Source organism: Giraffa tippelskirchi, chromosome 8, assembly GCF_054371585.1.
Source record: "Giraffa tippelskirchi isolate mGirTip1 chromosome 8, T2T-mGirTip1v1.2.pri, whole genome shotgun sequence".
NCBI lineage: Eukaryota > Metazoa > Chordata > Mammalia > Artiodactyla > Giraffidae > Giraffa > Giraffa tippelskirchi.
In genome coordinates this window covers 66,900,251-66,966,096 of record NC_137282.1, presented here as the reverse complement: position 1 = coordinate 66,966,096, position 65,846 = coordinate 66,900,251, and the positions used below count along the sequence as shown (strand labels likewise).

The 65,846-nt window shown below is 55.3% G+C and overlaps 9 protein-coding genes across 9 annotated transcripts; all 9 read left to right on the top strand.

The window, feature by feature from the left end:
• The first annotated feature begins 303 nt into the window (after positions 1-303).
• On the top strand, positions 304-2,188 carry LOC145517108 (uncharacterized). The gene is made up of 3 exons (XM_081519367.1): positions 304-574; positions 974-1,286; positions 1,539-2,188. The coding sequence occupies exons 1-3, from the start codon at positions 338-340 to the stop codon at positions 2,165-2,167; spliced, it is 1,179 nt and encodes a 392-aa protein (XP_081375493.1). The 5' UTR covers positions 304-337; the 3' UTR covers positions 2,168-2,188.
• Positions 2,189-8,048: 5,860 nt separating this feature from the next.
• On the top strand, positions 8,049-12,091 carry LOC145517316 (uncharacterized). Its single transcript, XM_081519594.1, has 3 exons — positions 8,049-8,217; positions 8,617-8,929; positions 9,182-12,091. Exons 1-3 carry the CDS (start codon positions 8,083-8,085, stop codon positions 9,808-9,810), a joined length of 1,077 nt encoding a protein of 358 aa, XP_081375720.1. The 5' UTR covers positions 8,049-8,082; the 3' UTR covers positions 9,811-12,091.
• A 3,598-nt stretch (positions 12,092-15,689) lies between these two features.
• On the top strand, positions 15,690-18,776 carry LOC145517318 (uncharacterized). The gene is made up of 3 exons (XM_081519597.1): positions 15,690-15,858; positions 16,258-16,570; positions 16,823-18,776. Exons 1-3 carry the CDS (start codon positions 15,724-15,726, stop codon positions 17,449-17,451), a joined length of 1,077 nt encoding a protein of 358 aa, XP_081375723.1. The 5' UTR covers positions 15,690-15,723; the 3' UTR covers positions 17,452-18,776.
• A 4,531-nt stretch (positions 18,777-23,307) lies between these two features.
• On the top strand, positions 23,308-25,114 carry LOC145517230 (uncharacterized). The gene is made up of 3 exons (XM_081519501.1): positions 23,308-23,500; positions 23,900-24,212; positions 24,465-25,114. Exons 1-3 carry the CDS (start codon positions 23,366-23,368, stop codon positions 25,091-25,093), a joined length of 1,077 nt encoding a protein of 358 aa, XP_081375627.1. The 5' UTR covers positions 23,308-23,365; the 3' UTR covers positions 25,094-25,114.
• Positions 25,115-30,950: 5,836 nt separating this feature from the next.
• Positions 30,951-32,760, top strand: LOC145517256 (uncharacterized). The gene is made up of 3 exons (XM_081519529.1): positions 30,951-31,143; positions 31,543-31,855; positions 32,108-32,760. The coding sequence occupies exons 1-3, from the start codon at positions 31,009-31,011 to the stop codon at positions 32,734-32,736; spliced, it is 1,077 nt and encodes a 358-aa protein (XP_081375655.1). The 5' UTR covers positions 30,951-31,008; the 3' UTR covers positions 32,737-32,760.
• A 5,840-nt stretch (positions 32,761-38,600) lies between these two features.
• On the top strand, positions 38,601-40,403 carry LOC145517239 (uncharacterized). The gene is made up of 3 exons (XM_081519511.1): positions 38,601-38,786; positions 39,186-39,498; positions 39,751-40,403. The coding sequence occupies exons 1-3, from the start codon at positions 38,652-38,654 to the stop codon at positions 40,377-40,379; spliced, it is 1,077 nt and encodes a 358-aa protein (XP_081375637.1). The 5' UTR covers positions 38,601-38,651; the 3' UTR covers positions 40,380-40,403.
• Positions 40,404-45,806: 5,403 nt separating this feature from the next.
• On the top strand, positions 45,807-50,196 carry LOC145517182 (uncharacterized). Its single transcript, XM_081519447.1, has 3 exons — positions 45,807-46,429; positions 46,829-47,141; positions 47,394-50,196. The coding sequence occupies exons 1-3, from the start codon at positions 46,193-46,195 to the stop codon at positions 48,020-48,022; spliced, it is 1,179 nt and encodes a 392-aa protein (XP_081375573.1). The 5' UTR covers positions 45,807-46,192; the 3' UTR covers positions 48,023-50,196.
• A 3,687-nt stretch (positions 50,197-53,883) lies between these two features.
• LOC145517203 (uncharacterized) lies at positions 53,884-55,685 on the top strand. Its single transcript, XM_081519471.1, has 3 exons — positions 53,884-54,071; positions 54,471-54,783; positions 55,036-55,685. The coding sequence occupies exons 1-3, from the start codon at positions 53,937-53,939 to the stop codon at positions 55,662-55,664; spliced, it is 1,077 nt and encodes a 358-aa protein (XP_081375597.1). The 5' UTR covers positions 53,884-53,936; the 3' UTR covers positions 55,665-55,685.
• Positions 55,686-61,531: 5,846 nt separating this feature from the next.
• Positions 61,532-65,503, top strand: LOC145517308 (uncharacterized). Its single transcript, XM_081519586.1, has 3 exons — positions 61,532-61,713; positions 62,113-62,425; positions 62,678-65,503. The coding sequence occupies exons 1-3, from the start codon at positions 61,579-61,581 to the stop codon at positions 63,304-63,306; spliced, it is 1,077 nt and encodes a 358-aa protein (XP_081375712.1). The 5' UTR covers positions 61,532-61,578; the 3' UTR covers positions 63,307-65,503.
• Positions 65,504-65,846: the final 343 nt, after the last annotated feature.

Here is a 65,846-nt window from a genome sequence, read left to right as displayed (position 1 = left end):
CAGGTGGAAAGGCATGGAGCTGCTCGTAGGCCGACAGACCTAGGAAGCAGATGGGAGAATGACCGCCACTCTGCAGATGGAGAGACTGGGGAAACCCTGAGGGGCATATGCTTGTCCAGGGCCACACCACTTATGAGAAGAAGGAGCCTGGTCTGAGAGCAGCGGGGCCCTCGGAGCTCAGGCCCTGGCTGCACCCAGGCCTCCCCAGGGCTGTCGGCTGGGCTGGGTGGGTGTCAGTGTGCCTGCACATGGCTTAAGGGTGGTGGTCGAGCAGTCAGAAACCCAGAGATTCCCTTGGGAAGTTTTGGGGAAGGGACCTCAGCACGAACCCCAGGAAATGATGTCACCTGCCGGCAACAGAACCCAACAGAACCCGCAACCCGGGTATCCAGGCCTCGAGAGCGGAGAGGAGCCCCCAGCCAGATCACTTGCTGCCGAGATGTTCTGCTGTTTGCCCCTGCCCAGAGGCCGGGGCCTCAGGAGAGCTCACAGGCAGTGTGCGTGGGCACCCTGTCGACGTTGGCTCAGGGCACCCCCGAGACGCCTCTGGCCCTTTGCCCGGAGAAACAGAAAGGTAACACGGGGAGCCCCAGGCCGGGCCAGGCCACCTCTCCCATGCCACCCGGAAACACCGGGTCCTTTGCCTGTGTGTGTGGATGCGGGTTTCTCGGGGTGTGTCTCCCTCAAGGAAGCCCAGGTGGATGTGGGGTCAGAAGCCTGCGGACAAGTTGTGTCCACACCCCAGGGGAGAGCATGCTGGGCGGGATGGGGAGAGTGCGGGCAGGGCCGGCCGCCCAGGCTGACCTCACACCCTCAGGTGGGTCTCTTTCCTCCCGGGTGGGGATCTGAGCAGACACACGTCTCTGACCCTTCTGGGCAGAGAAGTTCGAGCAGGCCGAAGCAGCGGCTCCACTGGCCAGGCCCAGCTCGGAAAACTCCCAGCATGGCTGGCTGACGGTCACTGTCGTTGCAGAGCTTCCCACGTGATGAGGCCGAGGACGGGGACACCCCATCCAGCTCCCGGAGGGAGGGGTCGGAGCACCACCCCCCCGCCCGTGAGGCCCAGTGCAGGCTCCAGGTGAGCGTGCCCACGGAGGCATCAGCCCCACCGGGGGCGAAGCGGAGGCGGGGAAGGCCTGCTGCCGAGACACCGCCCAGGATACACCCGGCGGCCCAGTCTGAGGCTGCCACGGAGCTCAGCACACCCGGCTCCGACCCAGAGTCCCGAGAACCCCGGCCTCTGAGGCAGCAGGAGGACCTGGAGCCCAGCACGCCAGAGCACAGAGGTGAGGACGCTGGGGCTGGTGTACGGGAGTGTGTGCGGAGGGGGTGCTGAGCTACACAGGGACGAGTCCCCGAAAGCTGCTGCTGGGCCTGCAGCAAGCGCTGGCCTCACACCCCCCGCCCCCCATCTTGCACACTTCAGTCCCAAAAGACATCCGACCCTGGGTATTCTTTGGGAATCTCTTGGAAGCTTTCTGTCCCGGGATACGCACATGCCAAGGCTGGCCTGCGGGCAAACGATGCTTCTCCCACAGCTCTAGCACTGGCCTCCAACTGGAACCAGGCTCCACTTCCCAGACCTGTCCCTACAGAGGTGGTGGCTCCAGGTGCAGGACCCAGGGATCCACCGAGGGCAGATGGAGAACCGAGACTTGCCCTCGCAGAGACACCAGGCCAGCTGGGTACTGGCCAGCACACCGGGCAGATCGGATCTCCGTGCCTGCAGGACCCCCAGCCCCAGGCACTGATGTCCCACCCCCTCAGCCAGAACCTCCACCTCCACGTGCACCTCTACCTGCTCGGCCTTTGGCAGGAGAACCCGAGGCAGAGGAGGAGTCACCGCCTCGGCAGGGAGAGCCTGCCCTGGCTCCCGCGCAACACCCAGACGCCCACGATGACTCACCCACCCCTGCAGGGAGAACGAGCCCCCGCTCTGGACAGAGACCCAGAGCCCTTGCCGGAAACACCACGTCCAGGGGAGCGGTCGGCTCTGCAGCCTCCATCCCTGTCTGCTCACCGTGGACGCCGTCAACTCGGTCTGCCCCCAGGGGACATGGAGTTCCTTTCCCCCGAACTGCTTTGCATTTGGTTTGTTTCCACCTTTCTGGTGATGTTTTCTTTTTTGCGTGGTTTCCTGTATTTTTGTTGGTTAAGTTGGGATTAGTAAACTTTTTCATCATTGTTGCAATTTGGGAACACTGTTGTGTAACTCTGGTGATACTGTGTTACCATCACCACTTTGTAGTTTCAGACCCGTTCCATCTTTATGCCCCACCCCCCAACAAAGCCTGGATTCAAGGCAAGCACGCCCTGTTCATCCCTCCGCCCGATCCTGAACACAATTTCATCTTTTCCTTCTGCATTCCTTCCTATATTCTTGGTGTCCCCAATCAATGACTCTCAGTGAAATGACTGAAGGAGTTTTTTTCGGACGCTCCACCTACTGTAAGACTCCACTGGAGAGTTCTCATGTTTATGTCCTTTGAACTAGCCTTTGATAGCTGAAAGGACGTTGTACGTCCTTTCAAGATACCATGTGCCAAACGAAGCCCTTTTGGCAAATGCCATCATTATCTCCAGGCAGGCATTGCTGTTTGAAGGGTGCCATCTCAGCCAGAAGGCAGAGGCTGAGCTCCTCTTGTTGCACCAGCTCCCAAAAGAAGCCAAGAAAGGGAGCTGGAACAACAAACCACCCCAACGCCCAGGAAAGCGTTCTTCATGACAGAAGGCTAGAAAATGACCCAACATCCTTGTGGCCCAGAACCCCTCTAGAAATTCACTGTTCCATAAAAAAGAGAAACAGATGGGAAGTTCCAAGGAGAGGCAATGCCCATGGCCAGTGTATTTTAGAGACGGCCTGACCGCTCCGGGGAAGACACGCACTGACAGAACCCCTTGGGAAACAGCCGTGATAGTCCTCACTGTCGTAAGGGATTCCTCTGGGGACAACCTGCCCTGGGCACCACACGAGGGAGCAGACCGGCTTCTCTTCCTCTGCCCCCACACCATTCACTCATGAAGGCAGCTCAGGTGTTCTCATGCCCTGCCTGCCTGCCTGCCTGGCTCATCCGTGAGCTGTGACCACCTCCAGGACAGGACTCCACCTTCTGCTCTCTGTGTACCGTGAATCTGCACACAGTGGGCTTTCAGAACCTTAGGAGACTTGAGCCATTCCCACTCGAGCCAGAACCCTCCCCAGGAAGGAAAACAGCTGTGGAGTCCTTTTGGCCCCAGCACTGGTTCCGAAACCCTGGCGGCTCCTAGAGCCTCTACGGTGTGAAGAGGGAGGTCCCTTTTGACAGAGCTTTCCGGCCGTCAGATCTAAGCTGCTGTTTCACTGTCAGCTGTGTCTCTTCCGTTGCAGTGTTGCAGGTGGGCCACGCTGCTCCAAAGGAGCTCACAAGCTGAGTTTCAAGGGAGGTATTGAGAGGACAGGGATGGCTACAACGTGCTGCAAACTGAGTGAGGGTCCCCACAATCCTCAGCAAAGGTGTGTGGTGTGCAAGTGGGGAGTAGAGGGCCCCCAAGTTCCAAAGGAAGGGAGGTACTCGGGAGCTAAAGCCCTTGGCTGCTGTGGTAGCAGCTGCAGATGGCAGCTCGTCCACAGTGCACTTCGAATGAGGTCATATGAGCGGGACTCTGGAAATGGCTCCGAAATCCAGAGAAAGGGGTCAGGGTATGTGGGAATCCGGCGGGGGTGGGGGGTGGATGAAGGAAGGTGTCCTTCCTCTCTCCAGTGCAATTTGGTTTGGTGAGTCTCAAAGCTACCAGATGGCACTTCCCAAGTCAGGCCCCCGCAGGAATCAGGGTGGGCTGCATGCCTCGGCCCCTGCCACAGGGACAAGCCACACCAGTGGCCTCCCTGAGCTCCAATGGCCGGATCTGGGGGTTCTGTCTGGGTGCACACCTGCTTGTTCTGGCCAAGTTCCCCGCTTCTCTGAGCACCAGCTTCAACCTCTCGAATGAGGACATCGATTGCTACCTTGGCACGTTACTCTCTTCATCCTGTGAAGACTCATTAGGCTTATCCTACAATTACTAGCTGGCCCGAGGAGATATCTCCTGAATCCAGATTAAGCTGGAGTCTCCCAGGCTCATCTGGCATGTCTTCCCTGAAGTCTGCCAAAACCCACACCCTTGCGTTTCCAGGGACTCCCCTTAGCCAGCTGGGCAGAAAACCCAGCATGTTTCAAACAAGCTGACAGACAAGCGGGAGAGGACTCACGGGCAGACGGCTTCCCTCAGGTCTCGGGTGGAGCTCTGGGACCACAGCAGCAACAGGCCATCCCAGTCCCTGGGCTCAGCAGCGCCCTCATTCTCACGCCGGCGGCTCTGCCCTGAGGGGAGCAGGAAGGTCACCAACTGCCGCAGGCGGACCTCACGCCCCTCCCACTTATGGAGCCTGACCTCCCCCGGCCCCACCCCTTCCCCTACCCCAGCAGGACGAGAGCTCCTCTTCCCCTGGCTTCTAACGTGAGGCCCGGCCCTGGGCCCCGATTGGGCACTGCCCCAGTCCGGAGCCAATCACAGTGGCCAAGGAGGTGGAAGGCACCGATTGGCCAGGGCCAGGTCATGTGACCATACTCCCCAGGAAACTCAAATATTACCAAGATTCCCTAAGAAACCAATGAACAAAATTATCCAGTAAAGGCAAACCGTACTTTTTAATGAGGCCAAAGTCACAGGAAAAAAAAAAAAAAAAGCTTCACAATGAAGTGCTCAAGGAAGCTGCAAAATAAACTTTCAGAAAAGTTTAGTAGTTTTTTTAATAGGGTGACGGAGAGCTATACCTATCCCATATATGTGAATTTAGGTTTAAACTAGATTTCCCTTGGCTATTTTATAAGACAAAACAACCCACATCACCCCCTTTCACTCCCCCCCACACCCAAAAAGTGTTTTAATCTATTGAATTTTTGTGTCCTCAGTTGTGTCTGATTCACGGCAACTCACGATCTCTACACAGCCAGGCTCTTCCGTCCATGGAATTCAGGGCAATTTTTTCTGTCACAGTAAATGCCCACCCTGGGTGATCCAAACGGAAGGGCTCAGAGGCTCCTGAGAGACTAACTCCTTTCAGCTGAGCACAGAGCTGGCTCCTCACTGGGATGCCTGTGGCCTGGGGCTCCCAGAGGGGAGAGCAGCACTCGCCCCACCGTGTGGTCACTGCTGGAAGTGCAGGCTGCTCCTCACTCCCCCTTGACAGTGTCCCTGAGGGCAGAACAGTGTGAAGTTAATCAAGGTGGAAACGCAAACTCCAATGCAAGCAAACTTCCCTCAAGGTCTCCAATACCACTCAGGAACAGGGTATTGGAAACTGCAGGGGATGACATGAATGAAGATGGAGACTTGACACCTTACACCGAGTTCACTTCCAGTTATCCCTAGACAAACATTCCATGAAAACTTGTCACAAATCTAGAGGAACAATGAGCCGAAACCGGACACGTGCTTTGAGTCTTCACACACAAAACTAAAAGGCAGTCCACAAAAAAAACCAGGAGAATACAGTGGACTTTGCAAAATCAAAGATATCTACTGTGGGAAAGACCTCAGTACCAAAGCAAAAGACAGGTCACACATCGCGAGACGAATGAGTGGAAACACAAAGCTTATCAAGGATGTGTCTCCAAACAGACAAAGAACACCAACACAACAAGCCTGTGAAAACTAGGGAAAGGTCTGAAGGGACACCAGACTGAGGAAGACACACACAGAGTATCCCGGATGATGTCCAGCACTGAGGGCCTGAAGAATCAACAGTCTAGTTGTACCTCCTCAGGCCTGTGTGACCCTGGGTGAGGCCTCTGTTTCCCGGTGGCCCTGAGAGATGGACAGGGAGGAAGGGGAAGAGAAATCACTTGCATTTCTAATACTCACAGCAAAGTCTTCCAATGAGAAGGGAATTATCACCCCCACTGACAATGCCATTCACTGAAGTGATCCCCACGGGTCCATCTAACCCAGAAGGGAAGGAAGGACCTGTTCTCACAAAACGGCGAGAGATGGAAGAAGGAAGATCAAGCCCACACCAATCCCTGGAAAGAGAAGCTGTGCTCAGGGCTTGAAAGAATTCCTATTTGGAAAATGATATCCCAGCCCCACAAGGCAATCCACAGCTTCGATGCTATTCCTCCCAAAATGCCAATGCATTTTCGCACCCAACCAAGAATTGCAAAAGGGGTACGGAAACAGAAAAGAGCCTAAATTGTCAATACAATCCGACGAAAAAGCCCCGATACGGACATCCAAGGTTGTGTGAAAGGAAATTAGACGACCAAACTAGGATCCTCAGGAGAGTATCGGAGAAGGCAATGGCGACCCACTCCAGTACTCTTGCCTGGAAAATGCCCTGGACGGAGGAGCCTGGTAGGCTGCAGGCCATGGGGTCGCGCAGAGTCAGACACGACTGAAGTGACTTAGCCGCAGCAGCAGCAGCAGGAGCCGGACAGTATGCTATTGGGAATACAACAACACACACAGATCCAGATCGATGGAATAAAGTTGAGGGTCCAGACACAGACCCCAGCATCCATGCTCAACTCATCTCTGACACAGAAGGGGAGAATATCCAAATGGGAACAAGAAAGCCTCTTCAATACATGTCCATGGGAAAACCAGACAGCTACATCTGAAGAACGCTATTGGTTTTGATCTCAGACCACCTCAATATCGGGGAAAACCTCACCCTAAAGGCTGATGTCATGAGATAGCTAGAAAGAAGCATAGGTCAAAGGCTCCTTAACATCAGAGTCTCCTTGCCATTTGCTGGGCGGAGGTAGAAATGGGTCTCTTCAAGTAAGGGAAAGAGGTACACGAAGTACACCAATGGGTTTCCATCCAATGGAACCTCTTCACAACAGAGAAGCTAAGCAAGCATTCACAAATGCAAAAGAGAGGAAACGGAACACGAGAGACTCCTTGCAAGTGGTGTATCTGAGAAGGGGTTCATATGGAAAGAGACGAAGAATGCACAGCACTCAGATTCCAAGAAACACCACCACCACCCTTGACCCTTCCCCCATGACCAACTCCGACCTAAAGCCTTTCTCTCCCTCTAACCTATCCCTAAAACATAACCCTCATCTAATCATATACATGTGCATTCCTAGCATCCATCCGTCCACACACGAGAGAGAAAGAGGAAGACACAGACTGAATTGAGAAAGGAAAAGAGAGGGACACAGCCAGAGAGAGACACGGAACCAAAGAGAGGAAAGGAGTCGATGGTCCAGACTTTTCATCAATCTGTCTCGAAGGTAGAAGCAATGACAGCGCCCATCCACCCCAGAAGGGGGAAAAGGACGGAAGGTTTGGAGAGGAAAAGACAAGAACGCAGGGAGCCATTAGAAGCTCAGCCACCCGCAGAAGCCGAGCTGGGACACTTGAACAGAATCTCAATGGAAACAGAGGACCAGAAAGTTGGCCACTCTTTTCTATAAGAGAGGGAGACCTTCGAGTCTTCCTTTCGGTCCTCCAACTTGGATGCGGGGTCTCAAAACAGTCAGGAGGGGGAGTGCCTTTTCCTGGGTACCACGGCACATCCAGGCCTCGTTCTGCCCCATTCTGTGCTGTGTCAGCCCAGGAAGGAATCTTTCTTTCTGAAGTCTCAGCGCACACGCTCCACGTGATATCGGCCCCAGGTGGAAAGGCATGGAGCTGCTCGTAGGCCGACAGACCTAGGAAGCAGATGGGAGAATGACCGCCACTCTGCAGATGGAGAGACTGGGGAAACCCTGAGGGGCATATGCTTGTCCAGGGCCACACCACTTATGAGAAGAAGGAGCCTGGTCTGAGAGCAGCGGGGCCCTCGGAGCTCAGGCCCTGGCTGCACCCAGGCCTCCCCAGGGCTGTCGGCTGGGCTGGGTGGGTGTCACTGTGCCTGCACATGGCTTAAGGGTGGTGGTCGAGCAGTCAGAAACCCAGAGATTCCCTTGGGAAGTTTTGGGGAAGGGACCTCAGCACGAACCCCAGGAAATGATGTCACCTGCCGGCAACAGAACCCAACAGAACCCGCAACCCGGGTATCCAGGCCTCGAGAGCGGAGAGGAGCCCCCAGCCAGATCACTTGCTGCCGAGATGTTCTGCTGTTTGCCCCTGCCCAGAGGCCGGGGCCTCAGGAGAGCTCACAGGCAGTGTGCGTGGGCACCCTGTCGACGTTGGCTCAGGGCACCCCCGAGACGCCTCTGGCCCTTTGCCCGGAGAAACAGAAAGGTAACACGGGGAGCCCCAGGCCGGGCCAGGCCACCTCTCCCATGCCACCCGGAAACACCGGGTCCTTTGCCTGTGTGTGTGGATGCGGGTTTCTCGGGGTGTGTCTCCCTCAAGGAAGCCCAGGTGGATGTGGGGTCAGAAGCCTGCGGACAAGTTGTGTCCACACCCCAGGGGAGAGCATGCTGGGCGGGATGGGGAGAGTGCGGGCAGGGCCGGCCGCCCAGGCTGACCTCACACCCTCAGGTGGGTCTCTTTCCTCCCCGGTGGGGATCTGAGCAGACACACATCTCTGACCCTTCTGGGCAGAGAAGTTCGAGCAGGCCGAAGCAGCGGCTCCACTGGCCAGGCCCAGCTCGGAAAACTCCCAGCATGGCTGGCTGACGGTCACTGTCGTTGCAGAGCTTCCCACGTGATGAGGCCGAGGACGGGGACACCCCATCCAGCTCCCGGAGGGAGGGGTCGGAGCACCACCCCCCCGCCCGTGAGGCCCAGTGCAGGCTCCAGGTGAGCGTGCCCACGGAGGCATCAGCCCCACCGGGGGCGAAGCGGAGGCGGGGAAGGCCTGCTGCCGAGACACCGCCCAGGATACACCCGGCGGCCCAGTCTGAGGCTGCCACGGAGCTCAGCACACCCGGCTCCGACCCAGAGTCCCGAGAACCCCGGCCTCTGAGGCAGCAGGAGGACCTGGAGCCCAGCACGCCAGAGCACAGAGGTGAGGACGCTGGGGCTGGTGTACGGGAGTGTGTGCGGAGGGGGTGCTGAGCTACACAGGGACGAGTCCCCGAAAGCTGCTGCTGGGCCTGCAGCAAGCGCTGGCCTCACACCCCCCGCCCCCCATCTTGCACACTTCAGTCCCAAAAGACATCCGACCCTGGGTATTCTTTGGGAATCTCTTGGAAGCTTTCTGTCCCGGGATACGCACATGCCAAGGCTGGCCTGCGGGCAAACGATGCTTCTCCCACAGCTCTAGCACTGGCCTCCAACTGGAACCAGGCTCCACTTCCCAGACCTGTCCCTACAGAGGTGGTGGCTCCAGGTGCAGGACCCAGGGATCCACCGAGGGCAGATGGAGAACCGAGACTTGCCCTCGCAGAGACACCAGGCCAGCTGGGTACTGGCCAGCACACCGGGCAGATCGGATCTCCGTGCCTGCAGGACCCCCAGCCCCAGGCACTGATGTCCCACCCCCTCAGCCAGAACCTCCACCTCCACGTGCACCTCTACCTGCTCGGCCTTTGGCAGGAGAACCCGAGGCAGAGGAGGAGTCACCGCCTCGGCAGGGAGAGCCTGCCCTGGCTCCCGCGCAACACCCAGACGCCCACGATGACTCACCCACCCCTGCAGGGAGAACGAGCCCCCGCTCTGGACAGAGACCCAGAGCCCTTGCCGGAAACACCACGTCCAGGGGAGCGGTCGGCTCTGCAGCCTCCATCCCTGTCTGCTCACCGTGGACGCCGTCAACTCGGTCTGCCCCCAGGGGACATGGAGTTCCTTTCCCCCGAACTGCTTTGCATTTGGTTTGTTTCCACCTTTCTGGTGATGTTTTCTTTTTTGCATGGTTTCCTGTATTTTTGTTGGTTAAGTTGGGATTAGTAAACTTTTTCATCATTGTTGCAATTTGGGAACACTGTTGTGTAACTCTGGTGATACTGTGTTACCATCACCACTTTGTAGTTTCAGACCCGTTCCATCTTTATGCCCCACCCCCCAACAAAGCCTGGATTCAAGGCAAGCACGCCCTGTTCATCCCTCCGCCCGATCCTGAACACAATTTCATCTTTTCCTTCTGCATTCCTTCCTATATTCTTGGTGTCCCCAATCAATGACTCTCAGTGAAATGACTGAAGGAGTTTTTTTCGGACGCTCCACCTACTGTAAGACTCCACTGGAGAGTTCTCATGTTTATGTCCTTTGAACTAGCCTTTGATAGCTGAAAGGACGTTGTACGTCCTTTCAAGATACCATGTGCCAAACGAAGCCCTTTTGGCAAATGCCATCATTATCTCCAGGCAGGCATTGCTGTTTGAAGGGTGCCATCTCAGCCAGAAGGCAGAGGCTGAGCTCCTCTTGTTGCACCAGCTCCCAAAAGAAGCCAAGAAAGGGAGCTGGAACAACAAACCACCCCAACGCCCAGGAAAGCGTTCTTCATGACAGAAGGCTAGAAAATGACCCAACATCCTTGTGGCCCAGAACCCCTCTAGAAATTCACTGTTCCATAAAAAAGAGAAACAGATGGGAAGTTCCAAGGAGAGGCAATGCCCATGGCCAGTGTATTTTAGAGACGGCCTGACCGCTCCGGGGAAGACACGCACTGACAGAACCCCTTGGGAAACAGCCGTGATAGTCCTCACTGTCGTAAGGGATTCCTCTGGGGACAACCTGCCCTGGGCACCACACGAGGGAGCAGACCGGCTTCTCTTCCTCTGCCCCCACACCATTCACTCATGAAGGCAGCTCAGGTGTTCTCATGCCCTGCCTGCCTGCCTGCCTGGCTCATCCGTGAGCTGTGACCACCTCCAGGACAGGACTCCACCTTCTGCTCTCTGTGTACCGTGAATCTGCACACAGTGGGCTTTCAGAACCTTAGGAGACTTGAGCCATTCCCACTCGAGCCAGAACCCTCCCCAGGAAGGAAAACAGCTGTGGAGTCCTTTTGGCCCCAGCACTGGTTCCGAAACCCTGGCGGCTCCTAGAGCCTCTACGGTGTGAAGAGGGAGGTCCCTTTTGACAGAGCTTTCCGGCCGTCAGATCTAAGCTGCTGTTTCACTGTCAGCTGTGTCTCTTCCGTTGCAGTGTTGCAGGTGGGCCACGCTGCTCCAAAGGAGCTCACAAGCTGAGTTTCAAGGGAGGTATTGAGAGGACAGGGATGGCTACAACGTGCTGCAAACTGAGTGAGGGTCCCCACAATCCTCAGCAAAGGTGTGTGGTGTGCAAGTGGGGAGTAGAGGGCCCCCAAGTTCCAAAGGAAGGGAGGTACTCGGGAGCTAAAGCCCTTGGCTGCTGTGGTAGCAGCTGCAGATGGCAGCTCGTCCACAGTGCACTTCGAATGAGGTCATATGAGCGGGACTCTGGAAATGGCTCCGAAATCCAGAGAAAGGGGTCAGGGTATGTGGGAATCCGGCGGGGGTGGGGGGTGGATGAAGGAAGGTGTCCTTCCTCTCTCCAGTGCAATTTGGTTTGGTGAGTCTCAAAGCTACCAGATGGCACTTCCCAAGTCAGGCCCCCGCAGGAATCAGGGTGGGCTGCATGCCTCGGCCCCTGCCACAGGGACAAGCCACACCAGTGGCCTCCCTGAGCTCCAATGGCCGGATCTGGGGGTTCTGTCTGGGTGCACACCTGCTTGTTCTGGCCAAGTTCCCCGCTTCTCTGAGCACCAGCTTCAACCTCTCGAATGAGGACATCGATTGCTACCTTGGCACGTTACTCTCTTCATCCTGTGAAGACTCATTAGGCTTATCCTACAATTACTAGCTGGCCCGAGGAGATATCTCCTGAATCCAGACTAAGCTGGAGTCTCCCAGGCTCATCTGGCATGTCTTCCCTGAAGTCTGCCAAAACCCACACCCTTGCGTTTCCAGGGACTCCCCTTAGCCAGCTGGGCAGAAAACCCAGCATGTTTCAAACAAGCTGACAGACAAGCGGGAGAGGACTCACGGGCAGACGGCTTCCCTCAGGTCTCGGGTGGAGCTCTGGGACCACAGCAGCAACAGGCCATCCCAGTCCCTGGGCTCAGCAGCGCCCTCATTCTCACGCCGGCGGCTCTGCCCTGAGGGGAGCAGGAAGGTCACCAACTGCCGCAGGCGGACCTCACGCCCCTCCCACTTATGGAGCCTGACCTCCCCCGGCCCCACCCCTTCCCCTACCCCAGCAGGACGAGAGCTCCTCTTCCCCTGGCTTCTAACGTGAGGCCCGGCCCTGGGCCCCGATTGGGCACTGCCCCAGTCCGGAGCCAATCACAGTGGCCAAGGAGGTGGAAGGCACCGATTGGCCAGGGCCAGGTCATGTGACCATACTCCCCAGGAAACTCAAATATTACCAAGATTCCCTAAGAAACCAATGAACAAAATTATCCAGTAAAGGCAAACCGTACTTTTTAATGAGGCCAAAGTCACAGAAAAAAAAAAAAAAAGCTTCACAATGAAGTGCTCAAGGAAGCTACAAAATAAACTTTCAAAAAAGTTTAGTAGTTTTTTTAATAGGGTGACGGAGAGCTATACCTATCCCATATATGTGAATTTAGGTTTAAACTAGATTTCCCTTGGCTATTTTATAAGACAAAAAAACCCACATCACCCCCTTTTACTCCCCCCCACACCCAAAAAGTGTTTTAATCTATTGAATTTTTGTGTCCTCAGTTGTGTCTGATTCACGGCAACTCACGATCTCTACACAGCCAGGCTCTTCCGTCCATGGAATTCAGGGCAATTTTTTCTGTCACAGTAAATGCCCACCCTGGGTGATCCAAACGGAAGGGCTCAGAGGCTCCTGAGAGACTAACTCCTTTCAGCTGAGCACAGAGCTGGCTCCTCACTGGGATGCCTGTGGCCTGGGGCTCCCAGAGGGGAGAGCAGCACTCGCCCCACCGTGTGGTCACTGCTGGAAGTGCAGGCTGCTCCTCACTCCCCCTTGACAGTGTCCCTGAGGGCAGAACAGTGTGAAGTTAATCAAGGTGGAAACGCAAACTCCAATGCAAGCAAACTTCCCTCAAGGTCTCCAATACCACTCAGGAACAGGGTATTGGAAACTGCAGGGGATGACATGAATGAAGATGGAGACTTGACACCTTACACCGAGTTCACTTCCAGTTATCCCTAGACAAACACTCCATGAAAACTTGTCACAAATCTAGAGGAACAATGAGCCGAAACCGGACACGTGCTTTGAGTCTTCACACACAAAACTAAAAGGCAGTCCACAAAAAAAACCAGGAGAATACAGTGGACTTTGCAAAATCAAAGATATCTACTGTGGGAAAGACCTCAGTACAAAAGCAAAAGACAGGTCACACATCGCGAGACGAATGAGTGGAAACACAAAGCTTATCAAGGATGTGTCTCCAAACAGACAAAGAACACCAACACAACAAGCCTGTGAAAACTAGGGAAAGGTCTGAAGGGACACCAGACTGAGGAAGACACACACAGAGTATCCCGGATGATGTCCAGCACTGAGGGCCTGAAGAATCAACAGTCTAGTTGTACCTCCTCAGGCCTGTGTGACCCTGGGTGAGGCCTCTGTTTCCCGGTGGCTCTGAGAGATGGACAGGGAGGAAGGGGAAGAGAAATCACTTGCATTTCTAATACTCACAGCAAAGTCTTCCAATGAGAAGGGAATTATCACCCCCACTGACAATGCCATTCACTGAAGTGATCCCCACGGGTCCATCTAACCCAGAAGGGAAGGAAGGACCTGTTCTCACAAAACGGCGAGAGATGGAAGAAGGAAGATCAAGCCCACACCAATCCCTGGAAAGAGAAGCTGTGCTCAGGGCTTGAAAGAATTCCTATTTGGAAAATGATATCCCAGCCCCACAAGGCAATCCACAGCTTCGATGCTATTCCTCCCAAAATGCCAATGCATTTTCGCACCCAACCAAGAATTGCAAAAGGGGTACGGAAACAGAAAAGAGCCTAAATTGTCAATACAATCCGACGAAAAAGCCCCGATACGGACATCCAAGGTTGTGTGAAAGGAAATTAGACGACCAAACTAGGATCCTCAGGAGAGTATCGGAGAAGGCAATGGCGACCCACTCCAGTACTCTTGCCTGGAAAATGCCCTGGACGGAGGAGCCTGGTAGGCTGCAGGCCATGGGGTCGCGCAGAGTCAGACACGACTGAAGTGACTTAGCCGCAGCAGCAGCAGCAGGAGCCGGACAGTATGCTATTGGGAATACAACAACACACACAGATCCAGATCGATGGAATAAAGTTGAGGGTCCAGACACAGACCCCAGCATCCATGCTCAACTCATCTCTGACACAGAAGGGGAGAATATCCAAATGGGAACAAGAAAGCCTCTTCAATACATGTCCATGGGAAAACCAGACAGCTACATCTGAAGAACGCTATTGGTTTTGATCTCAGACCACCTCAATATCGGGGAAAACCTCACCCTAAAGGCTGATGTCATGAGATAGCTAGAAAGAAGCGTAGGTCAAAGGCTCCTTAACATCAGAGTCTCCTTGCCATTTGCTGGGCGGAGGTAGAAATGGGTCTCTTCAAGTAAGGGAAAGAGGTACACGAAGTACACCAATGGGTTTCCATCCAATGGAACCTCTTCACAACAGAGAAGCTAAGCAAGCATTCACAAATGCAAAAGAGAGGAAACGGAACACGAGAGACTCCTTGCAAGTGGTGTATCTGAGAAGGGGTTCATATGGAAAGAGACGAAGAATGCACAGCACTCAGATTCCAAGAAACACCACCACCACCCTTGACCCTTCCCCCATGACCAACTCCGACCTAAAGCCTTTCTCTCCCTCTAACCTATCCCTAAAACATAACCCTCATCTAATCATATACATGTGCATTCCTAGCATCCATCCGTCCACACACGAGAGAGAAAGAGGAAGACACAGACTGAATTGAGAAAGGAAAAGAGAGGGACACAGCCAGAGAGAGACACGGAACCAAAGAGAGGAAAGGAGTCGATGGTCCAGACTTTTCATCAATCTGTCTCGAAGGTAGAAGCAATGACAGCGCCCATCCACCCCAGAAGGGGGAAAAGGACGGAAGGTTTGGAGAGGAAAAGACAAGAACGCAGGGAGCCATTAGAAGCTCAGCCACCCGCAGAAGCCGAGCTGGGACACTTGAACAGAATCTCAATGGAAACAGAGGACCAGAAAGTTGGCCACTCTTTTCTATAAGAGAGGGAGACCTTCGAGTCTTCCTTTCGGTCCTCCAACTTGGATGCGGGGTCTCAAAACAGTCAGGAGGGGGAGTGCCTTTTCCTGGGTACCACGGCACATCCAGGCCTCGTTCTGCCCCATTCTGTGCTGTGTCAGCCCAGGAAGGAATCTTTCTTTCTGAAGTCTCAGCGCACACGCTCCACGTGATATCGGCCCCAGGTGGAAAGGCATGGAGCTGCTCGTAGGCCGACAGACCTAGGAAGCAGATGGGAGAATGACCGCCACTCTGCAGATGGAGAGACTGGGGAAACCCTGAGGGGCATATGCTTGTCCAGGGCCACACCACTTATGAGAAGAAGGAGCCTGGTCTGAGAGCAGCGGGGCCCTCGGAGCTCAGGCCCTGGCTGCACCCAGGCCTCCCCAGGGCTGTCGGCTGGGCTGGGTGGGTGTCACTGTGCCTGCACATGGCTTAAGGGTGGTGGTCGAGCAGTCAGAAACCCAGGGATTCGCTTGGGAAGTTTTGGGGAAGGGACCTCAGCACGAACCCCAGGAAATGATGTCACCTGCCGGCAACAGAACCCAACAGAACCCGCAACCCGGGTATCCAGGCCTCGAGAGCGGAGAGGAGCCCCCAGCCAGATCACTTGCTGCCGAGATGTTCTGCTGTTTGCCCCTGCCCAGAGGCCGGGGCCTCAGGAGAGCTCACAGGCAGTGTGCGTGGGCACCCTGTCGACGTTGGCTCAGGGCACCCCCGAGACGCCTCTGGCCCTTTGCCCGGAGAAACAGAAAGGTAACACGGGGAGCCCCAGGCCGGGCCAGGCCACCTCTCCCATGCCACCCGGAAACACCGGGTCCTTTGCCTGTGTGTGTGGATGCGGGTTTCTCGGGGTGTGTCTCCCTCAAGGAAGCCCAGGTGGATGTGGGGTCAGAAGCCTGCGGACAAGTTGTGTCCACACCCCAGGGGAGAGCATGCTGGGCGGGATGGGGAGAGTGCGGGCAGGGCCGGCCGCCCAGGCTGACCTCACACCCTCAGGTGGGTCTCTTTCCTCCCGGGTGGGGATCTGAGCAGACACACGTCTCTGACCCTTCTGGGCAGAGAAGTTCGAGCAGGCCGAAGCAGCGGCTCCACTGGCCAGGCCCAGCTCGGAAAACTCCCAGCATGGCTGGCTGACGGTCACTGTCGTTGCAGAGCTTCCCACGTGATGAGGCCGAGGACGGGGACACCCCATCCAGCTCCCGGAGGGAGGGGTCGGAGCACCACCCCCCCGCCCGTGAGGCCCAGTGCAGGCTCCAGGTGAGCGTGCCCACGGAGGCATCAGCCCCACCGGGGGCGAAGCGGAGGCGGGGAAGGCCTGCTGCCGAGACACCGCCCAGGATACACCCGGCGGCCCAGTCTGAGGCTGCCACGGAGCTCAGCACACCCGGCTCCGACCCAGAGTCCCGAGAACCCCGGCCTCTGAGGCAGCAGGAGGACCTGGAGCCCAGCACGCCAGAGCACAGAGGTGAGGACGCTGGGGCTGGTGTACGGGAGTGTGTGCGGAGGGGGTGCTGAGCTACACAGGGACGAGTCCCCGAAAGCTGCTGCTGGGCCTGCAGCAAGCGCTGGCCTCACACCCCCCGCCCCCCATCTTGCACACTTCAGTCCCAAAAGACATCCGACCCTGGGTATTCTTTGGGAATCTCTTGGAAGCTTTCTGTCCCGGGATACGCACATGCCAAGGCTGGCCTGCGGGCAAACGATGCTTCTCCCACAGCTCTAGCACTGGCCTCCAACTGGAACCAGGCTCCACTTCCCAGACCTGTCCCTACAGAGGTGGTGGCTCCAGGTGCAGGACCCAGGGATCCACCGAGGGCAGATGGAGAACCGAGACTTGCCCTCGCAGAGACACCAGGCCAGCTGGGTACTGGCCAGCACACCGGGCAGATCGGATCTCCGTGCCTGCAGGACCCCCAGCCCCAGGCACTGATGTCCCACCCCCTCAGCCAGAACCTCCACCTCCACGTGCACCTCTACCTGCTCGGCCTTTGGCAGGAGAACCCGAGGCAGAGGAGGAGTCACCGCCTCGGCAGGGAGAGCCTGCCCTGGCTCCCGCGCAACACCCAGACGCCCACGATGACTCACCCACCCCTGCAGGGAGAACGAGCCCCCGCTCTGGACAGAGACCCAGAGCCCTTGCCGGAAACACCACGTCCAGGGGAGCGGTCGGCTCTGCAGCCTCCATCCCTGTCTGCTCACCGTGGACGCCGTCAACTCGGTCTGCCCCCAGGGGACATGGAGTTCCTTTCCCCCGAACTGCTTTGCATTTGGTTTGTTTCCACCTTTCTGGTGATGTTTTCTTTTTTGCATGGTTTCCTGTATTTTTGTTGGTTAAGTTGGGATTAGTAAACTTTTTCATCATTGTTGCAATTTGGGAACACTGTTGTGTAACTCTGGTGATACTGTGTTACCATCACCACTTTGTAGTTTCAGACCCGTTCCATCTTTATGCCCCACCCCCCAACAAAGCCTGGATTCAAGGCAAGCACGCCCTGTTCATCCCTCCGCCCGATCCTGAACACAGTTTCATCTTTTCCTTCTGCATTCCTTCCTATATTCTTGGTGTCCCCAATCAATGACTCTCAGTGAAATGACTGAAGGAGTTTTTTTCGGACGCTCCACCTACTGTAAGACTCCACTGGAGAGTTCTCATGTTTATGTCCTTTGAACTAGCCTTTGATAGCCGAAAGGACGTTGTACGTCCTTTCAAGATACCATGTGCCAAACGAAGCCCTTTTGGCAAATGCCATCATTATCTCCAGGCAGGCATTGCTGTTTGAAGGGTGCCATCTCAGCCAGAAGGCAGAGGCTGAGCTCCTCTTGTTGCACCAGCTCCCAAAAGAAGCCAAGAAAGGGAGCTGGAACAACAAACCACCCCAACGCCCAGGAAAGCGTTCTTCATGACAGAAGGCTAGAAAATGACCCAACATCCTTGTGGCCCAGAACCCCTCTAGAAATTCACTGTTCCATAAAAAAGAGAAACAGATGGGAAGTTCCAAGGAGAGGCAATGCCCATGGCCAGTGTATTTTAGAGACGGCCTGACCGCTCCGGGGAAGACACGCACTGACAGAACCCCTTGGGAAACAGCCGTGATAGTCCTCACTGTCGTAAGGGATTCCTCTGGGGACAACCTGCCCTGGGCACCACACGAGGGAGCAGACCGGCTTCTCTTCCTCTGCCCCCACACCATTCACTCATGAAGGCAGCTCAGGTGTTCTCATGCCCTGCCTGCCTGCCTGCCTGGCTCATCCGTGAGCTGTGACCACCTCCAGGACAGGACTCCACCTTCTGCTCTCTGTGTACCGTGAATCTGCACACAGTGGGCTTTCAGAACCTTAGGAGACTTGAGCCATTCCCACTCGAGCCAGAACCCTCCCCAGGAAGGAAAACAGCTGTGGAGTCCTTTTGGCCCCAGCACTGGTTCCGAAACCCTGGCGGCTCCTAGAGCCTCTACGGTGTGAAGAGGGAGGTCCCTTTTGACAGAGCTTTCCGGCCGTCAGATCTAAGCTGCTGTTTCACTGTCAGCTGTGTCTCTTCCGTTGCAGTGTTGCAGGTGGGCCACGCTGCTCCAAAGGAGCTCACAAGCTGAGTTTCAAGGGAGGTATTGAGAGGACAGGGATGGCTACAACGTGCTGCAAACTGAGTGAGGGTCCCCACAATCCTCAGCAAAGGTGTGTGGTGTGCAAGTGGGGAGTAGAGGGCCCCCAAGTTCCAAAGGAAGGGAGGTACTCGGGAGCTAAAGCCCTTGGCTGCTGTGGTAGCAGCTGCAGATGGCAGCTCGTCCACAGTGCACTTCGAATGAGGTCATATGAGCGGGACTCTGGAAATGGCTCCGAAATCCAGAGAAAGGGGTCAGGGTATGTGGGAATCCGGCGGGGGTGGGGGGTGGATGAAGGAAGGTGTCCTTCCTCTCTCCAGTGCAATTTGGTTTGGTGAGTCTCAAAGCTACCAGATGGCACTTCCCAAGTCAGGCCCCCGCAGGAATCAGGGTGGGCTGCATGCCTCGGCCCCTGCCACAGGGACAAGCCACACCAGTGGCCTCCCTGAGCTCCAATGGCCGGATCTGGGGGTTCTGTCTGGGTGCACACCTGCTTGTTCTGGCCAAGTTCCCCGCTTCTCTGAGCACCAGCTTCAACCTCTCGAATGAGGACATCGATTGCTACCTTGGCACGTTACTCTCTTCATCCTGTGAAGACTCATTAGGCTTATCCTACAATTACTAGCTGGCCCGAGGAGATATCTCCTGAATCCAGACTAAGCTGGAGTCTCCCAGGCTCATCTGGCATGTCTTCCCTGAAGTCTGCCAAAACCCACACCCTTGCGTTTCCAGGGACTCCCCTTAGCCAGCTGGGCAGAAAACCCAGCATGTTTCAAACAAGCTGACAGACAAGCGGGAGAGGACTCACGGGCAGACGGCTTCCCTCAGGTCTCGGGTGGAGCTCTGGGACCACAGCAGCAACAGGCCATCCCAGTCCCTGGGCTCAGCAGCGCCCTCATTCTCACGCCGGCGGCTCTGCCCTGAGGGGAGCAGGAAGGTCACCAACTGCCGCAGGCGGACCTCACGCCCCTCCCACTTATGGAGCCTGACCTCCCCCGGCCCCACCCCTTCCCCTACCCCAGCAGGACGAGAGCTCCTCTTCCCCTGGCTTCTAACGTGAGGCCCGGCCCTGGGCCCCGATTGGGCACTGCCCCAGTCCGGAGCCAATCACAGTGGCCAAGGAGGTGGAAGGCACCGATTGGCCAGGGCCAGGTCATGTGACCATACTCCCCAGGAAACTCAAATATTACCAAGATTCCCTAAGAAACCAATGAACAAAATTATCCAGTAAAGGCAAACCGTACTTTTTAATGAGGCCAAAGTCACAGAAAAAAAAAAAAAAAAGCTTCACAATGAAGTGCTCAAGGAAGCTACAAAATAAACTTTCAAAAAAGTTTAGTAGTTTTTTTAATAGGGTGACGGAGAGCTATACCTATCCCATATATGTGAATTTAGGTTTAAACTAGATTTCCCTTGGCTATTTTATAAGACAAAAAAACCCACATCACCCCCTTTTACTCCCCCCCACACCCAAAAAGTGTTTTAATCTATTGAATTTTTGTGTCCTCAGTTGTGTCTGATTCACGGCAACTCACGATCTCTACACAGCCAGGCTCTTCCGTCCATGGAATTCAGGGCAATTTTTTCTGTCACAGTAAATGCCCACCCTGGGTGATCCAAACGGAAGGGCTCAGAGGCTCCTGAGAGACTAACTCCTTTCAGCTGAGCACAGAGCTGGCTCCTCACTGGGATGCCTGTGGCCTGGGGCTCCCAGAGGGGAGAGCAGCACTCGCCCCACCGTGTGGTCACTGCTGGAAGTGCAGGCTGCTCCTCACTCCCCCTTGACAGTGTCCCTGAGGGCAGAACAGTGTGAAGTTAATCAAGGTGGAAACGCAAACTCCAATGCAAGCAAACTTCCCTCAAGGTCTCCAATACCACTCAGGAACAGGGTATTGGAAACTGCAGGGGATGACATGAATGAAGATGGAGACTTGACACCTTACACCGAGTTCACTTCCAGTTATCCCTAGACAAACATTCCATGAAAACTTGTCACAAATCTAGAGGAACAATGAGCCGAAACCGGACACGTGCTTTGAGTCTTCACACACAAAACTAAAAGGCAGTCCACAAAAAAAACCAGGAGAATACAGTGGACTTTGCAAAATCAAAGATATCTACTGTGGGAAAGACCTCAGTACAAAAGCAAAAGACAGGTCACACATCGCGAGACGAATGAGTGGAAACACAAAGCTTATCAAGGATGTGTCTCCAAACAGACAAAGAACACCAACACAACAAGCCTGTGAAAACTAGGGAAAGGTCTGAAGGGACACCAGACTGAGGAAGACACACACAGAGTATCCCGGATGATGTCCAGCACTGAGGGCCTGAAGAATCAACAGTCTAGTTGTACCTCCTCAGGCCTGTGTGACCCTGGGTGAGGCCTCTGTTTCCCGGTGGCCCTGAGAGATGGACAGGGAGGAAGGGGAAGAGAAATCACTTGCATTTCTAATACTCACAGCAAAGTCTTCCAATGAGAAGGGAATTATCACCCCCACTGACAATGCCATTCACTGAAGTGATCCCCACGGGTCCATCTAACCCAGAAGGGAAGGAAGGACCTGTTCTCACAAAACGGCGAGAGATGGAAGAAGGAAGATCAAGCCCACACCAATCCCTGGAAAGAGAAGCTGTGCTCAGGGCTTGAAAGAATTCCTATTTGGAAAATGATATCCCAGCCCCACAAGGCAATCCACAGCTTCGATGCTATTCCTCCCAAAATGCCAATGCATTTTCGCACCCAACCAAGAATTGCAAAAGGGGTACGGAAACAGAAAAGAGCCTAAATTGTCAATACAATCCGACGAAAAAGCCCCGATACGGACATCCAAGGTTGTGTGAAAGGAAATTAGACGACCAAACTAGGATCCTCAGGAGAGTATCGGAGAAGGCAATGGCGACCCACTCCAGTACTCTTGCCTGGAAAATGCCCTGGACGGAGGAGCCTGGTAGGCTGCAGGCCATGGGGTCGCGCAGAGTCAGACACGACTGAAGTGACTTAGCCGCAGCAGCAGCAGCAGGAGCCGGACAGTATGCTATTGGGAATACAACAACACACACAGATCCAGATCGATGGAATAAAGTTGAGGGTCCAGACACAGACCCCAGCATCCATGCTCAACTCATCTCTGACACAGAAGGGGAGAATATCCAAATGGGAACAAGAAAGCCTCTTCAATACATGTCCATGGGAAAACCAGACAGCTACATCTGAAGAACGCTATTGGTTTTGATCTCAGACCACCTCAATATCGGGGAAAACCTCACCCTAAAGGCTGATGTCATGAGATAGCTAGAAAGAAGCGTAGGTCAAAGGCTCCTTAACATCAGAGTCTCCTTGCCATTTGCTGGGCGGAGGTAGAAATGGGTCTCTTCAAGTAAGGGAAAGAGGTACACGAAGTACACCAATGGGTTTCCATCCAATGGAACCTCTTCACAACAGAGAAGCTAAGCAAGCATTCACAAATGCAAAAGAGAGGAAACGGAACACGAGAGACTCCTTGCAAGTGGTGTATCTGAGAAGGGGTTCATATGGAAAGAGACGAAGAATGCACAGCACTCAGATTCCAAGAAACACCACCACCACCCTTGACCCTTCCCCCATGACCAACTCCGACCTAAAGCCTTTCTCTCCCTCTAACCTATCCCTAAAACATAACCCTCATCTAATCATATACATGTGCATTCCTAGCATCCATCCGTCCACACACGAGAGAGAAAGAGGAAGACACAGACTGAATTGAGAAAGGAAAAGAGAGGGACACAGCCAGAGAGAGACACGGAACCAAAGAGAGGAAAGGAGTCGATGGTCCAGACTTTTCATCAATCTGTCTCGAAGGTAGAAGCAATGACAGCGCCCATCCACCCCAGAAGGGGGAAAAGGACGGAAGGTTTGGAGAGGAAAAGACAAGAACGCAGGGAGCCATTAGAAGCTCAGCCACCCGCAGAAGCCGAGCTGGGACACTTGAACAGAATCTCAATGGAAACAGAGGACCAGAAAGTTGGCCACTCTTTTCTATAAGAGAGGGAGACCTTCGAGTCTTCCTTTCGGTCCTCCAACTTGGATGCGGGGTCTCAAAACAGTCAGGAGGGGGAGTGCCTTTTCCTGGGTACCACGGCACATCCAGGCCTCGTTCTGCCCCATTCTGTGCTGTGTCAGCCCAGGAAGGAATCTTTCTTTCTGAAGTCTCAGCGCACACGCTCCACGTGATATCGGCCCCAGGTGGAAAGGCATGGAGCTGCTCGTAGGCCGACAGACCTAGGAAGCAGATGGGAGAATGACCGCCACTCTGCAGATGGAGAGACTGGGGAAACCCTGAGGGGCATATGCTTGTCCAGGGCCACACCACTTATGAGAAGAAGGAGCCTGGTCTGAGAGCAGCGGGGCCCTCGGAGCTCAGGCCCTGGCTGCACCCAGGCCTCCCCAGGGCTGTCGGCTGGGCTGGGTGGGTGTCACTGTGCCTGCACATGGCTTAAGGGTGGTGGTCGAGCAGTCAGAAACCCAGAGATTCCCTTGGGAAGTTTTGGGGAAGGGACCTCAGCACGAACCCCAGGAAATGATGTCACCTGCCGGCAACAGAACCCAACAGAACCCGCAACCCGGGTATCCAGGCCTCGAGAGCGGAGAGGAGCCCCCAGCCAGATCACTTGCTGCCGAGATGTTCTGCTGTTTGCCCCTGCCCAGAGGCCGGGGCCTCAGGAGAGCTCACAGGCAGTGTGCGTGGGCACCCTGTCGACGTTGGCTCAGGGCACCCCCGAGACGCCTCTGGCCCTTTGCCCGGAGAAACAGAAAGGTAACACGGGGAGCCCCAGGCCGGGCCAGGCCACCTCTCCCATGCCACCCGGAAACACCGGGTCCTTTGCCTGTGTGTGTGGATGCGGGTTTCTCGGGGTGTGTCTCCCTCAAGGAAGCCCAGGTGGATGTGGGGTCAGAAGCCTGCGGACAAGTTGTGTCCACACCCCAGGGGAGAGCATGCTGGGCGGGATGGGGAGAGTGCGGGCAGGGCCGGCCGCCCAGGCTGACCTCACACCCTCAGGTGGGTCTCTTTCCTCCCGGGTGGGGATCTGAGCAGACACACGTCTCTGACCCTTCTGGGCAGAGAAGTTCGAGCAGGCCGAAGCAGCGGCTCCACTGGCCAGGCCCAGCTCGGAAAACTCCCAGCATGGCTGGCTGACGGTCACTGTCGTTGCAGAGCTTCCCACGTGATGAGGCCGAGGACGGGGACACCCCATCCAGCTCCCGGAGGGAGGGGTCGGAGCACCACCCCCCCGCCCGTGAGGCCCAGTGCAGGCTCCAGGTGAGCGTGCCCACGGAGGCATCAGCCCCACCGGGGGCGAAGCGGAGGCGGGGAAGGCCTGCTGCCGAGACACCGCCCAGGATACACCCGGCGGCCCAGTCTGAGGCTGCCACGGAGCTCAGCACACCCGGCTCCGACCCAGAGTCCCGAGAACCCCGGCCTCTGAGGCAGCAGGAGGACCTGGAGCCCAGCACGCCAGAGCACAGAGGTGAGGACGCTGGGGCTGGTGTACGGGAGTGTGTGCGGAGGGGGTGCTGAGCTACACAGGGACGAGTCCCCGAAAGCTGCTGCTGGGCCTGCAGCAAGCGCTGGCCTCACACCCCCCGCCCCCCATCTTGCACACTTCAGTCCCAAAAGACATCCGACCCTGGGTATTCTTTGGGAATCTCTTGGAAGCTTTCTGTCCCGGGATACGCACATGCCAAGGCTGGCCTGCGGGCAAACGATGCTTCTCCCACAGCTCTAGCACTGGCCTCCAACTGGAACCAGGCTCCACTTCCCAGACCTGTCCCTACAGAGGTGGTGGCTCCAGGTGCAGGACCCAGGGATCCACCGAGGGCAGATGGAGAACCGAGACTTGCCCTCGCAGAGACACCAGGCCAGCTGGGTACTGGCCAGCACACCGGGCAGATCGGATCTCCGTGCCTGCAGGACCCCCAGCCCCAGGCACTGATGTCCCACCCCCTCAGCCAGAACCTCCACCTCCACGTGCACCTCTACCTGCTCGGCCTTTGGCAGGAGAACCCGAGGCAGAGGAGGAGTCACCGCCTCGGCAGGGAGAGCCTGCCCTGGCTCCCGCGCAACACCCAGACGCCCACGATGACTCACCCACCCCTGCAGGGAGAACGAGCCCCCGCTCTGGACAGAGACCCAGAGCCCTTGCCGGAAACACCACGTCCAGGGGAGCGGTCGGCTCTGCAGCCTCCATCCCTGTCTGCTCACCGTGGACGCCGTCAACTCGGTCTGCCCCCAGGGGACATGGAGTTCCTTTCCCCCGAACTGCTTTGCATTTGGTTTGTTTCCACCTTTCTGGTGATGTTTTCTTTTTTGCGTGGTTTCCTGTATTTTTGTTGGTTAAGTTGGGATTAGTAAACTTTTTCATCATTGTTGCAATTTGGGAACACTGTTGTGTAACTCTGGTGATACTGTGTTACCATCACCACTTTGTAGTTTCAGACCCGTTCCATCTTTATGCCCCACCCCCCAACAAAGCCTGGATTCAAGGCAAGCACGCCCTGTTCATCCCTCCGCCCGATCCTGAACACAGTTTCATCTTTTCCTTCTGCATTCCTTCCTATATTCTTGGTGTCCCCAATCAATGACTCTCAGTGAAATGACTGAAGGAGTTTTTTTCGGACGCTCCACCTACTGTAAGACTCCACTGGAGAGTTCTCATGTTTATGTCCTTTGAACTAGCCTTTGATAGCTGAAAGGACGTTGTACGTCCTTTCAAGATACCATGTGCCAAACGAAGCCCTTTTGGCAAATGCCATCATTATCTCCAGGCAGGCATTGCTGTTTGAAGGGTGCCATCTCAGCCAGAAGGCAGAGGCTGAGCTCCTCTTGTTGCACCAGCTCCCAAAAGAAGCCAAGAAAGGGAGCTGGAACAACAAACCACCCCAACGCCCAGGAAAGCGTTCTTCATGACAGAAGGCTAGAAAATGACCCAACATCCTTGTGGCCCAGAACCCCTCTAGAAATTCACTGTTCCATAAAAAAGAGAAACAGATGGGAAGTTCCAAGGAGAGGCAATGCCCATGGCCAGTGTATTTTAGAGACGGCCTGACCGCTCCGGGGAAGACACGCACTGACAGAACCCCTTGGGAAACAGCCGTGATAGTCCTCACTGTCGTAAGGGATTCCTCTGGGGACAACCTGCCCTGGGCACCACACGAGGGAGCAGACCGGCTTCTCTTCCTCTGCCCCCACACCATTCACTCATGAAGGCAGCTCAGGTGTTCTCATGCCCTGCCTGCCTGCCTGCCTGGCTCATCCGTGAGCTGTGGCCACCTCCAGGACAGGACTCCACCTTCTGCTCTCTGTGTACCGTGAATCTGCACACAGTGGGCTTTCAGAACCTTAGGAGACTTGAGCCATTCCCACTCGAGCCAGAACCCTCCCCAGGAAGGAAAACAGCTGTGGAGTCCTTTTGGCCCCAGCACTGGTTCCGAAACCCTGGCGGCTCCTAGAGCCTCTACGGTGTGAAGAGGGAGGTCCCTTTTGACAGAGCTTTCCGGCCGTCAGATCTAAGCTGCTGTTTCACTGTCAGCTGTGTCTCTTCCGTTGCAGTGTTGCAGGTGGGCCACGCTGCTCCAAAGGAGCTCACAAGCTGAGTTTCAAGGGAGGTATTGAGAGGACAGGGATGGCTACAACGTGCTGCAAACTGAGTGAGGGTCCCCACAATCCTCAGCAAAGGTGTGTGGTGTGCAAGTGGGGAGTAGAGGGCCCCCAAGTTCCAAAGGAAGGGAGGTACTCGGGAGCTAAAGCCCTTGGCTGCTGTGGTAGCAGCTGCAGATGGCAGCTCGTCCACAGTGCACTTCGAATGAGGTCATATGAGCGGGACTCTGGAAATGGCTCCGAAATCCAGAGAAAGGGGTCAGGGTATGTGGGAATCCGGCGGGGGTGGGGGGTGGATGAAGGAAGGTGTCCTTCCTCTCTCCAGTGCAATTTGGTTTGGTGAGTCTCAAAGCTACCAGATGGCACTTCCCAAGTCAGGCCCCCGCAGGAATCAGGGTGGGCTGCATGCCTCGGCCCCTGCCACAGGGACAAGCCACACCAGTGGCCTCCCTGAGCTCCAATGGCCGGATCTGGGGGTTCTGTCTGGGTGCACACCTGCTTGTTCTGGCCAAGTTCCCCGCTTCTCTGAGCACCAGCTTCAACCTCTCGAATGAGGACATCGATTGCTACCTTGGCACGTTACTCTCTTCATCCTGTGAAGACTCATTAGGCTTATCCTACAATTACTAGCTGGCCCGAGGAGATATCTCCTGAATCCAGATTAAGCTGGAGTCTCCCAGGCTCATCTGGCATGTCTTCCCTGAAGTCTGCCAAAACCCACACCCTTGCGTTTCCAGGGACTCCCCTTAGCCAGCTGGGCAGAAAACCCAGCATGTTTCAAACAAGCTGACAGACAAGCGGGAGAGGACTCACGGGCAGACGGCTTCCCTCAGGTCTCGGGTGGAGCTCTGGGACCACAGCAGCAACAGGCCATCCCAGTCCCTGGGCTCAGCAGCGCCCTCATTCTCACGCCGGCGGCTCTGCCCTGAGGGGAGCAGGAAGGTCACCAACTGCCGCAGGCGGACCTCACGCCCCTCCCACTTATGGAGCCTGACCTCCCCCGGCCCCACCCCTTCCCCTACCCCAGCAGGACGAGAGCTCCTCTTCCCCTGGCTTCTAACGTGAGGCCCGGCCCTGGGCCCCGATTGGGCACTGCCCCAGTCCGGAGCCAATCACAGTGGCCAAGGAGGTGGAAGGCACCGATTGGCCAGGGCCAGGTCATGTGACCATACTCCCCAGGAAACTCAAATATTACCAAGATTCCCTAAGAAACCAATGAACAAAATTATCCAGTAAAGGCAAACCGTACTTTTTAATGAGGCCAAAGTCACAGGAAAAAAAAAAAAAAAAGCTTCACAATGAAGTGCTCAAGGAAGCTGCAAAATAAACTTTCAGAAAAGTTTAGTAGTTTTTTTAATAGGGTGACGGAGAGCTATACCTATCCCATATATGTGAATTTAGGTTTAAACTAGATTTCCCTTGGCTATTTTATAAGACAAAAAAACCCACATCACCCCCTTTCACTCCCCCCCACACCCAAAAAGTGTTTTAATCTATTGAATTTTTGTGTCCTCAGTTGTGTCTGATTCACGGCAACTCACGATCTCTACACAGCCAGGCTCTTCCGTCCATGGAATTCAGGGCAATTTTTTCTGTCACAGTAAATGCCCACCCTGGGTGATCCAAACGGAAGGGCTCAGAGGCTCCTGAGAGACTAACTCCTTTCAGCTGAGCACAGAGCTGGCTCCTCACTGGGATGCCTGTGGCCTGGGGCTCCCAGAGGGGAGAGCAGCACTCGCCCCACCGTGTGGTCACTGCTGGAAGTGCAGGCTGCTCCTCACTCCCCCTTGACAGTGTCCCTGAGGGCAGAACAGTGTGAAGTTAATCAAGGTGGAAACGCAAACTCCAATGCAAGCAAACTTCCCTCAAGGTCTCCAATACCACTCAGGAACAGGGTATTGGAAACTGCAGGGGATGACATGAATGAAGATGGAGACTTGACACCTTACACCGAGTTCACTTCCAGTTATCCCTAGACAAACATTCCATGAAAACTTGTCACAAATCTAGAGGAACAATGAGCCGAAACCGGACACGTGCTTTGAGTCTTCACACACAAAACTAAAAGGCAGTCCACAAAAAAAACCAGGAGAATACAGTGGACTTTGCAAAATCAAAGATATCTACTGTGGGAAAGACCTCAGTACAAAAGCAAAAGACAGGTCACACATCGCGAGACGAATGAGTGGAAACACAAAGCTTATCAAGGATGTGTCTCCAAACAGACAAAGAACACCAACACAACAAGCCTGTGAAAACTAGGGAAAGGTCTGAAGGGACACCAGACTGAGGAAGACACACACAGAGTATCCCGGATGATGTCCAGCACTGAGGGCCTGAAGAATCAACAGTCTAGTTGTACCTCCTCAGGCCTGTGTGACCCTGGGTGAGGCCTCTGTTTCCCGGTGGCTCTGAGAGATGGACAGGGAGGAAGGGGAAGAGAAATCACTTGCATTTCTAATACTCACAGCAAAGTCTTCCAATGAGAAGGGAATTATCACCCCCACTGACAATGCCATTCACTGAAGTGATCCCCACGGGTCCATCTAACCCAGAAGGGAAGGAAGGACCTGTTCTCACAAAACGGCGAGAGATGGAAGAAGGAAGATCAAGCCCACACCAATCCCTGGAAAGAGAAGCTGTGCTCAGGGCTTGAAAGAATTCCTATTTGGAAAATGATATCCCAGCCCCACAAGGCAATCCACAGCTTCGATGCTATTCCTCCCAAAATGCCAATGCATTTTCGCACCCAACCAAGAATTGCAAAAGGGGTACGGAAACAGAAAAGAGCCTAAATTGTCAATACAATCCGACGAAAAAGCCCCGATACGGACATCCAAGGTTGTGTGAAAGGAAATCAGACGACCAAACTAGGATCCTCAGGAGAGTATCGGAGAAGGCAATGGCGACCCACTCCAGTACTCTTGCCTGGAAAATGCCCTGGACGGAGGAGCCTGGTAGGCTGCAGGCCATGGGGTCGCGCAGAGTCAGACACGACTGAAGTGACTTAGCCGCAGCAGCAGCAGCAGGAGCCGGACAGTATGCTATTGGGAATACAACAACACACACAGATCCAGATCGATGGAATAAAGTTGAGGGTCCAGACACAGACCCCAGCATCCATGCTCAACTCATCTCTGACACAGAAGGGGAGAATATCCAAATGGGAACAAGAAAGCCTCTTCAATACATGTCCATGGGAAAACCAGACAGCTACATCTGAAGAACGCTATTGGTTTTGATCTCAGACCACCTCAATATCGGGGAAAACCTCACCCTAAAGGCTGATGTCATGAGATAGCTAGAAAGAAGCGTAGGTCAAAGGCTCCTTAACATCAGAGTCTCCTTGCCATTTGCTGGGCGGAGGTAGAAATGGGTCTCTTCAAGTAAGGGAAAGAGGTACACGAAGTACACCAATGGGTTTCCATCCAATGGAACCTCTTCACAACAGAGAAGCTAAGCAAGCATTCACAAATGCAAAAGAGAGGAAACGGAACACGAGAGACTCCTTGCAAGTGGTGTATCTGAGAAGGGGTTCATATGGAAAGAGACGAAGAATGCACAGCACTCAGATTCCAAGAAACACCACCACCACCCTTGACCCTTCCCCCATGACCAACTCCGACCTAAAGCCTTTCTCTCCCTCTAACCTATCCCTAAAACATAACCCTCATCTAATCATATACATGTGCATTCCTAGCATCCATCCGTCCACACACGAGAGAGAAAGAGGAAGACACAGACTGAATTGAGAAAGGAAAAGAGAGGGACACAGCCAGAGAGAGACACGGAACCAAAGAGAGGAAAGGAGTCGATGGTCCAGACTTTTCATCAATCTGTCTCGAAGGTAGAAGCAATGACAGCGCCCATCCACCCCAGAAGGGGGAAAAGGACGGAAGGTTTGGAGAGGAAAAGACAAGAACGCAGGGAGCCATTAGAAGCTCAGCCACCCGCAGAAGCCGAGCTGGGACACTTGAACAGAATCTCAATGGAAACAGAGGACCAGAAAGTTGGCCACTCTTTTCTATAAGAGAGGGAGACCTTCGAGTCTTCCTTTCGGTCCTCCAACTTGGATGCGGGGTCTCAAAACAGTCAGGAGGGGGAGTGCCTTTTCCTGGGTACCACGGCACATCCAGGCCTCGTTCTGCCCCATTCTGTGCTGTGTCAGCCCAGGAAGGAATCTTTCTTTCTGAAGTCTCAGCGCACACGCTCCACGTGATATCGGCCCCAGGTGGAAAGGCATGGAGCTGCTCGTAGGCCGACAGACCTAGGAAGCAGATGGGAGAATGACCGCCACTCTGCAGATGGAGAGACTGGGGAAACCCTGAGGGGCATATGCTTGTCCAGGGCCACACCACTTATGAGAAGAAGGAGCCTGGTCTGAGAGCAGCGGGGCCCTCGGAGCTCAGGCCCTGGCTGCACCCAGGCCTCCCCAGGGCTGTCGGCTGGGCTGGGTGGGTGTCAGTGTGCCTGCACATGGCTTAAGGGTGGTGGTCGAGCAGTCAGAAACCCAGAGATTCCCTTGGGAAGTTTTGGGGAAGGGACCTCAGCACGAACCCCAGGAAATGATGTCACCTGCCGGCAACAGAACCCAACAGAACCCGCAACCCGGGTATCCAGGCCTCGAGAGCGGAGAGGAGCCCCCAGCCAGATCACTTGCTGCCGAGATGTTCTGCTGTTTGCCCCTGCCCAGAGGCCGGGGCCTCAGGAGAGCTCACAGGCAGTGTGCGTGGGCACCCTGTCGACGTTGGCTCAGGGCACCCCCGAGACGCCTCTGGCCCTTTGCCCGGAGAAACAGAAAGGTAACACGGGGAGCCCCAGGCCGGGCCAGGCCACCTCTCCCATGCCACCCGGAAACACCGGGTCCTTTGCCTGTGTGTGTGGATGCGGGTTTCTCGGGGTGTGTCTCCCTCAAGGAAGCCCAGGTGGATGTGGGGTCAGAAGCCTGCGGACAAGTTGTGTCCACACCCCAGGGGAGAGCATGCTGGGCGGGATGGGGAGAGTGCGGGCAGGGCCGGCCGCCCAGGCTGACCTCACACCCTCAGGTGGGTCTCTTTCCTCCCGGGTGGGGATCTGAGCAGACACACGTCTCTGACCCTTCTGGGCAGAGAAGTTCGAGCAGGCTGAAGCAGCGGCTCCACTGGCCAGGCCCAGCTCGGAAAACTCCCAGCATGGCTGGCTGACGGTCACTGTCGTTGCAGAGCTTCCCACGTGATGAGGCCGAGGACGGGGACACCCCATCCAGCTCCCGGAGGGAGGGGTCGGAGCACCACCCCCCCGCCCGTGAGGCCCAGTGCAGGCTCCAGGTGAGCGTGCCCACGGAGGCATCAGCCCCACCGGGGGCGAAGCGGAGGCGGGGAAGGCCTGCTGCCGAGACACCGCCCAGGATACACCCGGCGGCCCAGTCTGAGGCTGCCACGGAGCTCAGCACACCCGGCTCCGACCCAGAGTCCCGAGAACCCCGGCCTCTGAGGCAGCAGGAGGACCTGGAGCCCAGCACGCCAGAGCACAGAGGTGAGGACGCTGGGGCTGGTGTACGGGAGTGTGTGCGGAGGGGGTGCTGAGCTACACAGGGACGAGTCCCCGAAAGCTGCTGCTGGGCCTGCAGCAAGCGCTGGCCTCACACCCCCCGCCCCCCATCTTGCACACTTCAGTCCCAAAAGACATCCGACCCTGGGTATTCTTTGGGAATCTCTTGGAAGCTTTCTGTCCCGGGATACGCACATGCCAAGGCTGGCCTGCGGGCAAACGATGCTTCTCCCACAGCTCTAGCACTGGCCTCCAACTGGAACCAGGCTCCACTTCCCAGACCTGTCCCTACAGAGGTGGTGGCTCCAGGTGCAGGACCCAGGGATCCACCGAGGGCAGATGGAGAACCGAGACTTGCCCTCGCAGAGACACCAGGCCAGCTGGGTACTGGCCAGCACACCGGGCAGATCGGATCTCCGTGCCTGCAGGACCCCCAGCCCCAGGCACTGATGTCCCACCCCCTCAGCCAGAACCTCCACCTCCACGTGCACCTCTACCTGCTCGGCCTTTGGCAGGAGAACCCGAGGCAGAGGAGGAGTCACCGCCTCGGCAGGGAGAGCCTGCCCTGGCTCCCGCGCAACACCCAGACGCCCACGATGACTCACCCACCCCTGCAGGGAGAACGAGCCCCCGCTCTGGACAGAGACCCAGAGCCCTTGCCGGAAACACCACGTCCAGGGGAGCGGTCGGCTCTGCAGCCTCCATCCCTGTCTGCTCACCGTGGACGCCGTCAACTCGGTCTGCCCCCAGGGGACATGGAGTTCCTTTCCCCCGAACTGCTTTGCATTTGGTTTGTTTCCACCTTTCTGGTGATGTTTTCTTTTTTGCGTGGTTTCCTGTATTTTTGTTGGTTAAGTTGGGATTAGTAAACTTTTTCATCATTGTTGCAATTTGGGAACACTGTTGTGTAACTCTGGTGATACTGTGTTACCATCACCACTTTGTAGTTTCAGACCCGTTCCATCTTTATGCCCCACCCCCCAACAAAGCCTGGATTCAAGGCAAGCACGCCCTGTTCATCCCTCCGCCCGATCCTGAACACAATTTCATCTTTTCCTTCTGCATTCCTTCCTATATTCTTGGTGTCCCCAATCAATGACTCTCAGTGAAATGACTGAAGGAGTTTTTTTCGGACGCTCCACCTACTGTAAGACTCCACTGGAGAGTTCTCATGTTTATGTCCTTTGAACTAGCCTTTGATAGCTGAAAGGACGTTGTACGTCCTTTCAAGATACCATGTGCCAAACGAAGCCCTTTTGGCAAATGCCATCATTATCTCCAGGCAGGCATTGCTGTTTGAAGGGTGCCATCTCAGCCAGAAGGCAGAGGCTGAGCTCCTCTTGTTGCACCAGCTCCCAAAAGAAGCCAAGAAAGGGAGCTGGAACAACAAACCACCCCAACGCCCAGGAAAGCGTTCTTCATGACAGAAGGCTAGAAAATGACCCAACATCCTTGTGGCCCAGAACCCCTCTAGAAATTCACTGTTCCATAAAAAAGAGAAACAGATGGGAAGTTCCAAGGAGAGGCAATGCCCATGGCCAGTGTATTTTAGAGACGGCCTGACCGCTCCGGGGAAGACACGCACTGACAGAACCCCTTGGGAAACAGCCGTGATAGTCCTCACTGTCGTAAGGGATTCCTCTGGGGACAACCTGCCCTGGGCACCACACGAGGGAGCAGACCGGCTTCTCTTCCTCTGCCCCCACACCATTCACTCATGAAGGCAGCTCAGGTGTTCTCATGCCCTGCCTGCCTGCCTGCCTGGCTCATCCGTGAGCTGTGGCCACCTCCAGGACAGGACTCCACCTTCTGCTCTCTGTGTACCGTGAATCTGCACACAGTGGGCTTTCAGAACCTTAGGAGACTTGAGCCATTCCCACTCGAGCCAGAACCCTCCCCAGGAAGGAAAACAGCTGTGGAGTCCTTTTGGCCCCAGCACTGGTTCCGAAACCCTGGCGGCTCCTAGAGCCTCTACGGTGTGAAGAGGGAGGTCCCTTTTGACAGAGCTTTCCGGCCGTCAGATCTAAGCTGCTGTTTCACTGTCAGCTGTGTCTCTTCCGTTGCAGTGTTGCAGGTGGGCCACGCTGCTCCAAAGGAGCTCACAAGCTGAGTTTCAAGGGAGGTATTGAGAGGACAGGGATGGCTACAACGTGCTGCAAACTGAGTGAGGGTCCCCACAATCCTCAGCAAAGGTGTGTGGTGTGCAAGTGGGGAGTAGAGGGCCCCCAAGTTCCAAAGGAAGGGAGGTACTCGGGAGCTAAAGCCCTTGGCTGCTGTGGTAGCAGCTGCAGATGGCAGCTCGTCCACAGTGCACTTCGAATGAGGTCATATGAGCGGGACTCTGGAAATGGCTCCGAAATCCAGAGAAAGGGGTCAGGGTATGTGGGAATCCGGCGGGGGTGGGGGGTGGATGAAGGAAGGTGTCCTTCCTCTCTCCAGTGCAATTTGGTTTGGTGAGTCTCAAAGCTACCAGATGGCACTTCCCAAGTCAGGCCCCCGCAGGAATCAGGGTGGGCTGCATGCCTCGGCCCCTGCCACAGGGACAAGCCACACCAGTGGCCTCCCTGAGCTCCAATGGCCGGATCTGGGGGTTCTGTCTGGGTGCACACCTGCTTGTTCTGGCCAAGTTCCCCGCTTCTCTGAGCACCAGCTTCAACCTCTCGAATGAGGACATCGATTGCTACCTTGGCACGTTACTCTCTTCATCCTGTGAAGACTCATTAGGCTTATCCTACAATTACTAGCTGGCCCGAGGAGATATCTCCTGAATCCAGATTAAGCTGGAGTCTCCCAGGCTCATCTGGCATGTCTTCCCTGAAGTCTGCCAAAACCCACACCCTTGCGTTTCCAGGGACTCCCCTTAGCCAGCTGGGCAGAAAACCCAGCATGTTTCAAACAAGCTGACAGACAAGCGGGAGAGGACTCACGGGCAGACGGCTTCCCTCAGGTCTCGGGTGGAGCTCTGGGACCACAGCAGCAACAGGCCATCCCAGTCCCTGGGCTCAGCAGCGCCCTCATTCTCACGCCGGCGGCTCTGCCCTGAGGGGAGCAGGAAGGTCACCAACTGCCGCAGGCGGACCTCACGCCCCTCCCACTTATGGAGCCTGACCTCCCCCGGCCCCACCCCTTCCCCTACCCCAGCAGGACGAGAGCTCCTCTTCCCCTGGCTTCTAACGTGAGGCCCGGCCCTGGGCCCCGATTGGGCACTGCCCCAGTCCGGAGCCAATCACAGTGGCCAAGGAGGTGGAAGGCACCGATTGGCCAGGGCCAGGTCATGTGACCATACTCCCCAGGAAACTCAAATATTACCAAGATTCCCTAAGAAACCAATGAACAAAATTATCCAGTAAAGGCAAACCGTACTTTTTAATGAGGCCAAAGTCACAGGAAAAAAAAAAAAAAAAGCTTCACAATGAAGTGCTCAAGGAAGCTGCAAAATAAACTTTCAGAAAAGTTTAGTAGTTTTTTTAATAGGGTGACGGAGAGCTATACCTATCCCATATATGTGAATTTAGGTTTAAACTAGATTTCCCTTGGCTATTTTATAAGACAAAAAAACCCACATCACCCCCTTTCACTCCCCCCCACACCCAAAAAGTGTTTTAATCTATTGAATTTTTGTGTCCTCAGTTGTGTCTGATTCACGGCAACTCACGATCTCTACACAGCCAGGCTCTTCCGTCCATGGAATTCAGGGCAATTTTTTCTGTCACAGTAAATGCCCACCCTGGGTGATCCAAACGGAAGGGCTCAGAGGCTCCTGAGAGACTAACTCCTTTCAGCTGAGCACAGAGCTGGCTCCTCACTGGGATGCCTGTGGCCTGGGGCTCCCAGAGGGGAGAGCAGCACTCGCCCCACCGTGTGGTCACTGCTGGAAGTGCAGGCTGCTCCTCACTCCCCCTTGACAGTGTCCCTGAGGGCAGAACAGTGTGAAGTTAATCAAGGTGGAAACGCAAACTCCAATGCAAGCAAACTTCCCTCAAGGTCTCCAATACCACTCAGGAACAGGGTATTGGAAACTGCAGGGGATGACATGAATGAAGATGGAGACTTGACACCTTACACCGAGTTCACTTCCAGTTATCCCTAGACAAACATTCCATGAAAACTTGTCACAAATCTAGAGGAACAATGAGCCGAAACCGGACACGTGCTTTGAGTCTTCACACACAAAACTAAAAGGCAGTCCACAAAAAAAACCAGGAGAATACAGTGGACTTTGCAAAATCAAAGATATCTACTGTGGGAAAGACCTCAGTACAAAAGCAAAAGACAGGTCACACATCGCGAGACGAATGAGTGGAAACACAAAGCTTATCAAGGATGTGTCTCCAAACAGACAAAGAACACCAACACAACAAGCCTGTGAAAACTAGGGAAAGGTCTGAAGGGACACCAGACTGAGGAAGACACACACAGAGTATCCCGGATGATGTCCAGCACTGAGGGCCTGAAGAATCAACAGTCTAGTTGTACCTCCTCAGGCCTGTGTGACCCTGGGTGAGGCCTCTGTTTCCCGGTGGCTCTGAGAGATGGACAGGGAGGAAGGGGAAGAGAAATCACTTGCATTTCTAATACTCACAGCAAAGTCTTCCAATGAGAAGGGAATTATCACCCCCACTGACAATGCCATTCACTGAAGTGATCCCCACGGGTCCATCTAACCCAGAAGGGAAGGAAGGACCTGTTCTCACAAAACGGCGAGAGATGGAAGAAGGAAGATCAAGCCCACACCAATCCCTGGAAAGAGAAGCTGTGCTCAGGGCTTGAAAGAATTCCTATTTGGAAAATGATATCCCAGCCCCACAAGGCAATCCACAGCTTCGATGCTATTCCTCCCAAAATGCCAATGCATTTTCGCACCCAACCAAGAATTGCAAAAGGGGTACGGAAACAGAAAAGAGCCTAAATTGTCAATACAATCCGACGAAAAAGCCCCGATACGGACATCCAAGGTTGTGTGAAAGGAAATTAGACGACCAAACTAGGATCCTCAGGAGAGTATCGGAGAAGGCAATGGCGACCCACTCCAGTACTCTTGCCTGGAAAATGCCCTGGACGGAGGAGCCTGGTAGGCTGCAGGCCATGGGGTCGCGCAGAGTCAGACACGACTGAAGTGACTTAGCCGCAGCAGCAGCAGCAGGAGCCGGACAGTATGCTATTGGGAATACAACAACACACACAGATCCAGATCGATGGAATAAAGTTGAGGGTCCAGACACAGACCCCAGCATCCATGCTCAACTCATCTCTGACACAGAAGGGGAGAATATCCAAATGGGAACAAGAAAGCCTCTTCAATACATGTCCATGGGAAAACCAGACAGCTACATCTGAAGAACGCTATTGGTTTTGATCTCAGACCACCTCAATATCGGGGAAAACCTCACCCTAAAGGCTGATGTCATGAGATAGCTAGAAAGAAGCGTAGGTCAAAGGCTCCTTAACATCAGAGTCTCCTTGCCATTTGCTGGGCGGAGGTAGAAATGGGTCTCTTCAAGTAAGGGAAAGAGGTACACGAAGTACACCAATGGGTTTCCATCCAATGGAACCTCTTCACAACAGAGAAGCTAAGCAAGCATTCACAAATGCAAAAGAGAGGAAACGGAACACGAGAGACTCCTTGCAAGTGGTGTATCTGAGAAGGGGTTCATATGGAAAGAGACGAAGAATGCACAGCACTCAGATTCCAAGAAACACCACCACCACCCTTGACCCTTCCCCCATGACCAACTCCGACCTAAAGCCTTTCTCTCCCTCTAACCTATCCCTAAAACATAACCCTCATCTAATCATATACATGTGCATTCCTAGCATCCATCCGTCCACACACGAGAGAGAAAGAGGAAGACACAGACTGAATTGAGAAAGGAAAAGAGAGGGACACAGCCAGAGAGAGACACGGAACCAAAGAGAGGAAAGGAGTCGATGGTCCAGACTTTTCATCAATCTGTCTCGAAGGTAGAAGCAATGACAGCGCCCATCCACCCCAGAAGGGGGAAAAGGACGGAAGGTTTGGAGAGGAAAAGACAAGAACGCAGGGAGCCATTAGAAGCTCAGCCACCCGCAGAAGCCGAGCTGGGACACTTGAACAGAATCTCAATGGAAACAGAGGACCAGAAAGTTGGCCACTCTTTTCTATAAGAGAGGGAGACCTTCGAGTCTTCCTTTCGGTCCTCCAACTTGGATGCGGGGTCTCAAAACAGTCAGGAGGGGGAGTGCCTTTTCCTGGGTACCACGGCACATCCAGGCCTCGTTCTGCCCCATTCTGTGCTGTGTCAGCCCAGGAAGGAATCTTTCTTTCTGAAGTCTCAGCGCACACGCTCCACGTGATATCGGCCCCAGGTGGAAAGGCATGGAGCTGCTCGTAGGCCGACAGACCTAGGAAGCAGATGGGAGAATGACCGCCACTCTGCAGATGGAGAGACTGGGGAAACCCTGAGGGGCATATGCTTGTCCAGGGCCACACCACTTATGAGAAGAAGGAGCCTGGTCTGAGAGCAGCGGGGCCCTCGGAGCTCAGGCCCTGGCTGCACCCAGGCCTCCCCAGGGCTGTCGGCTGGGCTGGGTGGGTGTCAGTGTGCCTGCACATGGCTTAAGGGTGGTGGTCGAGCAGTCAGAAACCCAGAGATTCCCTTGGGAAGTTTTGGGGAAGGGACCTCAGCACGAACCCCAGGAAATGATGTCACCTGCCGGCAACAGAACCCAACAGAACCCGCAACCCGGGTATCCAGGCCTCGAGAGCGGAGAGGAGCCCCCAGCCAGATCACTTGCTGCCGAGATGTTCTGCTGTTTGCCCCTGCCCAGAGGCCGGGGCCTCAGGAGAGCTCACAGGCAGTGTGCGTGGGCACCCTGTCGACGTTGGCTCAGGGCACCCCCGAGACGCCTCTGGCCCTTTGCCCGGAGAAACAGAAAGGTAACACGGGGAGCCCCAGGCCGGGCCAGGCCACCTCTCCCATGCCACCCGGAAACACCGGGTCCTTTGCCTGTGTGTGTGGATGCGGGTTTCTCGGGGTGTGTCTCCCTCAAGGAAGCCCAGGTGGATGTGGGGTCAGAAGCCTGCGGACAAGTTGTGTCCACACCCCAGGGGAGAGCATGCTGGGCGGGATGGGGAGAGTGCGGGCAGGGCCGGCCGCCCAGGCTGACCTCACACCCTCAGGTGGGTCTCTTTCCTCCCGGGTGGGGATCTGAGCAGACACACGTCTCTGACCCTTCTGGGCAGAGAAGTTCGAGCAGGCCGAAGCAGCGGCTCCACTGGCCAGGCCCAGCTCGGAAAACTCCCAGCATGGCTGGCTGACGGTCACTGTCGTTGCAGAGCTTCCCACGTGATGAGGCCGAGGACGGGGACACCCCATCCAGCTCCCGGAGGGAGGGGTCGGAGCACCACCCCCCCGCCCGTGAGGCCCAGTGCAGGCTCCAGGTGAGCGTGCCCACGGAGGCATCAGCCCCACCGGGGGCGAAGCGGAGGCGGGGAAGGCCTGCTGCCGAGACACCGCCCAGGATACACCCGGCGGCCCAGTCTGAGGCTGCCACGGAGCTCAGCACACCCGGCTCCGACCCAGAGTCCCGAGAACCCCGGCCTCTGAGGCAGCAGGAGGACCTGGAGCCCAGCACGCCAGAGCACAGAGGTGAGGACGCTGGGGCTGGTGTACGGGAGTGTGTGCGGAGGGGGTGCTGAGCTACACAGGGACGAGTCCCCGAAAGCTGCTGCTGGGCCTGCAGCAAGCGCTGGCCTCACACCCCCCGCCCCCCATCTTGCACACTTCAGTCCCAAAAGACATCCGACCCTGGGTATTCTTTGGGAATCTCTTGGAAGCTTTCTGTCCCGGGATACGCACATGCCAAGGCTGGCCTGCGGGCAAACGATGCTTCTCCCACAGCTCTAGCACTGGCCTCCAACTGGAACCAGGCTCCACTTCCCAGACCTGTCCCTACAGAGGTGGTGGCTCCAGGTGCAGGACCCAGGGATCCACCGAGGGCAGATGGAGAACCGAGACTTGCCCTCGCAGAGACACCAGGCCAGCTGGGTACTGGCCAGCACACCGGGCAGATCGGATCTCCGTGCCTGCAGGACCCCCAGCCCCAGGCACTGATGTCCCACCCCCTCAGCCAGAACCTCCACCTCCACGTGCACCTCTACCTGCTCGGCCTTTGGCAGGAGAACCCGAGGCAGAGGAGGAGTCACCGCCTCGGCAGGGAGAGCCTGCCCTGGCTCCCGCGCAACACCCAGACGCCCACGATGACTCACCCACCCCTGCAGGGAGAACGAGCCCCCGCTCTGGACAGAGACCCAGAGCCCTTGCCGGAAACACCACGTCCAGGGGAGCGGTCGGCTCTGCAGCCTCCATCCCTGTCTGCTCACCGTGGACGCCGTCAACTCGGTCTGCCCCCAGGGGACATGGAGTTCCTTTCCCCCGAACTGCTTTGCATTTGGTTTGTTTCCACCTTTCTGGTGATGTTTTCTTTTTTGCGTGGTTTCCTGTATTTTTGTTGGTTAAGTTGGGATTAGTAAACTTTTTCATCATTGTTGCAATTTGGGAACACTGTTGTGTAACTCTGGTGATACTGTGTTACCATCACCACTTTGTAGTTTCAGACCCGTTCCATCTTTATGCCCCACCCCCCAACAAAGCCTGGATTCAAGGCAAGCACGCCCTGTTCATCCCTCCGCCCGATCCTGAACACAGTTTCATCTTTTCCTTCTGCATTCCTTCCTATATTCTTGGTGTCCCCAATCAATGACTCTCAGTGAAATGACTGAAGGAGTTTTTTTCGGACGCTCCACCTACTGTAAGACTCCACTGGAGAGTTCTCATGTTTATGTCCTTTGAACTAGCCTTTGATAGCTGAAAGGACGTTGTACGTCCTTTCAAGATACCATGTGCCAAACGAAGCCCTTTTGGCAAATGCCATCATTATCTCCAGGCAGGCATTGCTGTTTGAAGGGTGCCATCTCAGCCAGAAGGCAGAGGCTGAGCTCCTCTTGTTGCACCAGCTCCCAAAAGAAGCCAAGAAAGGGAGCTGGAACAACAAACCACCCCAACGCCCAGGAAAGCGTTCTTCATGACAGAAGGCTAGAAAATGACCCAACATCCTTGTGGCCCAGAACCCCTCTAGAAATTCACTGTTCCATAAAAAAGAGAAACAGATGGGAAGTTCCAAGGAGAGGCAATGCCCATGGCCAGTGTATTTTAGAGACGGCCTGACCGCTCCGGGGAAGACACGCACTGACAGAACCCCTTGGGAAACAGCCGTGATAGTCCTCACTGTCGTAAGGGATTCCTCTGGGGACAACCTGCCCTGGGCACCACACGAGGGAGCAGACCGGCTTCTCTTCCTCTGCCCCCACACCATTCACTCATGAAGGCAGCTCAGGTGTTCTCATGCCCTGCCTGCCTGCCTGCCTGGCTCATCCGTGAGCTGTGGCCACCTCCAGGACAGGACTCCACCTTCTGCTCTCTGTGTACCGTGAATCTGCACACAGTGGGCTTTCAGAACCTTAGGAGACTTGAGCCATTCCCACTCGAGCCAGAACCCTCCCCAGGAAGGAAAACAGCTGTGGAGTCCTTTTGGCCCCAGCACTGGTTCCGAAACCCTGGCGGCTCCTAGAGCCTCTACGGTGTGAAGAGGGAGGTCCCTTTTGACAGAGCTTTCCGGCCGTCAGATCTAAGCTGCTGTTTCACTGTCAGCTGTGTCTCTTCCGTTGCAGTGTTGCAGGTGGGCCACGCTGCTCCAAAGGAGCTCACAAGCTGAGTTTCAAGGGAGGTATTGAGAGGACAGGGATGGCTACAACGTGCTGCAAACTGAGTGAGGGTCCCCACAATCCTCAGCAAAGGTGTGTGGTGTGCAAGTGGGGAGTAGAGGGCCCCCAAGTTCCAAAGGAAGGGAGGTACTCGGGAGCTAAAGCCCTTGGCTGCTGTGGTAGCAGCTGCAGATGGCAGCTCGTCCACAGTGCACTTCGAATGAGGTCATATGAGCGGGACTCTGGAAATGGCTCCGAAATCCAGAGAAAGGGGTCAGGGTATGTGGGAATCCGGCGGGGGTGGGGGGTGGATGAAGGAAGGTGTCCTTCCTCTCTCCAGTGCAATTTGGTTTGGTGAGTCTCAAAGCTACCAGATGGCACTTCCCAAGTCAGGCCCCCGCAGGAATCAGGGTGGGCTGCATGCCTCGGCCCCTGCCACAGGGACAAGCCACACCAGTGGCCTCCCTGAGCTCCAATGGCCGGATCTGGGGGTTCTGTCTGGGTGCACACCTGCTTGTTCTGGCCAAGTTCCCCGCTTCTCTGAGCACCAGCTTCAACCTCTCGAATGAGGACATCGATTGCTACCTTGGCACGTTACTCTCTTCATCCTGTGAAGACTCATTAGGCTTATCCTACAATTACTAGCTGGCCCGAGGAGATATCTCCTGAATCCAGATTAAGCTGGAGTCTCCCAGGCTCATCTGGCATGTCTTCCCTGAAGTCTGCCAAAACCCACACCCTTGCGTTTCCAGGGACTCCCCTTAGCCAGCTGGGCAGAAAACCCAGCATGTTTCAAACAAGCTGACAGACAAGCGGGAGAGGACTCACGGGCAGACGGCTTCCCTCAGGTCTCGGGTGGAGCTCTGGGACCACAGCAGCAACAGGCCATCCCAGTCCCTGGGCTCAGCAGCGCCCTCATTCTCACGCCGGCGGCTCTGCCCTGAGGGGAGCAGGAAGGTCACCAACTGCCGCAGGCGGACCTCACGCCCCTCCCACTTATGGAGCCTGACCTCCCCCGGCCCCACCCCTTCCCCTACCCCAGCAGGACGAGAGCTCCTCTTCCCCTGGCTTCTAACGTGAGGCCCGGCCCTGGGCCCCGATTGGGCACTGCCCCAGTCCGGAGCCAATCACAGTGGCCAAGGAGGTGGAAGGCACCGATTGGCCAGGGCCAGGTCATGTGACCATACTCCCCAGGAAACTCAAATATTACCAAGATTCCCTAAGAAACCAATGAACAAAATTATCCAGTAAAGGCAAACCGTACTTTTTAATGAGGCCAAAGTCACAGGAAAAAAAAAAAAAAAAGCTTCACAATGAAGTGCTCAAGGAAGCTGCAAAATAAACTTTCAGAAAAGTTTAGTAGTTTTTTTAATAGGGTGACGGAGAGCTATACCTATCCCATATATGTGAATTTAGGTTTAAACTAGATTTCCCTTGGCTATTTTATAAGACAAAAAAACCCACATCACCCCCTTTCACTCCCCCCCACACCCAAAAAGTGTTTTAATCTATTGAATTTTTGTGTCCTCAGTTGTGTCTGATTCACGGCAACTCACGATCTCTACACAGCCAGGCTCTTCCGTCCATGGAATTCAGGGCAATTTTTTCTGTCACAGTAAATGCCCACCCTGGGTGATCCAAACGGAAGGGCTCAGAGGCTCCTGAGAGACTAACTCCTTTCAGCTGAGCACAGAGCTGGCTCCTCACTGGGATGCCTGTGGCCTGGGGCTCCCAGAGGGGAGAGCAGCACTCGCCCCACCGTGTGGTCACTGCTGGAAGTGCAGGCTGCTCCTCACTCCCCCTTGACAGTGTCCCTGAGGGCAGAACAGTGTGAAGTTAATCAAGGTGGAAACGCAAACTCCAATGCAAGCAAACTTCCCTCAAGGTCTCCAATACCACTCAGGAACAGGGTATTGGAAACTGCAGGGGATGACATGAATGAAGATGGAGACTTGACACCTTACACCGAGTTCACTTCCAGTTATCCCTAGACAAACATTCCATGAAAACTTGTCACAAATCTAGAGGAACAATGAGCCGAAACCGGACACGTGCTTTGAGTCTTCACACACAAAACTAAAAGGCAGTCCACAAAAAAAACCAGGAGAATACAGTGGACTTTGCAAAATCAAAGATATCTACTGTGGGAAAGACCTCAGTACAAAAGCAAAAGACAGGTCACACATCGCGAGACGAATGAGTGGAAACACAAAGCTTATCAAGGATGTGTCTCCAAACAGACAAAGAACACCAACACAACAAGCCTGTGAAAACTAGGGAAAGGTCTGAAGGGACACCAGACTGAGGAAGACACACACAGAGTATCCCGGATGATGTCCAGCACTGAGGGCCTGAAGAATCAACAGTCTAGTTGTACCTCCTCAGGCCTGTGTGACCCTGGGTGAGGCCTCTGTTTCCCGGTGGCCCTGAGAGATGGACAGGGAGGAAGGGGAAGAGAAATCACTTGCATTTGTAATACTCACAGCAAAGTCTTCCAATGAGAAGGGAATTATCACCCCCACTGACAATGCCATTCACTGAAGTGATCCCCACGGGTCCATCTAACCCAGAAGGGAAGGAAGGACCTGTTCTCACAAAACGGCGAGAGATGGAAGAAGGAAGATCAAGCCCACACCAATCCCTGGAAAGAGAAGCTGTGCTCAGGGCTTGAAAGAATTCCTATTTGGAAAATGATATCCCAGCCCCACAAGGCAATCCACAGCTTCGATGCTATTCCTCCCAAAATGCCAATGCATTTTCGCACCCAACCAAGAATTGCAAAAGGGGTACGGAAACAGAAAAGAGCCTAAATTGTCAATACAATCCGACGAAAAAGCCCCGATACGGACATCCAAGGTTGTGTGAAAGGAAATCAGACGACCAAACTAGGATCCTCAGGAGAGTATCGGAGAAGGCAATGGCGACCCACTCCAGTACTCTTGCCTGGAAAATGCCCTGGACGGAGGAGCCTGGTAGGCTGCAGGCCATGGGGTCGCGCAGAGTCAGACACGACTGAAGTGACTTAGCCGCAGCAGCAGCAGCAGGAGCCGGACAGTATGCTATTGGGAATACAACAACACACACAGATCCAGATCGATGGAATAAAGTTGAGGGTCCAGACACAGACCCCAGCATCCATGCTCAACTCATCTCTGACACAGAAGGGGAGAATATCCAAATGGGAACAAGAAAGCCTCTTCAATACATGTCCATGGGAAAACCAGACAGCTACATCTGAAGAACGCTATTGGTTTTGATCTCAGACCACCTCAATATCGGGGAAAACCTCACCCTAAAGGCTGATGTCATGAGATAGCTAGAAAGAAGCGTAGGTCAAAGGCTCCTTAACATCAGAGTCTCCTTGCCATTTGCTGGGCGGAGGTAGAAATGGGTCTCTTCAAGTAAGGGAAAGAGGTACACGAAGTACACCAATGGGTTTCCATCCAATGGAACCTCTTCACAACAGAGAAGCTAAGCAAGCATTCACAAATGCAAAAGAGAGGAAACGGAACACGAGAGACTCCTTGCAAGTGGTGTATCTGAGAAGGGGTTCATATGGAAAGAGACGAAGAATGCACAGCACTCAGATTCCAAGAAACACCACCACCACCCTTGACCCTTCCCCCATGACCAACTCCGACCTAAAGCCTTTCTCTCCCTCTAACCTATCCCTAAAACATAACCCTCATCTAATCATATACATGTGCATTCCTAGCATCCATCCGTCCACACACGAGAGAGAAAGAGGAAGACACAGACTGAATTGAGAAAGGAAAAGAGAGGGACACAGCCAGAGAGAGACACGGAACCAAAGAGAGGAAAGGAGTCGATGGTCCAGACTTTTCATCAATCTGTCTCGAAGGTAGAAGCAATGACAGCGCCCATCCACCCCAGAAGGGGGAAAAGGACGGAAGGTTTGGAGAGGAAAAGACAAGAACGCAGGGAGCCATTAGAAGCTCAGCCACCCGCAGAAGCCGAGCTGGGACACTTGAACAGAATCTCAATGGAAACAGAGGACCAGAAAGTTGGCCACTCTTTTCTATAAGAGAGGGAGACCTTCGAGTCTTCCTTTCGGTCCTCCAACTTGGATGCGGGGTCTCAAAACAGTCAGGAGGGGGAGTGCCTTTTCCTGGGTACCACGGCACATCCAGGCCTCGTTCTGCCCCATTCTGTGCTGTGTCAGCCCAGGAAGGAATCTTTCTTTCTGAAGTCTCAGCGCACACGCTCCACGTGATATCGGCCCCAGGTGGAAAGGCATGGAGCTGCTCGTAGGCCGACAGACCTAGGAAGCAGATGGGAGAATGACCGCCACTCTGCAGATGGAGAGACTGGGGAAACCCTGAGGGGCATATGCTTGTCCAGGGCCACACCACTTATGAGAAGAAGGAGCCTGGTCTGAGAGCAGCGGGGCCCTCGGAGCTCAGGCCCTGGCTGCACCCAGGCCTCCCCAGGGCTGTCGGCTGGGCTGGGTGGGTGTCACTGTGCCTGCACATGGCTTAAGGGTGGTGGTCGAGCAGTCAGAAACCCAGGGATTCGCTTGGGAAGTTTTGGGGAAGGGACCTCAGCACGAACCCCAGGAAATGATGTCACCTGCCGGCAACAGAACCCAACAGAACCCGCAACCCGGGTATCCAGGCCTCGAGAGCGGAGAGGAGCCCCCAGCCAGATCACTTGCTGCCGAGATGTTCTGCTGTTTGCCCCTGCCCAGAGGCCGGGGCCTCAGGAGAGCTCACAGGCAGTGTGCGTGGGCACCCTGTCGACGTTGGCTCAGGGCACCCCCGAGACGCCTCTGGCCCTTTGCCCGGAGAAACAGAAAGGTAACACGGGGAGCCCCAGGCCGGGCCAGGCCACCTCTCCCATGCCACCCGGAAACACCGGGTCCTTTGCCTGTGTGTGTGGATGCGGGTTTCTCGGGGTGTGTCTCCCTCAAGGAAGCCCAGGTGGATGTGGGGTCAGAAGCCTGCGGACAAGTTGTGTCCACACCCCAGGGGAGAGCATGCTGGGCGGGATGGGGAGAGTGCGGGCAGGGCCGGCCGCCCAGGCTGACCTCACACCCTCAGGTGGGTCTCTTTCCTCCCGGGTGGGGATCTGAGCAGACACACGTCTCTGACCCTTCTGGGCAGAGAAGTTCGAGCAGGCCGAAGCAGCGGCTCCACTGGCCAGGCCCAGCTCGGAAAACTCCCAGCATGGCTGGCTGACGGTCACTGTCGTTGCAGAGCTTCCCACGTGATGAGGCCGAGGACGGGGACACCCCACCCAGCTCCCGGAGGGAGGGGTCGGAGCACCACCCCCCCGCCCGTGAGGCCCAGTGCAGGCTCCAGGTGAGCGTGCCCACGGAGGCATCAGCCCCACCGGGGGCGAAGCGGAGGCGGGGAAGGCCTGCTGCCGAGACACCGCCCAGGATACACCCGGCGGCCCAGTCTGAGGCTGCCACGGAGCTCAGCACACCCGGCTCCGACCCAGAGTCCCGAGAACCCCGGCCTCTGAGGCAGCAGGAGGACCTGGAGCCCAGCACGCCAGAGCACAGAGGTGAGGACGCTGGGGCTGGTGTACGGGAGTGTGTGCGGAGGGGGTGCTGAGCTACACAGGGACGAGTCCCCGAAAGCTGCTGCTGGGCCTGCAGCAAGCGCTGGCCTCACACCCCCCGCCCCCCATCTTGCACACTTCAGTCCCAAAAGACATCCGACCCTGGGTATTCTTTGGGAATCTCTTGGAAGCTTTCTGTCCCGGGATACGCACATGCCAAGGCTGGCCTGCGGGCAAACGATGCTTCTCCCACAGCTCTAGCACTGGCCTCCAACTGGAACCAGGCTCCACTTCCCAGACCTGTCCCTACAGAGGTGGTGGCTCCAGGTGCAGGACCCAGGGATCCACCGAGGGCAGATGGAGAACCGAGACTTGCCCTCGCAGAGACACCAGGCCAGCTGGGTACTGGCCAGCACACCGGGCAGATCGGATCTCCGTGCCTGCAGGACCCCCAGCCCCAGGCACTGATGTCCCACCCCCTCAGCCAGAACCTCCACCTCCACGTGCACCTCTACCTGCTCGGCCTTTGGCAGGAGAACCCGAGGCAGAGGAGGAGTCACCGCCTCGGCAGGGAGAGCCTGCCCTGGCTCCCGCGCAACACCCAGACGCCCACGATGACTCACCCACCCCTGCAGGGAGAACGAGCCCCCGCTCTGGACAGAGACCCAGAGCCCTTGCCGGAAACACCACGTCCAGGGGAGCGGTCGGCTCTGCAGCCTCCATCCCTGTCTGCTCACCGTGGACGCCGTCAACTCGGTCTGCCCCCAGGGGACATGGAGTTCCTTTCCCCCGAACTGCTTTGCATTTGGTTTGTTTCCACCTTTCTGGTGATGTTTTCTTTTTTGCGTGGTTTCCTGTATTTTTGTTGGTTAAGTTGGGATTAGTAAACTTTTTCATCATTGTTGCAATTTGGGAACACTGTTGTGTAACTCTGGTGATACTGTGTTACCATCACCACTTTGTAGTTTCAGACCCGTTCCATCTTTATGCCCCACCCCCCAACAAAGCCTGGATTCAAGGCAAGCACGCCCTGTTCATCCCTCCGCCCGATCCTGAACACAGTTTCATCTTTTCCTTCTGCATTCCTTCCTATATTCTTGGTGTCCCCAATCAATGACTCTCAGTGAAATGACTGAAGGAGTTTTTTTCGGACGCTCCACCTACTGTAAGACTCCACTGGAGAGTTCTCATGTTTATGTCCTTTGAACTAGCCTTTGATAGCTGAAAGGACGTTGTACGTCCTTTCAAGATACCATGTGCCAAACGAAGCCCTTTTGGCAAATGCCATCATTATCTCCAGGCAGGCATTGCTGTTTGAAGGGTGCCATCTCAGCCAGAAGGCAGAGGCTGAGCTCCTCTTGTTGCACCAGCTCCCAAAAGAAGCCAAGAAAGGGAGCTGGAACAACAAACCACCCCAACGCCCAGGAAAGCGTTCTTCATGACAGAAGGCTAGAAAATGACCCAACATCCTTGTGGCCCAGAACCCCTCTAGAAATTCACTGTTCCATAAAAAAGAGAAACAGATGGGAAGTTCCAAGGAGAGGCAATGCCCATGGCCAGTGTATTTTAGAGACGGCCTGACCGCTCCGGGGAAGACACGCACTGACAGAACCCCTTGGGAAACAGCCGTGATAGTCCTCACTGTCGTAAGGGATTCCTCTGGGGACAACCTGCCCTGGGCACCACACGAGGGAGCAGACCGGCTTCTCTTCCTCTGCCCCCACACCATTCACTCATGAAGGCAGCTCAGGTGTTCTCATGCCCTGCCTGCCTGCCTGCCTGGCTCATCCGTGAGCTGTGGCCACCTCCAGGACAGGACTCCACCTTCTGCTCTCTGTGTACCGTGAATCTGCACACAGTGGGCTTTCAGAACCTTAGGAGACTTGAGCCATTCCCACTCGAGCCAGAACCCTCCCCAGGAAGGAAAACAGCTGTGGAGTCCTTTTGGCCCCAGCACTGGTTCCGAAACCCTGGCGGCTCCTAGAGCCTCTACGGTGTGAAGAGGGAGGTCCCTTTTGACAGAGCTTTCCGGCCGTCAGATCTAAGCTGCTGTTTCACTGTCAGCTGTGTCTCTTCCGTTGCAGTGTTGCAGGTGGGCCACGCTGCTCCAAAGGAGCTCACAAGCTGAGTTTCAAGGGAGGTATTGAGAGGACAGGGATGGCTACAACGTGCTGCAAACTGAGTGAGGGTCCCCACAATCCTCAGCAAAGGTGTGTGGTGTGCAAGTGGGGAGTAGAGGGCCCCCAAGTTCCAAAGGAAGGGAGGTACTCGGGAGCTAAAGCCCTTGGCTGCTGTGGTAGCAGCTGCAGATGGCAGCTCGTCCACAGTGCACTTCGAATGAGGTCATATGAGCGGGACTCTGGAAATGGCTCCGAAATCCAGAGAAAGGGGTCAGGGTATGTGGGAATCCGGCGGGGGTGGGGGGTGGATGAAGGAAGGTGTCCTTCCTCTCTCCAGTGCAATTTGGTTTGGTGAGTCTCAAAGCTACCAGATGGCACTTCCCAAGTCAGGCCCCCGCAGGAATCAGGGTGGGCTGCATGCCTCGGCCCCTGCCACAGGGACAAGCCACACCAGTGGCCTCCCTGAGCTCCAATGGCCGGATCTGGGGGTTCTGTCTGGGTGCACACCTGCTTGTTCTGGCCAAGTTCCCCGCTTCTCTGAGCACCAGCTTCAACCTCTCGAATGAGGACATCGATTGCTACCTTGGCACGTTACTCTCTTCATCCTGTGAAGACTCATTAGGCTTATCCTACAATTACTAGCTGGCCCGAGGAGATATCTCCTGAATCCAGATTAAGCTGGAGTCTCCCAGGCTCATCTGGCATGTCTTCCCTGAAGTCTGCCAAAACCCACACCCTTGCGTTTCCAGGGACTCCCCTTAGCCAGCTGGGCAGAAAACCCAGCATGTTTCAAACAAGCTGACAGACAAGCGGGAGAGGACTCACGGGCAGACGGCTTCCCTCAGGTCTCGGGTGGAGCTCTGGGACCACAGCAGCAACAGGCCATCCCAGTCCCTGGGCTCAGCAGCGCCCTCATTCTCACGCCGGCGGCTCTGCCCTGAGGGGAGCAGGAAGGTCACCAACTGCCGCAGGCGGACCTCACGCCCCTCCCACTTATGGAGCCTGACCTCCCCCGGCCCCACCCCTTCCCCTACCCCAGCAGGACGAGAGCTCCTCTTCCCCTGGCTTCTAACGTGAGGCCCGGCCCTGGGCCCCGATTGGGCACTGCCCCAGTCCGGAGCCAATCACAGTGGCCAAGGAGGTGGAAGGCACCGATTGGCCAGGGCCAGGTCATGTGACCATACTCCCCAGGAAACTCAAATATTACCAAGATTCCCTAAGAAACCAATGAACAAAATTATCCAGTAAAGGCAAACCGTACTTTTTAATGAGGCCAAAGTCACAGGAAAAAAAAAAAAAAAGCTTCACAATGAAGTGCTCAAGGAAGCTGCAAAATAAACTTTCAGAAAAGTTTAGTAGTTTTTTTAATAGGGTGACGGAGAGCTATACCTATCCCATATATGTGAATTTAGGTTTAAACTAGATTTCCCTTGGCTATTTTATAAGACAAAAAAACCCACATCACCCCCTTTCACTCCCCCCCACACCCAAAAAGTGTTTTAATCTATTGAATTTTTGTGTCCTCAGTTGTGTCTGATTCACGGCAACTCACGATCTCTACACAGCCAGGCTCTTCCGTCCATGGAATTCAGGGCAATTTTTTCTGTCACAGTAAATGCCCACCCTGGGTGATCCAAACGGAAGGGCTCAGAGGCTCCTGAGAGACTAACTCCTTTCAGCTGAGCACAGAGCTGGCTCCTCACTGGGATGCCTGTGGCCTGGGGCTCCCAGAGGGGAGAGCAGCACTCGCCCCACCGTGTGGTCACTGCTGGAAGTGCAGGCTGCTCCTCACTCCCCCTTGACAGTGTCCCTGAGGGCAGAACAGTGTGAAGTTAATCAAGGTGGAAACGCAAACTCCAATGCAAGCAAACTTCCCTCAAGGTCTCCAATACCACTCAGGAACAGGGTATTGGAAACTGCAGGGGATGACATGAATGAAGATGGAGACTTGACACCTTACACCGAGTTCACTTCCAGTTATCCCTAGACAAACATTCCATGAAAACTTGTCACAAATCTAGAGGAACAATGAGCCGAAACCGGACACGTGCTTTGAGTCTTCACACACAAAACTAAAAGGCAGTCCACAAAAAAAACCAGGAGAATACAGTGGACTTTGCAAAATCAAAGATATCTACTGTGGGAAAGACCTCAGTACAAAAGCAAAAGACAGGTCACACATCGCGAGACGAATGAGTGGAAACACAAAGCTTATCAAGGATGTGTCTCCAAACAGACAAAGAACACCAACACAACAAGCCTGTGAAAACTAGGGAAAGGTCTGAAGGGACACCAGACTGAGGAAGACACACACAGAGTATCCCGGATGATGTCCAGCACTGAGGGCCTGAAGAATCAACAGTCTAGTTGTACCTCCTCAGGCCTGTGTGACCCTGGGTGAGGCCTCTGTTTCCCGGTGGCCCTGAGAGATGGACAGGGAGGAAGGGGAAGAGAAATCACTTGCATTTCTAATACTCACAGCAAAGTCTTCCAATGAGAAGGGAATTATCACCCCCACTGACAATGCCATTCACTGAAGTGATCCCCACGGGTCCATCTAACCCAGAAGGGAAGGAAGGACCTGTTCTCACAAAACGGCGAGAGATGGAAGAAGGAAGATCAAGCCCACACCAATCCCTGGAAAGAGAAGCTGTGCTCAGGGCTTGAAAGAATTCCTATTTGGAAAATGATATCCCAGCCCCACAAGGCAATCCACAGCTTCGATGCTATTCCTCCCAAAATGCCAATGCATTTTCGCACCCAACCAAGAATTGCAAAAGGGGTACGGAAACAGAAAAGAGCCTAAATTGTCAATACAATCCGACGAAAAAGCCCCGATACGGACATCCAAGGTTGTGTGAAAGGAAATCAGACGACCAAACTAGGATCCTCAGGAGAGTATCGGAGAAGGCAATGGCGACCCACTCCAGTACTCTTGCCTGGAAAATGCCCTGGACGGAGGAGCCTGGTAGGCTGCAGGCCATGGGGTCGCGCAGAGTCAGACACGACTGAAGTGACTTAGCCGCAGCAGCAGCAGCAGGAGCCGGACAGTATGCTATTGGGAATACAACAACACACACAGATCCAGATCGATGGAATAAAGTTGAGGGTCCAGACACAGACCCCAGCATCCATGCTCAACTCATCTCTGACACAGAAGGGGAGAATATCCAAATGGGAACAAGAAAGCCTCTTCAATACATGTCCATGGGAAAACCAGACAGCTACATCTGAAGAACGCTATTGGTTTTGATCTCAGACCACCTCAATATCGGGGAAAACCTCACCCTAAAGGCTGATGTCATGAGATAGCTAGAAAGAAGCGTAGGTCAAAGGCTCCTTAACATCAGAGTCTCCTTGCCATTTGCTGGGCGGAGGTAGAAATGGGTCTCTTCAAGTAAGGGAAAGAGGTACACGAAGTACACCAATGGGTTTCCATCCAATGGAACCTCTTCACAACAGAGAAGCTAAGCAAGCATTCACAAATGCAAAAGAGAGGAAACGGAACACGAGAGACTCCTTGCAAGTGGTGTATCTGAGAAGGGGTTCATATGGAAAGAGACGAAGAATGCACAGCACTCAGATTCCAAGAAACACCACCACCACCCTTGACCCTTCCCCCATGACCAACTCCGACCTAAAGCCTTTCTCTCCCTCTAACCTATCCCTAAAACATAACCCTCATCTAATCATATACACGTGCATTCCTAGCATCCATCCGTCCACACACGAGAGAGAAAGAGGAAGACACAGACTGAATTGAGAAAGGAAAAGAGAGGGACACAGCCAGAGAGAGACACGGAACCAAAGAGAGGAAAGGAGTCGATGGTCCAGACTTTTCATCAATCTGTCTCGAAGGTAGAAGCAATGACAGCGCCCATCCACCCCAGAAGGGGGAAAAGGACGGAAGGTTTGGAGAGGAAAAGACAAGAACGCAGGGAGCCATTAGAAGCTCAGCCACCCGCAGAAGCCGAGCTGGGACACTTGAACAGAATCTCAATGGAAACAGAGGACCAGAAAGTTGGCCACTCTTTTCTATAAGAGAGGGAGACCTTCGAGTCTTCCTTTCGGTCCTCCAACTTGGATGCGGGGTCTCAAAACAGTCAGGAGGGGGAGTGCCTTTTCCTGGGTACCACGGCACATCCAGGCCTCGTTCTGCCCCATTCTGTGCTGTGTCAGCCCAGGAAGGAATCTTTCTTTCTGAAGTCTCAGCGCACACGCTCCACGTGATATCGGCCCCAGGTGGAAAGGCATGGAGCTGCTCGTAGGCCGACAGACCTAGGAAGCAGATGGGAGAATGACCGCCACTCTGCAGATGGAGAGACTGGGGAAACCCTGAGGGGCATATGCTTGTCCAGGGCCACACCACTTATGAGAAGAAGGAGCCTGGTCTGAGAGCAGCGGGGCCCTCGGAGCTCAGGCCCTGGCTGCACCCAGGCCTCCCCAGGGCTGTCGGCTGGGCTGGGTGGGTGTCACTGTGCCTGCACATGGCTTAAGGGTGGTGGTCGAGCAGTCAGAAACCCAGGGATTCCCTTGGGAAGTTTTGGGGAAGGGACCTCAGCACGAACCCCAGGAAATGATGTCACCTGCCGGCAACAGAACCCAACAGAACCCGCAACCCGGGTATCCAGGCCTCGAGAGCGGAGAGGAGCCCCCAGCCAGATCACTTGCTGCCGAGATGTTCTGCTGTTTGCCCCTGCCCAGAGGCCGGGGCCTCAGGAGAGCTCACAGGCAGTGTGCGTGGGCACCCTGTCGACGTTGGCTCAGGGCACCCCCGAGACGCCTCTGGCCCTTTGCCCGGAGAAACAGAAAGGTAACACGGGGAGCCCCAGGCCGGGCCAGGCCACCTCTCCCATGCCACCCGGAAACACCGGGTCCTTTGCCTGTGTGTGTGGATGCGGGTTTCTCGGGGTGTGTCTCCCTCAAGGAAGCCCAGGTGGATGTGGGGTCAGAAGCCTGCGGACAAGTTGTGTCCACACCCCAGGGGAGAGCATGCTGGGCGGGATGGGGAGAGTGCGGGCAGGGCCGGCCGCCCAGGCTGACCTCACACCCTCAGGTGGGTCTCTTTCCTCCCGGGTGGGGATCTGAGCAGACACACGTCTCTGACCCTTCTGGGCAGAGAAGTTCGAGCAGGCCGAAGCAGCGGCTCCACTGGCCAGGCCCAGCTCGGAAAACTCCCAGCATGGCTGGCTGACGGTCACTGTCGTTGCAGAGCTTCCCACGTGATGAGGCCGAGGACGGGGACACCCCATCCAGCTCCCGGAGGGAGGGGTCGGAGCACCACCCCCCCGCCCGTGAGGCCCAGTGCAGGCTCCAGGTGAGCGTGCCCACGGAGGCATCAGCCCCACCGGGGGCGAAGCGGAGGCGGGGAAGGCCTGCTGCCGAGACACCGCCCAGGATACACCCGGCGGCCCAGTCTGAGGCTGCCACGGAGCTCAGCACACCCGGCTCCGACCCAGAGTCCCGAGAACCCCGGCCTCTGAGGCAGCAGGAGGACCTGGAGCCCAGCACGCCAGAGCACAGAGGTGAGGACGCTGGGGCTGGTGTACGGGAGTGTGTGCGGAGGGGGTGCTGAGCTACACAGGGACGAGTCCCCGAAAGCTGCTGCTGGGCCTGCAGCAAGCGCTGGCCTCACACCCCCCGCCCCCCATCTTGCACACTTCAGTCCCAAAAGACATCCGACCCTGGGTATTCTTTGGGAATCTCTTGGAAGCTTTCTGTCCCGGGATACGCACATGCCAAGGCTGGCCTGCGGGCAAACGATGCTTCTCCCACAGCTCTAGCACTGGCCTCCAACTGGAACCAGGCTCCACTTCCCAGACCTGTCCCTACAGAGGTGGTGGCTCCAGGTGCAGGACCCAGGGATCCACCGAGGGCAGATGGAGAACCGAGACTTGCCCTCGCAGAGACACCAGGCCAGCTGGGTACTGGCCAGCACACCGGGCAGATCGGATCTCCGTGCCTGCAGGACCCCCAGCCCCAGGCACTGATGTCCCACCCCCTCAGCCAGAACCTCCACCTCCACGTGCACCTCTACCTGCTCGGCCTTTGGCAGGAGAACCCGAGGCAGAGGAGGAGTCACCGCCTCGGCAGGGAGAGCCTGCCCTGGCTCCCGCGCAACACCCAGACGCCCACGATGACTCACCCACCCCTGCAGGGAGAACGAGCCCCCGCTCTGGACAGAGACCCAGAGCCCTTGCCGGAAACACCACGTCCAGGGGAGCGGTCGGCTCTGCAGCCTCCATCCCTGTCTGCTCACCGTGGACGCCGTCAACTCGGTCTGCCCCCAGGGGACATGGAGTTCCTTTCCCCCGAACTGCTTTGCATTTGGTTTGTTTCCACCTTTCTGGTGATGTTTTCTTTTTTGCGTGGTTTCCTGTATTTTTGTTGGTTAAGTTGGGATTAGTAAACTTTTTCATCATTGTTGCAATTTGGGAACACTGTTGTGTAACTCTGGTGATACTGTGTTACCATCACCACTTTGTAGTTTCAGACCCGTTCCATCTTTATGCCCCACCCCCCAACAAAGCCTGGATTCAAGGCAAGCACGCCCTGTTCATCCCTCCGCCCTATCCTGAACACAATTTCATCTTTTCCTTCTGCATTCCTTCCTATATTCTTGGTGTCCCCAATCAATGACTCTCAGTGAAATGACTGAAGGAGTTTTTTTCGGACGCTCCACCTACTGTAAGACTCCACTGGAGAGTTCTCATGTTTATGTCCTTTGAACTAGCCTTTGATAGCTGAAAGGACGTTGTACGTCCTTTCAAGATACCATGTGCCAAACGAAGCCCTTTTGGCAAATGCCATCATTATCTCCAGGCAGGCATTGCTGTTTGAAGGGTGCCATCTCAGCCAGAAGGCAGAGGCTGAGCTCCTCTTGTTGCACCAGCTCCCAAAAGAAGCCAAGAAAGGGAGCTGGAACAACAAACCACCCCAACGCCCAGGAAAGCGTTCTTCATGACAGAAGGCTAGAAAATGACCCAACATCCTTGTGGCCCAGAACCCCTCTAGAAATTCACTGTTCCATAAAAAAGAGAAACAGATGGGAAGTTCCAAGGAGAGGCAATGCCCATGGCCAGTGTATTTTAGAGACGGCCTGACCGCTCCGGGGAAGACACGCACTGACAGAACCCCTTGGGAAACAGCCGTGATAGTCCTCACTGTCGTAAGGGATTCCTCTGGGGACAACCTGCCCTGGGCACCACACGAGGGAGCAGACCGGCTTCTCTTCCTCTGCCCCCACACCATTCACTCATGAAGGCAGCTCAGGTGTTCTCATGCCCTGCCTGCCTGCCTGCCTGGCTCATCCGTGAGCTGTGACCACCTCCAGGACAGGACTCCACCTTCTGCTCTCTGTGTACCGTGAATCTGCACACAGTGGGCTTTCAGAACCTTAGGAGACTTGAGCCATTCCCACTCGAGCCAGAACCCTCCCCAGGAAGGAAAACAGCTGTGGAGTCCTTTTGGCCCCAGCACTGGTTCCGAAACCCTGGCGGCTCCTAGAGCCTCTACGGTGTGAAGAGGGAGGTCCCTTTTGACAGAGCTTTCCGGCCGTCAGATCTAAGCTGCTGTTTCACTGTCAGCTGTGTCTCTTCCGTTGCAGTGTTGCAGGTGGGCCACGCTGCTCCAAAGGAGCTCACAAGCTGAGTTTCAAGGGAGGTATTGAGAGGACAGGGATGGCTACAACGTGCTGCAAACTGAGTGAGGGTCCCCACAATCCTCAGCAAAGGTGTGTGGTGTGCAAGTGGGGAGTAGAGGGCCCCCAAGTTCCAAAGGAAGGGAGGTACTCGGGAGCTAAAGCCCTTGGCTGCTGTGGTAGCAGCTGCAGATGGCAGCTCGTCCACAGTGCACTTCGAATGAGGTCATATGAGCGGGACTCTGGAAATGGCTCCGAAATCCAGAGAAAGGGGTCAGGGTATGTGGGAATCCGGCGGGGGTGGGGGGTGGATGAAGGAAGGTGTCCTTCCTCTCTCCAGTGCAATTTGGTTTGGTGAGTCTCAAAGCTACCAGATGGCACTTCCCAAGTCAGGCCCCCGCAGGAATCAGGGTGGGCTGCATGCCTCGGCCCCTGCCACAGGGACAAGCCACACCAGTGGCCTCCCTGAGCTCCAATGGCCGGATCTGGGGGTTCTGTCTGGGTGCACACCTGCTTGTTCTGGCCAAGTTCCCCGCTTCTCTGAGCACCAGCTTCAACCTCTCGAATGAGGACATCGATTGCTACCTTGGCACGTTACTCTCTTCATCCTGTGAAGACTCATTAGGCTTATCCTACAATTACTAGCTGGCCCGAGGAGATATCTCCTGAATCCAGATTAAGCTGGAGTCTCCCAGGCTCATCTGGCATGTCTTCCCTGAAGTCTGCCAAAACCCACACCCTTGCGTTTCCAGGGACTCCCCTTAGCCAGCTGGGCAGAAAACCCAGCATGTTTCAAACAAGCTGACAGACAAGCGGGAGAGGACTCACGGGCAGACGGCTTCCCTCAGGTCTCGGGTGGAGCTCTGGGACCACAGCAGCAACAGGCCATCCCAGTCCCTGGGCTCAGCAGCGCCCTCATTCTCACGCCGGCGGCTCTGCCCTGAGGGGAGCAGGAAGGTCACCAACTGCCGCAGGCGGACCTCACGCCCCTCCCACTTATGGAGCCTGACCTCCCCCGGCCCCACCCCTTCCCCTACCCCAGCAGGACGAGAGCTCCTCTTCCCCTGGCTTCTAACGTGAGGCCCGGCCCTGGGCCCCGATTGGGCACTGCCCCAGTCCGGAGCCAATCACAGTGGCCAAGGAGGTGGAAGGCACCGATTGGCCAGGGCCAGGTCATGTGACCATACTCCCCAGGAAACTCAAATATTACCAAGATTCCCTAAGAAACCAATGAACAAAATTATCCAGTAAAGGCAAACCGTACTTTTTAATGAGGCCAAAGTCACAGAAAAAAAAAAAAAAAAGCTTCACAATGAAGTGCTCAAGGAAGCTACAAAATAAACTTTCAAAAAAGTTTAGTAGTTTTTTTAATAGGGTGACGGAGAGCTATACCTATCCCATATATGTGAATTTAGGTTTAAACTAGATTTCCCTTGGCTATTTTATAAGACAAAAAAACCCACATCACCCCCTTTCACTCCCCCCCACACCCAAAAAGTGTTTTAATCTATTGAATTTTTGTGTCCTCAGTTGTGTCTGATTCACGGCAACTCACGATCTCTACACAGCCAGGCTCTTCCGTCCATGGAATTCAGGGCAATTTTTTCTGTCACAGTAAATGCCCACCCTGGGTGATCCAAACGGAAGGGCTCAGAGGCTCCTGAGAGACTAACTCCTTTCAGCTGAGCACAGAGCTGGCTCCTCACTGGGATGCCTGTGGCCTGGGGCTCCCAGAGGGGAGAGCAGCACTCGCCCCACCGTGTGGTCACTGCTGGAAGTGCAGGCTGCTCCTCACTCCCCCTTGACAGTGTCCCTGAGGGCAGAACAGTGTGAAGTTAATCAAGGTGGAAACGCAAACTCCAATGCAAGCAAACTTCCCTCAAGGTCTCCAATACCACTCAGGAACAGGGTATTGGAAACTGCAGGGGATGACATGAATGAAGATGGAGACTTGACACCTTACACCGAGTTCACTTCCAGTTATCCCTAGACAAACATTCCATGAAAACTTGTCACAAATCTAGAGGAACAATGAGCCGAAACCGGACACGTGCTTTGAGTCTTCACACACAAAACTAAAAGGCAGTCCACAAAAAAAACCAGGAGAATACAGTGGACTTTGCAAAATCAAAGATATCTACTGTGGGAAAGACCTCAGTACAAAAGCAAAAGACAGGTCACACATCGCGAGACGAATGAGTGGAAACACAAAGCTTATCAAGGATGTGTCTCCAAACAGACAAAGAACACCAACACAACAAGCCTGTGAAAACTAGGGAAAGGTCTGAAGGGACACCAGACTGAGGAAGACACACACAGAGTATCCCGGATGATGTCCAGCACTGAGGGCCTGAAGAATCAACAGTCTAGTTGTACCTCCTCAGGCCTGTGTGACCCTGGGTGAGGCCTCTGTTTCCCGGTGGCTCTGAGAGATGGACAGGGAGGAAGGGGAAGAGAAATCACTTGCATTTCTAATACTCACAGCAAAGTCTTCCAATGAGAAGGGAATTATCACCCCCACTGACAATGCCATTCACTGAAGTGATCCCCACGGGTCCATCTAACCCAGAAGGGAAGGAAGGACCTGTTCTCACAAAACGGCGAGAGATGGAAGAAGGAAGATCAAGCCCACACCAATCCCTGGAAAGAGAAGCTGTGCTCAGGGCTTGAAAGAATTCCTATTTGGAAAATGATATCCCAGCCCCACAAGGCAATCCACAGCTTCGATGCTATTCCTCCCAAAATGCCAATGCATTTTCGCACCCAACCAAGAATTGCAAAAGGGGTACGGAAACAGAAAAGAGCCTAAATTGTCAATACAATCCGACGAAAAAGCCCCGATACGGACATCCAAGGTTGTGTGAAAGGAAATCAGACGACCAAACTAGGATCCTCAGGAGAGTATCGGAGAAGGCAATGGCGACCCACTCCAGTACTCTTGCCTGGAAAATGCCCTGGACGGAGGAGCCTGGTAGGCTGCAGGCCATGGGGTCGCGCAGAGTCAGACACGACTGAAGTGACTTAGCCGCAGCAGCAGCAGCAGGAGCCGGACAGTATGCTATTGGGAATACAACAACACACACAGATCCAGATCGATGGAATAAAGTTGAGGGTCCAGACACAGACCCCAGCATCCATGCTCAACTCATCTCTGACACAGAAGGGGAGAATATCCAAATGGGAACAAGAAAGCCTCTTCAATACATGTCCATGGGAAAACCAGACAGCTACATCTGAAGAACGCTATTGGTTTTGATCTCAGACCACCTCAATATCGGGGAAAACCTCACCCTAAAGGCTGATGTCATGAGATAGCTAGAAAGAAGCGTAGGTCAAAGGCTCCTTAACATCAGAGTCTCCTTGCCATTTGCTGGGCGGAGGTAGAAATGGGTCTCTTCAAGTAAGGGAAAGAGGTACACGAAGTACACCAATGGGTTTCCATCCAATGGAACCTCTTCACAACAGAGAAGCTAAGCAAGCATTCACAAATGCAAAAGAGAGGAAACGGAACACGAGAGACTCCTTGCAAGTGGTGTATCTGAGAAGGGGTTCATATGGAAAGAGACGAAGAATGCACAGCACTCAGATTCCAAGAAACACCACCACCACCCTTGACCCTTCCCCCATGACCAACTCCGACCTAAAGCCTTTCTCTCCCTCTAACCTATCCCTAAAACATAACCCTCATCTAATCATATACACGTGCATTCCTAGCATCCATCCGTCCACACACGAGAGAGAAAGAGGAAGACACAGACTGAATTGAGAAAGGAAAAGAGAGGGACACAGCCAGAGAGAGACACGGAACCAAAGAGAGGAAAGGAGTCGATGGTCCAGACTTTTCATCAATCTGTCTCGAAGGTAGAAGCAATGACAGCGCCCATCCACCCCAGAAGGGGGAAAAGGACGGAAGGTTTGGAGAGGAAAAGACAAGAACGCAGGGAGCCATTAGAAGCTCAGCCACCCGCAGAAGCCGAGCTGGGACACTTGAACAGAATCTCAATGGAAACAGAGGACCAGAAAGTTGGCCACTCTTTTCTATAAGAGAGGGAGACCTTCGAGTCTTCCTTTCGGTCCTCCAACTTGGATGCGGGGTCTCAAAACAGTCAGGAGGGGGAGTGCCTTTTCCTGGGTACCACGGCACATCCAGGCCTCGTTCTGCCCCATTCTGTGCTGTGTCAGCCCAGGAAGGAATCTTTCTTTCTGAAGTCTCAGCGCACACGCTCCACGTGATATCGGCCCCAGGTGGAAAGGCATGGAGCTGCTCGTAGGCCGACAGACCTAGGAAGCAGATGGGAGAATGACCGCCACTCTGCAGATGGAGAGACTGGGGAAACCCTGAGGGGCATATGCTTGTCCAGGGCCACACCACTTATGAGAAGAAGGAGCCTGGTCTGAGAGCAGCGGGGCCCTCGGAGCTCAGGCCCTGGCTGCACCCAGGCCTCCCCAGGGCTGTCGGCTGGGCTGGGTGGGTGTCACTGTGCCTGCACATGGCTTAAGGGTGGTGGTCGAGCAGTCAGAAACCCAGGGATTCCCTTGGGAAGTTTTGGGGAAGGGACCTCAGCACGAACCCCAGGAAATGATGTCACCTGCCGGCAACAGAACCCAACAGAACCCGCAACCCGGGTATCCAGGCCTCGAGAGCGGAGAGGAGCCCCCAGCCAGATCACTTGCTGCCGAGATGTTCTGCTGTTTGCCCCTGCCCAGAGGCCGGGGCCTCAGGAGAGCTCACAGGCAGTGTGCGTGGGCACCCTGTCGACGTTGGCTCAGGGCACCCCCGAGACGCCTCTGGCCCTTTGCCCGGAGAAACAGAAAGGTAACACGGGGAGCCCCAGGCCGGGCCAGGCCACCTCTCCCATGCCACCCGGAAACACCGGGTCCTTTGCCTGTGTGTGTGGATGCGGGTTTCTCGGGGTGTGTCTCCCTCAAGGAAGCCCAGGTGGATGTGGGGTCAGAAGCCTGCGGACAAGTTGTGTCCACACCCCAGGGGAGAGCATGCTGGGCGGGATGGGGAGAGTGCGGGCAGGGCCGGCCGCCCAGGCTGACCTCACACCCTCAGGTGGGTCTCTTTCCTCCCGGGTGGGGATCTGAGCAGACACACGTCTCTGACCCTTCTGGGCAGAGAAGTTCGAGCAGGCCGAAGCAGCGGCTCCACTGGCCAGGCCCAGCTCGGAAAACTCCCAGCATGGCTGGCTGACGGTCACTGTCGTTGCAGAGCTTCCCACGTGATGAGGCCGAGGACGGGGACACCCCATCCAGCTCCCGGAGGGAGGGGTCGGAGCACCACCCCCCCGCCCGTGAGGCCCAGTGCAGGCTCCAGGTGAGCGTGCCCACGGAGGCATCAGCCCCACCGGGGGCGAAGCGGAGGCGGGGAAAGCCTGCTGCCGAGACACCGCCCAGGATACACCCGGCGGCCCAGTCTGAGGCTGCCACGGAGCTCAGCACACCCGGCTCCGACCCAGAGTCCCGAGAACCCCGGCCTCTGAGGCAGCAGGAGGACCTGGAGCCCAGCACGCCAGAGCACAGAGGTGAGGACGCTGGGGCTGGTGTACGGGAGTGTGTGCGGAGGGGGTGCTGAGCTACACAGGGACGAGTCCCCGAAAGCTGCTGCTGGGCCTGCAGCAAGCGCTGGCCTCACACCCCCCGCCCCCCATCTTGCACACTTCAGTCCCAAAAGACAGCCGACCCTGGGTATTCTTTGGGAATCTCTTGGAAGCTTTCTGTCCCGGGATACGCACATGCCAAGGCTGGCCTGCGGGCAAACGATGCTTCTCCCACAGCTCTAGCACTGGCCTCCAACTGGAACCAGGCTCCACTTCCCAGACCTGTCCCTACAGAGGTGGTGGCTCCAGGTGCAGGACCCAGGGATCCACCGAGGGCAGATGGAGAACCGAGACTTGCCCTCGCAGAGACACCAGGCCAGCTGGGTACTGGCCAGCACACCGGGCAGATCGGATCTCCGTGCCTGCAGGACCCCCAGCCCCAGGCACTGATGTCCCACCCCCTCAGCCAGAACCTCCACCTCCACGTGCACCTCTACCTGCTCGGCCTTTGGCAGGAGAACCCGAGGCAGAGGAGGAGTCACCGCCTCGGCAGGGAGAGCCTGCCCTGGCTCCCGCGCAACACCCAGACGCCCACGATGACTCACCCACCCCTGCAGGGAGAACGAGCCCCCGCTCTGGACAGAGACCCAGAGCCCTTGCCAGAAACACCACGTCCAGGGGAGCGGTCGGCTCTGCAGCCTCCATCCCTGTCTGCTCACCGTGGACGCCGTCAACTCGGTCTGCCCCCAGGGGACATGGAGTTCCTTTCCCCCGAACTGCTTTGCATTTGGTTTGTTTCCACCTTTCTGGTGATGTTTTCTTTTTTGCGTGGTTTCCTGTATTTTTGTTGGTTAAGTTGGGATTAGTAAACTTTTTCATCATTGTTGCAATTTGGGAACACTGTTGTGTAACTCTGGTGATACTGTGTTACCATCACCACTTTGTAGTTTCAGACCCGTTCCATCTTTATGCCCCACCCCCCAACAAAGCCTGGATTCAAGGCAAGCACGCCCTGTTCATCCCTCCGCCCGATCCTGAACACAATTTCATCTTTTCCTTCTGCATTCCTTCCTATATTCTTGGTGTCCCCAATCAATGACTCTCAGTGAAATGACTGAAGGAGTTTTTTTCGGACGCTCCACCTACTGTAAGACTCCACTGGAGAGTTCTCATGTTTATGTCCTTTGAACTAGCCTTTGATAGCTGAAAGGACGTTGTACGTCCTTTCAAGATACCATGTGCCAAACGAAGCCCTTTTGGCAAATGCCATCATTATCTCCAGGCAGGCATTGCTGTTTGAAGGGTGCCATCTCAGCCAGAAGGCAGAGGCTGAGCTCCTCTTGTTGCACCAGCTCCCAAAAGAAGCCAAGAAAGGGAGCTGGAACAACAAACCACCCCAACGCCCAGGAAAGCGTTCTTCATGACAGAAGGCTAGAAAATGACCCAACATCCTTGTGGCCCAGAACCCCTCTAGAAATTCACTGTTCCATAAAAAAGAGAAACAGATGGGAAGTTCCAAGGAGAGGCAATGCCCATGGCCAGTGTATTTTAGAGACGGCCTGACCGCTCCGGGGAAGACACGCACTGACAGAACCCCTTGGGAAACAGCCGTGATAGTCCTCACTGTCGTAAGGGATTCCTCTGGGGACAACCTGCCCTGGGCACCACACGAGGGAGCAGACCGGCTTCTCTTCCTCTGCCCCCACACCATTCACTCATGAAGGCAGCTCAGGTGTTCTCATGCCCTGCCTGCCTGCCTGCCTGGCTCATCCGTGAGCTGTGGCCACCTCCAGGACAGGACTCCACCTTCTGCTCTCTGTGTACCGTGAATCTGCACACAGTGGGCTTTCAGAACCTTAGGAGACTTGAGCCATTCCCACTCGAGCCAGAACCCTCCCCAGGAAGGAAAACAGCTGTGGAGTCCTTTTGGCCCCAGCACTGGTTCCGAAACCCTGGCGGCTCCTAGAGCCTCTACGGTGTGAAGAGGGAGGTCCCTTTTGACAGAGCTTTCCGGCCGTCAGATCTAAGCTGCTGTTTCACTGTCAGCTGTGTCTCTTCCGTTGCAGTGTTGCAGGTGGGCCACGCTGCTCCAAAGGAGCTCACAAGCTGAGTTTCAAGGGAGGTATTGAGAGGACAGGGATGGCTACAACGTGCTGCAAACTGAGTGAGGGTCCCCACAATCCTCAGCAAAGGTGTGTGGTGTGCAAGTGGGGAGTAGAGGGCCCCCAAGTTCCAAAGGAAGGGAGGTACTCGGGAGCTAAAGCCCTTGGCTGCTGTGGTAGCAGCTGCAGATGGCAGCTCGTCCACAGTGCACTTCGAATGAGGTCATATGAGCGGGACTCTGGAAATGGCTCCGAAATCCAGAGAAAGGGGTCAGGGTATGTGGGAATCCGGCGGGGGTGGGGGGTGGATGAAGGAAGGTGTCCTTCCTCTCTCCAGTGCAATTTGGTTTGGTGAGTCTCAAAGCTACCAGATGGCACTTCCCAAGTCAGGCCCCCGCAGGAATCAGGGTGGGCTGCATGCCTCGGCCCCTGCCACAGGGACAAGCCACACCAGTGGCCTCCCTGAGCTCCAATGGCCGGATCTGGGGGTTCTGTCTGGGTGCACACCTGCTTGTTCTGGCCAAGTTCCCCGCTTCTCTGAGCACCAGCTTCAACCTCTCGAATGAGGACATCGATTGCTACCTTGGCACGTTACTCTCTTCATCCTGTGAAGACTCATTAGGCTTATCCTACAATTACTAGCTGGCCCGAGGAGATATCTCCTGAATCCAGATTAAGCTGGAGTCTCCCAGGCTCATCTGGCATGTCTTCCCTGAAGTCTGCCAAAACCCACACCCTTGCGTTTCCAGGGACTCCCCTTAGCCAGCTGGGCAGAAAACCCAGCATGTTTCAAACAAGCTGACAGACAAGCGGGAGAGGACTCACGGGCAGACGGCTTCCCTCAGGTCTCGGGTGGAGCTCTGGGACCACAGCAGCAACAGGCCATCCCAGTCCCTGGGCTCAGCAGCGCCCTCATTCTCACGCCGGCGGCTCTGCCCTGAGGGGAGCAGGAAGGTCACCAACTGCCGCAGGCGGACCTCACGCCCCTCCCACTTATGGAGCCTGACCTCCCCCGGCCCCACCCCTTCCCCTACCCCAGCAGGACGAGAGCTCCTCTTCCCCTGGCTTCTAACGTGAGGCCCGGCCCTGGGCCCCGATTGGGCACTGCCCCAGTCCGGAGCCAATCACAGTGGCCAAGGAGGTGGAAGGCACCGATTGGCCAGGGCCAGGTCATGTGACCATACTCCCCAGGAAACTCAAATATTACCAAGATTCCCTAAGAAACCAATGAACAAAATTATCCAGTAAAGGCAAACCGTACTTTTTAATGAGGCCAAAGTCACAGAAAAAAAAAAAAAAAAGCT

What these genes read in the sequence shown, in the direction of transcription:
- LOC145517230 (XM_081519501.1), top strand. Translation starts at nt 23,366, where the DNA reads ATGTTCTGCTGTTTGCCCCTGCCCAGAGGCCGGGGCCTCAGGAGAGCT. An exon ending in TTGCCCGGAGAAACAGAAAG is followed by an intron (nt 23,501 to 23,899) that starts GTAACACGGGGA and finishes CTGTCGTTGCAG; the next exon opens with AGCTTCCCACGTGATGAGGC. An exon ending in CAGCACGCCAGAGCACAGAG is followed by an intron (nt 24,213 to 24,464) that starts GTGAGGACGCTG and finishes CTTCTCCCACAG; the next exon opens with CTCTAGCACTGGCCTCCAAC.
- LOC145517203 (XM_081519471.1), top strand. Translation starts at nt 53,937, where the DNA reads ATGTTCTGCTGTTTGCCCCTGCCCAGAGGCCGGGGCCTCAGGAGAGCT. An exon ending in TTGCCCGGAGAAACAGAAAG is followed by an intron (nt 54,072 to 54,470) that starts GTAACACGGGGA and finishes CTGTCGTTGCAG; the next exon opens with AGCTTCCCACGTGATGAGGC. An exon ending in CAGCACGCCAGAGCACAGAG is followed by an intron (nt 54,784 to 55,035) that starts GTGAGGACGCTG and finishes CTTCTCCCACAG; the next exon opens with CTCTAGCACTGGCCTCCAAC.
- LOC145517239 (XM_081519511.1), top strand. Translation starts at nt 38,652, where the DNA reads ATGTTCTGCTGTTTGCCCCTGCCCAGAGGCCGGGGCCTCAGGAGAGCT. An exon ending in TTGCCCGGAGAAACAGAAAG is followed by an intron (nt 38,787 to 39,185) that starts GTAACACGGGGA and finishes CTGTCGTTGCAG; the next exon opens with AGCTTCCCACGTGATGAGGC. An exon ending in CAGCACGCCAGAGCACAGAG is followed by an intron (nt 39,499 to 39,750) that starts GTGAGGACGCTG and finishes CTTCTCCCACAG; the next exon opens with CTCTAGCACTGGCCTCCAAC.
- LOC145517308 (XM_081519586.1), top strand. Translation starts at nt 61,579, where the DNA reads ATGTTCTGCTGTTTGCCCCTGCCCAGAGGCCGGGGCCTCAGGAGAGCT. An exon ending in TTGCCCGGAGAAACAGAAAG is followed by an intron (nt 61,714 to 62,112) that starts GTAACACGGGGA and finishes CTGTCGTTGCAG; the next exon opens with AGCTTCCCACGTGATGAGGC. An exon ending in CAGCACGCCAGAGCACAGAG is followed by an intron (nt 62,426 to 62,677) that starts GTGAGGACGCTG and finishes CTTCTCCCACAG; the next exon opens with CTCTAGCACTGGCCTCCAAC.
- LOC145517256 (XM_081519529.1), top strand. Translation starts at nt 31,009, where the DNA reads ATGTTCTGCTGTTTGCCCCTGCCCAGAGGCCGGGGCCTCAGGAGAGCT. An exon ending in TTGCCCGGAGAAACAGAAAG is followed by an intron (nt 31,144 to 31,542) that starts GTAACACGGGGA and finishes CTGTCGTTGCAG; the next exon opens with AGCTTCCCACGTGATGAGGC. An exon ending in CAGCACGCCAGAGCACAGAG is followed by an intron (nt 31,856 to 32,107) that starts GTGAGGACGCTG and finishes CTTCTCCCACAG; the next exon opens with CTCTAGCACTGGCCTCCAAC.
- LOC145517316 (XM_081519594.1), top strand. Translation starts at nt 8,083, where the DNA reads ATGTTCTGCTGTTTGCCCCTGCCCAGAGGCCGGGGCCTCAGGAGAGCT. An exon ending in TTGCCCGGAGAAACAGAAAG is followed by an intron (nt 8,218 to 8,616) that starts GTAACACGGGGA and finishes CTGTCGTTGCAG; the next exon opens with AGCTTCCCACGTGATGAGGC. An exon ending in CAGCACGCCAGAGCACAGAG is followed by an intron (nt 8,930 to 9,181) that starts GTGAGGACGCTG and finishes CTTCTCCCACAG; the next exon opens with CTCTAGCACTGGCCTCCAAC.
- LOC145517108 (XM_081519367.1), top strand. Translation starts at nt 338, where the DNA reads ATGATGTCACCTGCCGGCAACAGAACCCAACAGAACCCGCAACCCGGG. An exon ending in TTGCCCGGAGAAACAGAAAG is followed by an intron (nt 575 to 973) that starts GTAACACGGGGA and finishes CTGTCGTTGCAG; the next exon opens with AGCTTCCCACGTGATGAGGC. An exon ending in CAGCACGCCAGAGCACAGAG is followed by an intron (nt 1,287 to 1,538) that starts GTGAGGACGCTG and finishes CTTCTCCCACAG; the next exon opens with CTCTAGCACTGGCCTCCAAC.
- LOC145517318 (XM_081519597.1), top strand. Translation starts at nt 15,724, where the DNA reads ATGTTCTGCTGTTTGCCCCTGCCCAGAGGCCGGGGCCTCAGGAGAGCT. An exon ending in TTGCCCGGAGAAACAGAAAG is followed by an intron (nt 15,859 to 16,257) that starts GTAACACGGGGA and finishes CTGTCGTTGCAG; the next exon opens with AGCTTCCCACGTGATGAGGC. An exon ending in CAGCACGCCAGAGCACAGAG is followed by an intron (nt 16,571 to 16,822) that starts GTGAGGACGCTG and finishes CTTCTCCCACAG; the next exon opens with CTCTAGCACTGGCCTCCAAC.
- LOC145517182 (XM_081519447.1), top strand. Translation starts at nt 46,193, where the DNA reads ATGATGTCACCTGCCGGCAACAGAACCCAACAGAACCCGCAACCCGGG. An exon ending in TTGCCCGGAGAAACAGAAAG is followed by an intron (nt 46,430 to 46,828) that starts GTAACACGGGGA and finishes CTGTCGTTGCAG; the next exon opens with AGCTTCCCACGTGATGAGGC. An exon ending in CAGCACGCCAGAGCACAGAG is followed by an intron (nt 47,142 to 47,393) that starts GTGAGGACGCTG and finishes CTTCTCCCACAG; the next exon opens with CTCTAGCACTGGCCTCCAAC.